This window comes from Solanum lycopersicum, chromosome 1 (assembly GCF_036512215.1).
Source record: "Solanum lycopersicum chromosome 1, SLM_r2.1".
Lineage (NCBI taxonomy): Eukaryota > Viridiplantae > Streptophyta > Magnoliopsida > Solanales > Solanaceae > Solanum > Solanum lycopersicum.
The window spans coordinates 43,285,039-43,357,127 of NC_090800.1; the positions used below are offsets into that span (position 1 = coordinate 43,285,039).

The 72,089-nt window shown below is 34.5% G+C and overlaps 1 protein-coding gene, 1 long non-coding RNA gene and 1 pseudogene across 6 annotated transcripts; 2 read left to right on the forward strand and 1 right to left on the reverse strand.

Moving 5' to 3' along the window:
* Window positions 1–18,053: 18,053 nt before the first annotated feature.
* Window positions 18,054–29,905, forward strand: LOC101262450 (uncharacterized). The gene is made up of 20 exons (XM_004228915.5): window positions 18,054–19,513; window positions 20,253–20,456; window positions 21,235–21,339; window positions 21,435–21,500; window positions 21,586–21,750; window positions 21,965–22,039; window positions 22,117–22,271; window positions 23,852–23,987; window positions 24,073–24,142; window positions 24,247–24,374; window positions 24,488–24,544; window positions 26,026–26,211; window positions 26,333–26,425; window positions 26,519–26,604; window positions 26,687–26,753; window positions 26,843–26,909; window positions 27,025–27,161; window positions 28,046–28,137; window positions 28,939–29,005; window positions 29,316–29,905. Exons 1-20 carry the CDS (start codon window positions 18,299–18,301, stop codon window positions 29,478–29,480), a joined length of 3,336 nt encoding a protein of 1,111 aa, XP_004228963.1. The 5' UTR covers window positions 18,054–18,298; the 3' UTR covers window positions 29,481–29,905.
* Window positions 29,906–32,452: 2,547 nt separating this feature from the next.
* LOC104646497 (uncharacterized) lies at window positions 32,453–36,489 on the forward strand. 4 transcript variants are annotated; one of them, XR_011220972.1, is made up of 8 exons: window positions 32,453–32,591; window positions 32,759–32,845; window positions 32,925–33,042; window positions 33,147–33,217; window positions 33,778–34,315; window positions 35,223–35,306; window positions 35,399–35,509; window positions 35,858–36,489. It is a non-coding gene; the product is annotated as an uncharacterized lncRNA (long non-coding RNA). The 4 variants fall into 4 exon arrangements; XR_740607.4 differs by having other exon boundaries at window positions 34,260–34,315; XR_011220974.1 differs by having other exon boundaries at window positions 34,260–34,315; window positions 35,402–35,509.
* Window positions 36,490–55,868: 19,379 nt separating this feature from the next.
* Window positions 55,869–60,835, reverse strand: LOC101262747 (uncharacterized; annotated as a pseudogene). The gene is made up of 8 exons (XR_011220975.1): window positions 60,695–60,835; window positions 58,176–58,318; window positions 57,821–57,997; window positions 57,144–57,232; window positions 56,981–57,045; window positions 56,542–56,645; window positions 56,228–56,305; window positions 55,869–56,142 (listed from the first exon to the last, which is right to left on the reverse strand). The product of XR_011220975.1 is annotated as an uncharacterized protein (transcript).
* Window positions 60,836–72,089: the final 11,254 nt, after the last annotated feature.

Here is a 72,089-nt window from a genome sequence, read left to right on the forward strand (position 1 = left end):
AAAGGCTATCAAAGGACCTACTTAAGTAAATCAAGAAGATAACGTCCATAGTGACCTCTTCAACATTACCTAGTACTTAAGACTACCTAAGGCTTAGATCATGTCCACAAAATCAACCTAATTTTCTAACTAGAGTCATCCTCAATACTTCCAAAGATAAGACATGAAGCGATCATCCCTCAGGCCCTCTTCACACTTTAGCTAAGAAATCCTTAAGTAACTTTAGATTGGGTACTTATTTATTTACCTACTCATTAACATAAGTCATTATTTCATTAAGACTCATACATCACATATAGGACATTCAAATAATAGTCTTAGACAAGACCTAGGAACTCCACATAACACCTTCAAAGTCTATTGTGCAATGTCTAGATAGCGTCCCATACCACCACCTAAACTCCATAAACTTCTCTAATGAGGTTGTTCTACTTGCCAATGGTAGAAGTTGGACACATCCCGTGTAGGCACATGGTTAAGGAATATGAAGGGCATACTTTGTAATCTAGTCTCATACTTAACTAGAACTACTTTCCCTTACCATACTCACTCGGTGCTAGCCTTAGTTCTCATAGATCAATTCTCATTAAGGTTCATATAAATGGGTCCCATATCTAGTTCATGACCCAATCACATTCAACCAACCAAAGAAAGGTCCACTAGGGCATCTGTCACTATAGCAACAAGAAGCTCATTGCGACTTTCCTAAGGTATAATATGATGGCGTTCCATCCAATCAACCTTAAGTCCATCACTCATTACATTAAGGATGCCATTACGGCTAACTACTTCACGATTTATAACCTTCCCACTTGGTTCAAGGTTGTACATAAATGACCTTCGTATCATAATGCAAGGTCTCACCTATATTCATTTATTCAAGACTAAGACCCTTTAGAATCCTAGGTTAAGAAATCATATATTCACATAAGCATCAAGTAAGGGACCCAAGTCTACCTAAACAAGACACAACATACTTCCATTTAATACAAATCGGTTATCTTCATTTAGACTCTTAGAAATGACCCTTAACCTTATTTAGTCATCCTATTCATTACCTTAACATTATCAACCTAACCATTTTATACTCATCTAGCCAATTTAGGATCAACCATGTATCAACTCTAAGACTACACACCTAATACATAGCCATAACATAACATTATTAAATAAATAGTATCAATAGTCTAACACATACTTTCACATATAGGTAAATATGATCACACATCATAAAATCAACTACACAAATATCCATATAAGTTCAAGTAGTGCTGACAAAGACATGATCATCAATATTCTAGAAAGTAGCTCCGACAAGGCCACATTAATTCACATAGCACCACCACCAAAGGTGGACCAAACCAATCATAACATAATTGAAGTATAAATAACATCAAAATAAATAAAATGGGGAAGAATACATTCATCCCCTCATCCACGCTTCAATTCAATGCCAAATCAACCAATTCAACATCACAAGGCCCTTACCCATGAGCATGAACAATAATTCAAAACAATAACCATAAAACTCAATGAATCTACATCAATTTAATCTATATTTAACAATATAAGATCAATTATAATCAATTGAATACAATTCTTATATCATTAGAAAGCCCATACGAAACTATATAACAATTCAACAATATTAGCTTAATATCAAGTAACCCAATAAGTAGTCAAAACTAGGGTTCATAAATTTACATGGGTTCATAGTTAATTTATGTTAAAATCATCTAATAAAGTATCAATTATATCATTATTCAATGTCTAGAAATCGTTTATGCAAGAACCCATGGTAGAAACACGAAATTAGACGATTTAACTTTAGAAAACATCTTCAGAGTTGGGCTCCTTGATGAAACAAGTTTCAAGGATCAAAATCCATACCTCAAGGAATATAATTCTTAAATTTGATGAATAATTTCCACTCAAAACGCCACACCAAGTTGTTTTCTTTAATTTGGACTTCAATGGAGTCTTTGGAATTTTTTAAAGGGATTTGGGGTTTTCAATTTGGAAGAATGAAGTCTTTAAGGTTTTAACTACTTATATAGTTAATTAAAATACCCAATCAAATCTTAAAAAAACTCCAATGAATTAATTTAGAAGTGGGATGAATTTACATTTTCACCCCTAACTTCGCAAGAACACCTGCACGCAGACAACTTCCCTCGTTGACTTGCCCTCGATGGGGCGTCGTCCCCATGATGGGTCATCACTGGCCACCGTCGGTGGTTACAGTAGCTTGAAAAAACTCCTTTCCCTCCCGTGTTTAAGTACCCATCAACAACATTCTTTGATGGGGCGTCAATAGGCCAACGAGCCGTCGACTGCTCCGTCGTTTGGGGTCTGTTTGGGACTGACATGCCAACAGTTTTGGGTCCTTCCTCAAGGACCCTTAGATGGTCCTTGGGGATAATTTTCCCGGACGTTTCCAACCCAAATACGATCGTATATAATTTTAACACCTCTCCCCTGAATTTCATACAAAACAAACACATAAAACTCGATGAAACACGCCTAGACGTACAAGGTCAATTAAAGGCATATCTTTTCGAATGCCTTGGACGTTCTTGGTCGTTTGACCTTCAAAATTCACAAAACATTAAAAACTGACTATAAATTCTATATTAACTCAATTAAGAACCTTAAAACATCATGAAACACACATAAACACATAGAACCACATAAGAGACATTTAGGTGACTTAGTCGTCGAACGTCTTAGTCGTCCCTTGACGTTTGACTTCCAACACACCTAATACTTTAGATAATTCCTCTATACCATATTAGACACATTTAGGACTTTAGAAAATCAATGACAAAATTTTAGGATCTAGCTAACCTAAGTCATTTTCGAGGTCTTACAACTTACACCATTCTATTCCACATTGACGCTCAAATATACTATCTAGGCCCATATAAAGAAAAAAAATTAATTAGAACCTCATTTGGTTACATACAACCTCGATTACACCTCCTTATAGTCATGTTACTGTAATGACTTAGCTACACTTCACTACTATTACATTAAAGTTAAAATCCCATATTTGTACCACTCACCTTCATTTGTAACTAACCTCTTAGCTCCTTTCCTAAAATATGTCAATTCTACCAGATCATATCTCAAAACTAAAATCATCACCCTCATGTTTTCATTCTTTTTTACCACGACTCTCATCTCAAATTCAAGATTAATGTTTATTACTAATCCTGGATATCAACATGATTGCTCTCTTACTATACTAACTTACAACTACTAGATAAAAATTAAGAAACACACGCCTACTAAAACCTCATGAAAATTAGTCAATATTTACCTCTTAGACTTCATACTTACAATTTACCGCCACACTTCCCTTCATAGTTTATGTTTTTTTACCCATTCGCTATATCATTGCCTAATTAGTGCTATAACCCTCTAATATTATGGGTTCTCCCTTAAGAATCATAAGCCTCGCTTAGATCTATCATCTTATGAATTCTCTATTCTTTCATTCAACAACTATACTTCACCTTCACTAACACAATGTTTAATTGAAATAAACTTTCGGTTAAAGTATATTCTAACTCATCCATATTAGTAACTCTACTCTACCTTTTGTCATGAAATCTACAGAAACTCATCACTTCTTAGTCTACCTATAAGGTAAAACTCCTCATTAATAATTTACTGGTGTATGACTACAACAACATAATTTATCTCATCAAGATATTTCTTTCTTAGATTACTATACCTCAGCATATATTGTTCTAAATAGTGTCACCTTTACTGCTACTACTTATAACATTTTAAGTCATAAAATATCTTTAAGTCAAAACACTACCCATGGTCTAAAACATACTTCCTCATAAGGGTCTCAACTGAAACGAGGTTTAGGAAAAAGAGTGTAAGAATACATCTCGCTTTTAGCTCAAACACGCAATGAATATAAATTAAAAGTGCATTATTTCGAATCTCCACACTTAATCTCACTCACAGGATTCTGTCAAGCCTCTCTTAGGTCTCTTGACTTTTTTTCTAAGAGTAACTCATCCATAAGTATCTAGGATTTACTTTTAAACTACCCTGAGTATGAGGGGTAGTCGAACAGATAAGAGGAGCGCACGAGTTAGAGTAAGTTCTTATGACACAGCTCAGCTATGATTTAGAGTAAGAAATAAAGGAAACTTTCTTATGTCTATACTCCCTCGTTTAATCAAGTGGAGCTCTCACAACCATAAACAAGATCCTATTGACACGGCTTCATAGAAACCTTAGGACATTTGAACCATGTTCTCTAATATCAAGTTTGTCATAACCTGGGCCTACACCTTGGACGTGTCCGACACTCAAGAACCATTGATGGTCCTGTAATGCCCCGAAAACTAGTAAGTTGAGCTAGAGAGTTCTAGAGATTTTTGTCATAGTTTTGTAGTGTGGTTTGAGGGTTAAAACTCATAGAAATTATTCTCGTACTTAGTGATACGCTCAAACTTACTTCTCAAATAAGAAGTAAAGCGGTAGTGTCAAGAAAATAACCCAACTAATGAGGTTGAAATCGTTCCCACGAGGAAAATAGTTTAGACTTAACGTCAATCTATTATTACTATCATTCAGTCAATTACTTCCTTGGAAAGCAAATATGATAAAAGGGGGGGGGGGTTAATATTTCTAAATAAATGAAATAATTAGCAAAATTAAAGGAGACAACTAACAAATTCGTATGTTGGAGTTTAATCAATTAATCAAAGTAACTAGGGTTTACGTGTTCCCCACATGTTCATAACTTGATAATTCTAACTATAACAATTCTTTCCTAGTATCTTGCATGCAAAGTGATAAGTTATGTATTTCTAAATCCTTGGTCCTGCATCTAGAAAATTTCACTCCGCACCTTGGTCCGGCTACGTGTGTTGCTATACTAACCCTTATCTTTACCTCATATTAAGCATCTTATTCGATATTTGACAAAGTTATTACCTCGTACCAATCAATACTAGCCTATTAGATAGTATACACTAAATCTATGTTGATAATTCTTTTCCTATTATCTACCTCCTTGGTCCGGCAAGTAGCATTAAGGCAAGTTCTAACGTTGGCCATCCGTTAAAAAGACTTCTAAGCGAAAGAATTATCAATACATGCAAGACACTATTCTAGAATTGTTATTTTAGTTAGGTTTTACCTCATTATTTGCCTATGGTTCCCACAACCCTTGGTATGGAATTTAGTTACCCATAGTCATAATCACAATATTCAAATATATGGTATAAGAATTCATGTACTTACTTTAATGAGAAAGAGTAAAATCCGAAAGTTCGCTTGATTAATCAACGAAAATCACCAACAATCAATTACAAGAATCTCAAAATAGTAAAGAATCTCAGAAAAGGTCTAAAAATAATAATCAAGAGTCTAACAATATTCAAGGGTCTAACAATGATCAAGAGTCTAACCTCAAAAACGAGGTTTTTCGAACTATTTATAAAAAATAAAAACCTAATTACATAAGGACTCTATTTGCTGGAAATCTGTCAAAACGCGGCTAGATCGACGGACATCACGATGGATCATCGTGGTCACGACGAACCGTCATGGACTCCGTCGTCCCATACTTGATGCAATTTCTTCTACTGCTCTCTTCATAACCCTCGACGGCAGGTATGACGGATCTTCACAGGCACAACGGTTCGTCGAGGGTCTCCGTTCCAAAACACTTGAACTCTTGGAATATGGGTACTGGGAATACTTCTCTGATCTTCATGACGAACCTGCAGGACGGACCGTCACGGATACGACGGTCCGTCACGCTTTACGTAACCACACACTTGGTCAAACTTCCCCATCTTCCTTCAGCAGTTGCACTACGCTGCCACCTACGGACCATCACGAGCATGACGGACCGTCACAAGCTCCGTAGGTGGTCTCTTCTGCATTTCTTTGCTCAAAAACCTCCGCATTCATCTTTGGACAGATTTCCTGCAAATAAGGAGAAACTTATATAAAAATTAGCATAAAAAGTCTTTTGGTCACACTAAACTTAAGGGAAAAGTATTAATAATACCATGCAACCACGGTATATCAACACCCTCAACTTAAATTCGTTGTTTGTCCTCAAGCGACGCACTATGACTCAATACAAAATCTTTATACAATAGTATCCATGTTTTATCATTTGAAATCATTTGGCTATCAATCTCAATTAATCTCATCATATTTATGCATACTATCACTATTAGGCTTGAATTATGGGGAATCAGGCTATGACACAGACTCACCATGCACTAACACCTATCCTCTTCAATTTCTCACTGAGGTGCTAATATTTCCGGTACTGCAACTAGTGTCCTCACTTAAAAACAAAATCCTCATTTTTCACACAATGATTTCAGTTTGAGTATAAGGATTACTTTTCAATACTCACTCTCAAAACGAATTCACACTTCTTCATACCTATTGCCATAATCTTGCCCTTATTTTCACTGCTTTAAGTTCGCTATACAACCCTTAGGATCACGATAGGACTTTCTTAGCTTGTAACATAGGCTCAGGGTCAGGTAGGGTATATTTAGGTATACTTTAGTGACTTTTTGACCTCCTTGACATATTGGCTAAACATACCATTTTCTCTCATTTTATTTTGCCCAGTTTCCGATATTCTTTCACCTTGCTATTTTCCCTTTTTTCTTCATTTGTGTAAGTGACTCTCTTCTTTTATTGCTTGTATTTCTTGTAAATTTTTTTTACTTTTATTTCAACTAATTGTTGAGTCACTTTACTTTTGTTCTTTCTCTCTCTCTTTGTTCTTTCAACTCCACTTTCTAGAGCATTCCTCATAATAGCCACCAAAGCCATGAGTCAAATTACACAATACCCAAAGTTGGGTTAGGTCCATAAAAAGGTTGTTTACTGCATTAGACACCCTTAACTTATGCTTTTGGCATAAGCTGAGGTGCACATGTCCAAGGAGGGAGCAGGGCCAACACATTATTTCCAGAAAAGATCAGTTGGGGTGAAAAAGAAATGTCTAATTTAAGCTCAAATCATTTGGTTCAAAGAAGGATAAATTTCATTTGGTTTTCTTTTATTTAGGCTAAAAATGGGCTATATTGAATAACCAGGCAAGTTCTAGCTCAGTACAAATAGTGAACTATTCAAATCTTCCTCACACTCACTTGACATCTCATCACTCTACCAGATTATCAGACACCTAGTTGAATTTTAGACTTAGGGTCATGTAGTGGTGTACCTCTATGTCATGCTTAGAGTCACACATTTATCAATTACTATGCCTAGTCATGCATCATTTTCCATTTTTATCAGGATATCATTTTAGCCATCATGCTCATGAATTAAACTATGTACACAAGATATAGACATGCCGGTTCAACAGAAAAAGTAATCAGTCTCTTGAGGAAAAAGAACACAGGCAAGAAAACCCAAAAGAGGATAGTGAATTGGGATACTTAGACTCCACCCTATCACTCACTTTCCATTAACCCCACCCCCAACAAAAAGACATGAAATTGTCCCCAATGCATAAAAAAATTGAAATACTAGAGTGGTAGGTGAAGCAAACCTGGGGAGTAAAGCGCCGACGATCAGCAAGCTGATGGGTCCGGTTCCCCGGAACCCATTACCTCTGTAATCTTAACACCCTCAGTGATGTCCTCAGCATCAACAACACTATCAGCAGTGCCTCCTGCTATCTCAATAGTTCTGGATAGGGGCGAGGGACCCACCTTCACGTGCCTGCTTGTGCAATCTCACTAAAATCTTAATATCTCTCAATTATGAAGTCATATGGACAAATGGTTTAGTGTTTTGGAAAGTAGATTCATAGATGTTCGATTCCATATATAAAGGTCCTTGTAAAGATTTATATATTGGGAGAAAAGCTCCGAGATATTTAAGCCAAATTTCATAAGGTTATCAAAGAAACTTACTCTAACCTTTGTCAATTTTATTTCCCAACTTGCTTAACTTCAAAACTTAACTTACGATTATTGGGAGACAACATCACCATATAAAACATCCTTATTATCATATAAAAAAACTCTTTATCTTATTCTCAAAGGTACCGGTTAACTTAAACGTTCCGAACGACAAGGCGTTAGAATAGACATTCTTTAACTCAACTTGTTTAACGACATCCTTGACCCATAACGTTAGTCTAATTCTTTCATTTTTATCACCCATTTGCCAAATAATTCTCATTACGTGATACACCAAGTTGTATAAATCTTATACACTCATGCAATACTATGCCTATTATGTGAAAGAACCACGGGGTCTCACATTAGCCTTCATACGACACTCCCAAACCTTCACAAGACCTAAGGATATCTACTAGTTCAATTTCACTAGGTCGGGAAACACTATTTTAAATATTATTCCTTAGATGAGGCTCTGGCCTAAGTCATTGGATTTTCGAGGTATAACACTTTTCTCTTTTTTGAGAAATGCAAAAGAAAATCTTTTCGTAATTTATCTTTTCCCGTGTTTTTTTTTATGTAAAAATCTAAGATTTTTTTTTCATTTCATTGATCACCATAGATTTGGTTTATATGCAAAAACCTTCCAAATATACATTTTTAGTAGCATATGAAATAATTTATATAGTCAAATAAAATTATGATATCTATCCTAGACGGATCCAACTCTTATGTCGAATCTAGTTAAATCAAATGCAAATTATTCAAACAAGTGGAATCTACTAGGGATAAAGAAAAAAATTGATGGAGAAAGGTATCTAGACTAGATGTAAAACAAACGCATTATTCGAGTTGAAGAGTAGCAACTGACAACATACCGGCAGCAGCGCTTTCCGACTTTGTGCATGGGTTCTCCTCATCCTAAATATGTGTGACTAAAAATTCTTCACCATGGACCGAAGATCCACTGATTGTCTTGATAAAAGTGGCGTGCGCAATCACAATTCATATGGTGGTATTATTGGAGAATCAGAGAGGTGCGAGAGTGAAGACAATTATATGTAGTTCAAAAAAATCAACGTAGTTAATAAGTAGATAATTAGTACATTAAACCAACAAATACAATATCCAAAATCTATATAGATATATAAACACAAGTCATCGATAAGTCAATATTAAAAGCTCGAATTCTAGATATCCCCAATAGAGTCGTCAACCGTCACACCCCTTTTTCCAAAAAAATTAGATTTAGATCTGAAGAAAAAGAGTTTTTTACAATTAAGTGACATTTCAAAAAGAGATTATTTTTATTATTGAGAGTCGCCACTTGAAATTGAGTTTTGGTGTTCCAAGTCACCTTATTTAAATCCCTAATCAAAAGGAAATTTGACTCTTTATGTTGTTTGGTCTGCGAAACAAAGATCGGGTAAGGAATTCTATTAACCGATCGGAAGGTATTAGACACCCTCGAATCTCGTGGTTCTAACACGATCGTTTTATTGACTTTGACTTAATTTTGAATATATTATGTTTATGACCTTGCAAAAATGGTTATTTTCATCTTATTTTCGTGTTTGGAAAATTTTAGGATTTTTTTTACTTAGATTTAAAATAGGAGATAAGATTTTATGGAATTTATGATTTGTTTTAGGGATAATGCCCGAGTACCCCCTCAACCTATGCCCGAAATCTCAAAGACACACTTATACTATACTAAGGTCCTATTACCTCCCTGAACTTATTTTATTAATAATTTTTTACCCCTTTTTAGCTTACGTGGCACTATCTTGTGGGCCCAACGATGGTTGACTTTTTTTTTCGAACTACTGCCACGTAGGCTAAAAAGGGGTAGAAAATTACATATAAAATAAGTTCAGGGGGTAATAGGACCTTAGTGTAGTATAAGTGTGTCTCTGGAATTTTGGGCATAGGTTGAGGGGGTACTTGGGTATTTTCCCTTTGTTTTAGAAAGAAGTTTCTATTTTTTCCCTTTTTTCATGCTACACCTTTTTTAATTATTTTTATATTTTACTTTTTAATTTTGTTTCTACATCCCTTCTTACTTTTGTTTTAAAAAACTTTGTTACGTTTTTTCTTTTCACCTTTTATTTTTTAATTTTTTTTATACGTTTTGCTCCTATTTTTCTTTTTGTTTTTTTTACTTATACTTTTCTTCCTGCTTCTTTTGTTTATTTCTTTTTTTTCTGCTTTAATCTTTTTTTTTACGTTATTAACATGAAAAGAAAAACCTACTAACTAAAATTAACATCTTTATATAAAGAATCTTTGTCACTAATTGTTCTCATCGTTTCAATTTTTATTAAGCTCTAACTACACATATCATCATTAAAAAACATATGAAAATAAGAATAGACTTGGACAATAGTGATATGCGAAATAAACTATAGGTTGTTTAAACATAAAATAAACTAGGTTTTGTTATACAATTTCGCACTAAATCTAATGGTATAAAAAATACATAAAGTTGATACGAATGATTCAATATACATCAATGAATATAAATGGTTTAAACACATATAATATCCAACAATTTAAATAAATTGCATCAATGCTTGTATAATCATGACATTAAACTATATAAAAAGTATTAAGTGTTACCTTTTGTGAAAATAAATTCACAAAGAAAAGACAACAATAGGAACCACGAACTCAAAACCACAATAGTAAATCTCGAATGTATTTGGTGTTGTCGATTTTTGTTTTCCTCTTGGTGTATATTTGATGGTATATAAGTGTGCATATTGTAGTATTTTGTTTTTGTTTTTTGTTGTATTGATTTTTTCTTCTTATTCTTCTTTTTTTTGGTTGGCATGTGTTTCAATATATAGGGTGTGTGGTACGTATTTGGGGTAGTACATGTGTATGGGTGTAGTGGGGGCATGAAGAAACCTTTCACATTCTTTCATCATCATTCATCAGTGTGAATTGAGAATAAACCTTCAATCACAACACAATTACATTCTAAACATGATCATAATACTTCCATTGAATTCACATTCATATACTTCTCATCATAATCATACATGAGTCTTTCATACTTTGTCTTTCAAGGCCATGGATGACACATCACCAACACACCCTAGAATACTACAATTAGGCATGAATAGTAACATAATTCAATAACTAGATCGATATAAGCTTTATCAATTTAACATACTTCATGATCAATCTATTCCAAATCACATACATTCAATTTTGAAATTTGGGGGAAAACATGGGTCCATGGGGAAATCCTTCACAATTCACCACAATTCATCATTAAATCAACACTTCTTTCATAATTTACTACATTAAGACCCTAAAAGTTGTTTTGAAATAACTTTTGATAGGGCTCCTTGAATGAAACTTAATCAACGATGAAGACTACCATACCTCTAAGGGAAGAACTCCGCGAAAATGGGTTGAAAAGGTGATATCTTGAGCTTGAAAGCTTGAATCTTTCATATCCAATGAAGGTTTTTAAAAAAAGAATATTTGGAGAGGTAGTTTCTAATTTTTGAGTGTTTGATACTAATGAATTGAAAAGAGTGTTTTAATATCTTTAAAGCCCTTAAAATACTTTAAATAAACACTAATAATCGTCCCCCAACTTGACTAAACTTAAATTGAATTTACCATTTCACCCCCACCTTGGTTATGCCCTTGACAGCATCACAGGTGCAAACCACAAACTGTGGGTAGATCCATGGGTCGTCCTGACTTCTTGTGGTTTGGTTCACTTTCATACGTCAATTAGTCACTTACCTCTTCAACTTTTACAGGGCCTCCAGTTGATGTAGAGGTCCAAACGACAGACAATAGCGGGATCGCCAAACATTTTCGCGATTCGCCAACTGGATCTTCAGCTCTCCAACCTAAACTTTTAACACTTTCCTCAATTTAACCTACACAATCAACTCGTTGTTATTTTAACATAACAAATAAAAGCAATGAAACCTTGGATTGCCTCCCAAGAAGTGTCTTCTTTAACATCGTGGCATGACGTAAGTCCTTACTCCCTCTCCATTATTAGGGTTAACGTTAATATCACCAAGTAACCCCAATTGTTCATCTGGGTGAAGATGAGGTACTACATGACTTGTGAGTGTTCAGATCAGTTCGATAAATCTAGAGCGAGTGTCAATCATCTGATTTAATACTACAATAGTCTCCTTCATTTATTCCAGCACTTTGTCTTGTTCGGAGATCTTTTGGAGAATGATTTGTAGTGTATCTTTGACACGACTATTCTCACTGTCTCTAGACTTCCTCTGCTCATGAGGGGGTATGTACCTCCCTTTCCTATTGCACTGGACTTCTAACTCTGAAACTTTGGTGCCAACTCGTCCAATTGAGTTGCCATGCTAGTGTAGTTATCATGAAATCCTTCTCGACTTCTTGGTTTGTCTCAGCTAGTTTGCCATCATTTCTATTGGCCATGCTCAAAGTGTCTACTTACAATAGCAACACAAAGAAAAATGAAACTAAAAGTAAAGTAAGTATCACTATGACTAATAAGAACAAAATTTCTACTTAACTAAAAATTCTTGAGTAACACCACTCCCCGGCAGCGATGCCAATTTGATTAGCATAATGTCATCAAAGACACTTCATCCAATACTAACCGTCAATGATATGTAATCAGTATATATAACCCTACCAAGGGTTGGGATCATTCACACGGGAGTAGTTTTCAAGAATAATTCAGCCAATTCCAAATTAGCCCATGCTAGTCATAGCTAAAAGAAATTATCGATTAAAAACATGACAAATCAAAGGGGGTGACACAAGTTTCAATTAACAATAGGGGGTTTGTGCAGTCAAATTAACAACTAAAAAAAGCACAAACTAGAGAGACTAAAGGGAATCAAAATTTTTGGGATGTGATCGAAATATGATATAAAAGACATTGTAGGGTAAAAGCTATTGATAGTACATCGCCGAATATTTGTAACTAGGCTACTTTAGTGGGGTGAATTCTCTCTCTTAAGAAACTTACCCCGAATCAACTCCATTTCTCTCGAACACCAAGTTATAGTACTTAAGCACAACCTTCGCCTTAGCCCAATCTCTCTAGAGATGAAAGTGTGGGAGAGGAACTAGTATGCACTTTCTCGAGTTGAACCCATGATGACCCAATAACCACCGACTATCAATTTAGTAGTCTTAGTTTTAAAACCACTTTCGAGAAGCAAGCCAAAAACACTAAGATGAAATCGTATTTGCAACTATAATCTCATTAAGTCCAAACACAACTACTAAATGAAATCAAATTTAGACAACGAATATACTAACAATAAGCAACACTCAACAATAGATTTAACCCATATTGACAAAATCACACCCCAAGAATTGAGGTTTTAGGTACGCATAGTAAAGAGATATAAATCAATAGCAAAATAGGTTATCATCGAATGGGTACGATAAATAAAGTCCTTATACGCAATTAAGATGAAGATCCTTCAAGATCCACTTCGAATTTCTTCAAGTTAGGAACCTTCAAATCTACAAGGTTCAAGAACAATGTTTCCCAAAAAGCTCTCAAAATTCAAAATAGAAGCTAAGTTTGAAAACACACTGTTTAAAGCTAAAAATTCAATACTAAGCTAGAAAATATTAATGAGTATTTTAGTTTTCAAAAAGTTGTGTTGTGAAGGACCACTCAGCGCACTAAGTCGGGATCGCCGATCAACTCAGTAATCCACTCTTTCGTATGTTCATTGTCGTCTTGTCGTAACCGTCAGCATCTTCACATTCTGTAACTTTGAGTGATATAGTACTACTTCCCGAACCTGTTCGCCGACTCACCAATTGCTTCTTCTCACCGCCGACTAGATCTTTTCCTTCAGGGCTCAGCACACTAGAACATTAGGTGAGTTAAGGACATTCAATAGCTCGCGTAATGGTTTAGCCGATCCTCAGGTCATCTTTTCTTCATTCTTCTGACTGACTTGTTCCTTTTTGCTCTATAGTGTCCATGTTTTGTGTCTAAGTTCAAAATACACAAAACTCAAGATTTTAATCATTTTTTGAGACATAATATGCATTTGAGGACACTAATTCTATTAAAATCAAGCCTTAAATGAGTCCAAATTGTGGACTTATCAGAATACAAATACAATTTTTATCCTCAAAACTACCTTACCATAAAGAATCATCTCCTAATTGGCATCACCTTGTATCACCTTTTCTCAAATCTTAAGCAAATTTACATTATCAAATCATTGAGCTGATATATGCTTCAATATCTACGACTTCACTTCTATGTAAGCCAACACCTTACCAAGTTTTAAAATATCAAGTCTCATAAAGTAATTGGATAAGGTCGGGACATCCATATTCAAAAGACGCTCTCTCACCAGTAAAAAACCTAGACTATCCATACCTATCATATTTCGACTTAAGACATCTGTACCACTTATTGCCCCAATGTTAAAGGATAGTCACCCATATTTCTTGATCAACTCTAACCATCTCAGTTGTCTCAAATTGAGATTTCTATAGTTCAATATATATTGGAGACAACGATGATTCTTGTACACCTCATAATGCACACCATAAAAGTAATGCCTTAAAATTTTTAGTGCAAACACTATTGTCAAGTTTAATTCATGAGTAGTACATATATTTCTTCTCATGAACCTTCACAACCTTGAACATAAAATATCACATTGTCTTTCTACATCAATACATAACCAATCTGAGAAGTATCACAATATACACTAAAACCATTTCCCTCCACGAATAGAGTCAAAATTAATGTAGTAGCCAATAAACTTTTAAGCTTTTCAAAACTCATATTATACTCATCAAACCATTGAAAATCACATTCTTTTGGATCAACCTAGTCAATGTGGATACAATATATGAAAACTCTTTCACAAATTGTCAATAAAAATCTACAATACCTAAGAAACTTTGAATCTCGAGAATGGGAACAAGTTTTTCTCAATTACAAACTGCCTCGATCTCTTAAGAGTCCACCATAATACCTTTTTGAACGTTACATGGTCCCAATATGCCACTAAACTAATTAAACTCACACTTGAAAAAGTTACATAAAGCTTAACCTTCTTTATATTCTAAAGAAAAATCCTCAAATGATGCTTCTGATCCTCTCTACTACGAAAGTTTACTAATATGTCATTGATAAAAAAAAAATAACAACAAAGAAATCCAAGTATGATAGAAAAAAAAAACCTGATAAGGATCTACTTGATAATAAATCTCTTACTCAACAAATCTTGTTATTGTTCTTTGAATTCCAAAGTAGCATCCCAATAAGATTGATAGAAATAGTGTCTAACTCTAAGCCAATACTATATTTGATGTCACGGTCAGGTAAAACACTTTTAAAAACTCTTTTACAACTCATTCTAAAGGAGAATTATTGTGCTAGTATTACAAACATAAGTCCAATAGGTGATGCATCACATTTTTTTTAGTAGTTGAGACTTCACATTGAAAATATCCATCTTAGATAAGTATTAAGAATTTTTAGCCACTTCATTTAGGATACTTGACAAAACTGGGGTTATCCCCTTGACCTAATAGTTTGAAATGTATGATATGGAGAAATCCAATTCAAATTCAAAAGAACTGAGTATGTCCACGTATCATATTCTACCAAGTTAATAACATAAAATTGATGTAATCGATCTACCTCTAAGAACCATCTACAGGTGTAGAAATACGTACAAACATATAAGAAGAGTCACAAAGCATATTCAAATCCAAAATAAGGTACTTACTTACGTAAAATGAAGTGGATCCACACCCGAAATAAAATTCTAGCCAATCGAGAACATATCGAATGATACTATGAACAACTTTGGTTACCCAGTAAAATTAGTTATTTACTATTGTAATATTTCAATCACCACTTTATTGGCGTACGATATGTATAACGATTCATAACTTCTACGTATACGTCTCTATAAATGTTTTCATGCAACTTCTATCCCTTCTTACATCAGTTAACTAAAGAATACTTTTCCCTCTTTCTTTCAATTAATATTACTGATCCTCAATTCAATATTTGAAAGGCTCCTTACAATGTGAAGTTGTCACTATTTATCATTAACTGTTCATTGAAATGTCTTTGCTAGGACATTCAATTTAGACTCTTATGAACTCTTGATGTATAAGACTTAATCTACCTTGTGACTTCTATCTAGTAAACATCAATGTGGCCATAGTAGCTGCCATCCAACTTGAATTATTCAAATTATCTTCAGTATACCTCCACTCCAAATAAATAAAAGGGAATTCGTCATATAAACCTTATAACAAGTCTTACCCTCTCAAACGTCATTAGAAGTGATCATATTTGTTCTGTCTTTGTCCTAACTCAACTTTTCCTCATAGTTTTACCGTAATCACGACCTCTTGTTTGATCAATTGATCTTCATAATATTATACACTTCTTTTTAAGATATCAACGTTATACCATTTTATTACTGAATTATTCATTTAAAGTTGTCAACATAATTCACTTTAACACCCCAACTAGGTTTGTACCTATTGAATACCTTGACTCTTCTGAATTTGAACCATTTAGACATTTTGTGCACACGTGGCACAAGAAGTGTAACCTACACCTTTTTAGGCGCGTGAATCATTTAATCATTGTCTTTTTAGTTTTTTTTTTTTGCTTCTCATAGTAATTGTTTAAAAAAAAGAACAGACTTTCTTTCTTCTTTCTCTTTCAAATTTGGAGACCTGCTGCTACCAATTATTCATAACAATAAGATCTACCATCTTACATTTTTTTAATAGATTTACTTCTTCTGAACTTATGCTTAAATTTAATAAGGAATGTAGTCATTTGCCCTCATTTCCTTTGTTAGAATTAATGAGGATCATAATCTAAGTTTTTTTGCCGAAAAAAACGGAGATCACCTTTCTTTATTTTTGCTAGAAAATATGGAGGCCACACACACAACCTCCGGTTCACACCCCTTCTTTCTTCATTATGAAACAAGAATAGAAAGTAAATTTTAAATCAAAATAAAAAGACAATGAACAAATTCTTTTTTATAAGAAAAAATATACTATCTACTTTGAAATAGGAACGAAAAAGAAAACATAAAGAGAAATAAAGAGAAAAAAGAAGAAGATAAATTCATACTTAGTATATGTCAAAATCTTCATTCAGAAAATAACAATAATGGACAAGAGGTGATTCAGAGAAGAAAAGAAAAAGTTTGAGGTCTAATTAACAATGGTGAACAGTAGTGGATTTTAGTGAGAGAAAGCAAGGAAATGTTTGAGGTGGTGTGGGTGCAGGTGGATGTGAGGGTGGTAACATGAATATATATTTTTCTTAAGTTGAATTTTTTTTCTCTTTTTATTTAGATTCTTTTATTTTCAAAATTAATTTATACAATTATTTTAAATTTAAATGTCACATGTCTTCATTTGATTTGCTATTTTGTCATATCAGTTTTATGTGTATTACACGCACTTCCTCTTTTAATAGGTACTTAGGTTTTAAGGTTTGAGTGTCTAATAGGAAAATGGACATGTTAAGGTGTGTAAGTGAATTTTGCGGACAACTTTAAGGAGCCGCAGATGACTGAAGAAAAAAAAAACTCAACTAATCCATGTTTTATTTTGGTAATAGTAGAAAAAAAGTCACACCTAGGCAAAATCAAACTTACACACATATATATAATCTCTTTTGATAATATATTTAAATTAGTTTATAATTTTCAATATTTAATAATATTATTTTAAATTTAGGTTTGTAAATATTTTTTTTGTATTCATATTGAAAGTTATAGTTACATTGTTATAAATTTCAGATTGAAAATAAACAATTTACTTTGTAAATATTTTATTTGTATTCAGTTTAATTATGACCTTTAAACTTATGTAGCATATTGAATGTTAATATTCCAATAAAAGTATTTTATATTGATATAAATTTTACTTTTTTTGAAGATTTTTATTCGATTATTGTTTTTAAAGTTGTAGTCCATCTTATAGATAAGTCATTTTAATAATCATGTAATTTTTATGTTTAATGAAAATAAAACCAACCCATATATGTATATTCTTAGTTGGAGGGTAGGGTATAGGAGATTAGAAAAAATATATTTATGTAATAATACCTTTATATTTTCTTTTCTTAATCTAATGAATAAAAAATTTCAAAAAACCCAAAACCCTCCCAATTCCCACGTAAGGACTGCGGCAGTGTGTATTTCACGCCTCTATATATTGATAGCGATACACAAATTCCCTATGTAAGAGAAAACCCCAATTTCACAAAAACACAGCCACCTTCTCTGCTCTTCTCTCCTGTGCAGCCAGCCATCTTCTCTTCTCTACTCTACAGCCATATCCACACATCCGCCTCTCTTTACTTATTCGCCATGGCTGCCGAGCAAGCTCAACTGGCTGCTATCCTTGGACCCGATTCAGCACCATTCGAAACCCTAATTTCACATCTCATGTCTGCTTCCAACGAGCAACGATCTCAAGCCGAGTCAATCTTCAATCTCATCAAGCAAAACGATCCTAATTCACTCGCTCTCAAGCTTGCTAATCTTCTCTCCTCTTCACCTCACCACGAAGCCCGTGCCATGTCCACAATCCTTCTCAGAAAGTTGCTTACCAGAGATGACTCTTTCATCTGGCCTCGCCTCACCGAATCTACTCAGTCAGGTATCAAATCAGTCCTTCTCAGATGTATTCAACACGAAGAATCAAAATCCATCATCAAGAAGCTTTGCGACACTATTTCCGAACTTGCTTCTTCAATTCTCCCTGAAAACAATTGGCCTGAGTTGTTACCCTTTATGTTTCAGTGTGTTACTTCAGACGTACCTAAATTACAGGAATCTGCCTTCTTGATCTTTGCTTTATTAGCTCAATATGTTGGGGAGATGTTAGTTCCTTACATTAAGGACTTGCATACAGTGTTTATGCAGACATTGAATAACTCGCCTAATCCTGATGTCAGGATTGCGGGCTTAAGTGCTGTCATTAATTTTATTCAGTGTTTATCAAGCTCAAATGACAGGGATAGGTTTCAGGATCTATTGCCTGCAATGATGAAGACCTTGACTGAGGCTTTGAATAGTGGACAAGAGGCAACTGCACAAGAAGCTTTGGAGTTGTTGATTGAATTGGCGGGTACTGAGCCTAGATTTTTGAGGAGGCAGCTTGTTGATGTGGTGGGTGCAATGTTGCAAATAGCCGAGGCTGAGAGTTTAGAAGAGGGGACAAGACATTTGGCTATTGAATTTGTTATTACCTTGGCTGAGGCTAGGGAAAGGGCTCCTGGAATGATGAGGAAATTGCCACAGTTTATCAGTAGGCTGTTTGCTATTTTGATGAAAATGTTGCTGGATATCGATGATGAACCTGTCTGGCATAGTGCTGAAGTTGAGCATGAGGATGCGGGGGAAACAAGTAACTACAGTGTTGGTCAGGAATGTTTGGATCGTTTGTCCATTGCGTTGGGCGGCAGTACAATTGTTCCTGTTGCATCAGAGCAGTTGCCTCCTTACTTGGCTGCTCCAGAATGGCAAAAGCACCATGCTGCGCTCATTGCGCTTGCTCAGATTGCTGAAGGTTGCACAAAGGTATACTAATTAAATTTTCATTTTTTTCTTTGTACTCTCTCGATTCAATTCAAAGTTGTGTGAGAGTTCAGTTTGTTATGGAAAAATAGATTTTAAAATATAATTTAGCTGAATTCTGCAAATGGGCTGATGGGGTAGTAAATCTTCCCACCTTGGATTACAAATGATGTTTATTCTTTTGTGTTACATCTTATGGTGATAGAGGAAGAACATGCTAAATGGTAGTGTCAGTTAGATTTTGAATAGTACAGTTAATATATGTATTGCTGAAATTGTAAAAGCTGTATATAAATTAAATTGTGTCAAAAACATTTTGGGATGTTCTAAAATGGGCAAGATGTCACATAGATTAGGGTGGAGGGAGTATTTATTGGGAGTGAATTTTGATGATTCTAGACTTATCTATATTGAACGTTGTAGCAAAAATTTGGTGCTTATTGCTGATTCATTTATTACTTGTTTCTGTTATCACTGTTGACTCAACATCTCATTTATTATTTCTGTTCATTGACCATTTTGGTTATATTTTATGTGAATCAACTAGTTTAACTGGGTTATTGGACTAGTGTTGGCTTGTGAACTGCTCATTGTTGCCAATCAAGCAAGTATTTATTTATGAGTTGATGACTCTTAACTCAGCCATCTGTTCAATTAAGTCTTGTTTGTTTTGTCTTGTTTTGTTTTATTTGTTGATTTTAATCACGCTAGTTTTCTTCTTCTTTTTTTTTTGCTGTAAAAGGTAATGATTAAGAATTTGGAGCAAGTCGTGAACATGGTTTTGAGCTGTTTCCAAGATCCTCATCCTCGAGTGAGATGGGCAGCTATTAACGCAATTGGCCAGTTGTCTACTGACTTGGGGCCTGATTTGCAAGTACAATACCACAGCAGAGTATTGCCAGCTTTGGCAACAGCTATGGATGATTTTCAAAATCCACGAGTGCAGGTGTGCCATAGTGATTGATGAACCCATTACAGATTCTATATCTTTGTCAAATGCCCCTCCTGAACAGTGCTGTAAGGCGATGCTTAATGCAAGAGCAATAAGTGCATTAACTTTTTACATTAATGCTTTCATCCGTGTTGGATTATTTGTTGTTGATTGTTGCCATATAAAGAAAGAACAAAATGGGAGTAAATAAATCTAATAGATGACACCAATTAGTAGATAATGATATAGCTGTTTTTATTTGTTACAGTTGCACTCGGTCTTTTTTTTCCCCTCCCCCCCCTAAAAATATCTGGTTTGCCACTTTTATGCACTTGTACGGACAGAGTGATTCTTACAGACACTTCTAGTTTCTGGAGAACCCTTAGTATGCCTTAAAAGACAGGTTATTCAGTGATGAAATGAAACAGGTGTGAATGGAGCAGAGCAGGCACTTCGGTTGGACCCTACATTATTTGGATTGAGTTGCAACTGATTGTTTTCACCTGTGGAAAGAATGATAAAATTGCCTTGCTATTTTATATGGGACTATAGTTGTTCAAATCTTTGGTGAAACCAAATGTTTTTAGCACCTGATTAATCATAGGTGATGGTGAATTTTCTTAATTACAAAAGTTCTCTTCTGCTTCTACTTTTCTGGGTACTTGTCTACACTTAACAAGTTAACATATCATTATGCATTACTGTTGGTTTTGGTGCTTTTGCATGTGATTGCTTGGTTTTGTTGTCAATGCAGCTAATTATGGGTTTCCTTTTTCTGTTCCTTGATTCACAGGCACATGCTGCGTCAGCTGTCCTCAACTTCAGTGAGAACTGCACACCAGAAATTTTGACACCTTACTTGGATGGAATAGTTAGCAAACTACTTGTTCTTCTACAGGTAATCCACACAAGATTATATGGTGTCGTATCATTTACTACTGGGCAAATGACATTCATGCTTTCTTTTGCACTTTGCTATTGTCCGAAATGCAGAACGGAAAACAAATGGTGCAAGAAGGAGCATTAACTGCTTTGGCTTCAGTGGCTGATTCATCACAGGTATTAACATGTTACACTTTTTCTGCTTCCATTTATTTCATCTTCCATTTTTGGACTAGAATTGCTAATAAATTGCATTCAACAGGAGCACTTCCAGAAGTACTATGACGCTGTAATGCCATATTTGAAAACCATACTGGTAAATGCGAATGATAAATCTAATCGCATGCTTCGAGCCAAAGCCATGGAGTGCATAAGCTTGGTTGGGATGGCTGTTGGAAAAGATAAATTCAGAGATGATGCTAAGCAGGTCAGCATGACTATACAGTACCATGTTACGTAGTTTCAATGAATTAGATTTTTATTTACTTTTAATACCCATCAGTTCAATTTTTATGACATTGCTTTCATGTTTTTTTTTTTCATGAAGTAAAGTCTATTGATGTATGCCACAGCTAAAAGCTGAAATACAGTACACCAAGAAAGAGTTTCTGCTTACAGTTAAACCTTTATTGCTTTAACAGGTTATGGAAGTGCTTATGTCACTACAAGGATCGCAAATGGAGACAGATGACCCTACTACTAGTTATATGTTGCAGGTTTGGATGCATTTCTTGATTCCACAGACAGAATTTAGCTCAACGCTGTCATCACTATATTCTTGATATCATTGTAGGCATGGGCCAGGCTTTGCAAGTGCTTGGGACAGGATTTCCTGCCTTACATGAGTGTTGTCATGCCTCCTTTACTTCTGTCTGCTCAACTAAAGCCTGATGTGACCATATCATCCGCAGATTCAGACAATGAACTTGATGACTCAGATGATGACAGGTAAGATTTTCTCACTGAAGTTTGCCTTCTACCTTAATTATGAAGTTCCTTGCTGATTGAGTTCCTCTCAGCTGGTGTTATTTTGTCATTTTGAATTTTTATATTCTGGAGTTGGGTAAAAATTATGAAATTGGTGAAACATTTGGCACAACTTTCAAGAAGAGAAAAACCTACTATTGTTTTTCCATGCCAGTTGAATTTGGCTAAATATGTAGATAGCCCCTTAAACTTGCGTGGAATGTCATTTAGACACCTTAACTTAACCTCTCATACTGATAATGTGTCAATGGCCAATGAAATAAATAACATGTCATATTAAAGTACATGTCATCCCATAAAATTTCTCATTTGAAAAAAAATACATCTCCAGCCCCTCACCCCCATTCACTTCATCTTCTTCATCCTCAAATAGAACCCTTCCCTTAGTCATCTACCCTTCACAAATAGCAGCAACTTGGTATCACAAGTTATGGAACATTACCAACAGTACCATCAAGAAAAAATGCAAGGCAACAACTTCAGATCCATCACTAAGGTGCTCCTTTTTTCTGTCCGGCGTAGAAACTTAAAACAAACCAAGGAGCATTGCTCTAATCTAGATGATTAAGAAACATGGACGAATTGGATAAGTTGGACAAGGAGGAACTTAAATATGCAAAATGGTAAGCAAGAAAACGGAATAAAGTCTGCTGGGTCCAATCCCAGTTAATCCAAATCAAGGCAACTACTGCAGATGAGTTTCTTCTTAGTTCTCCACCATATTATACATATTTATTTAGTAAAATTTTTTTTTTTGGGGTGGCTGGTTTACATTATGCTCTTTCACAGTATTAATTACTTACCTGATAAGGACGAATTATCAGTAGTTGGAAAAAAAAGGAAGAGGCTAAAATCAGAAACATGCTGAAGGCTCCAGAAGACTCTGAGTTGAATACTGTAGTTGTTGGGACAAAAACATCAAATAATGGCAAGAGTGGGAGAATTAGGAATTTTTGATTTTCTTAAGAAGAGAATGAGAATTTTATTAGCTGAATAAGAGGTGTGAAGCTATGTATACACTCAAAACTGAGTATGATACACATGGTTTGCCTCTTCAGCATTTTGTATCCGAGGGATGCTTCTCTTAACTAAAGTTGTTCAACTGGTCGTGGCTGAAGATAAGGTGTCTAAATGATAATCATGCTAACTTTGAATGGCTATCTATGTATTTGGCCTAAATAGTTTGTATACATGTAGATCTTGTCCACATGGTCAGTCCCATGGTTAGTGTGGTATATGTTGTGTCCATTCACATTTGTTTGTGGAAAACAAAGGGCACATGCCAAACCGGCATGTGCTTGTGTTGCATTTTGGATCAAACCGTCAATGTTTCTTATACAGTTTAGATAAGAGGGTAACTACATTCTTACATTCAGAAGTTCTGACATGGAACAACTTAAACTGTATATTGTATATGTCTATGATCTATTCCTTTTTTGTTTTTGTTTTTATTGTATGAATTGTATGGGCTACATAGTTGTGGTTATTGGTTACTCTATTGGAGTTTCTGTCACATCTTATATAAGATTCATGTTTTGCAGCATGGAGACCATAACTCTTGGAGATAAAAGGATAGGCATCAAAACAAGCGTCTTAGAAGAGAAGGCTACCGCTTGTAATATGCTATGCTGCTATGCTGATGAACTCAAGGAAGGTTTCTATCCATGGATTGATCAGGTTTGGCATCTACAATCACTCACATATTCTTCAATACATGTTCAGTTAAATTGCATTTAACAAGGGATATTAATGCATTAAATAGGTTGCTCCTACATTAGTTCCACTTCTCAAATTCTATTTCCACGAAGAAGTCAGGAAAGCTGCCGTGTCTGGTGAGATTTCTTAGTTTTCTATACATTTCTTTGGGTTTCTTTAGTTCTTCAATTATTGATTTTTTTCAGGAGAAGACTGATTTTATTTCATATTGGCTTTATAGCAATGCCAGAGCTGTTACGTTCTGCTAAACTGGCTGTAGAGAAAGGGATTGCACAGGGCCGAAATGAGACCTATGTCAAGCAATTATCAGACTACATCATTCCAGCTCTGGTTGAAGCATTGCATAAGGTTGACCTCTCTAGTTATTTGTTGTCATGTTGTTCTTTTTTCTGTATAAAGTGATTATTGTACATGTGTTGGGATTGAAAGTTCCCTGACATTTTGGTTTCTATCTCGTGCAGGAGCCTGATACAGAGATCTGTGCAAGTATGTTGGATGCATTGAATGAGTGTGTTCAGGTTAGTTAATCTTGTAAGATTGTTGATTTCTTTTGATGCATTAACCGCTATAAGCTTGATTTATAGAACTATATTTTAAGTGATCAGTATGATGAAAAAGTCAGCCGCTGCAGCATTTGTTCATATTGTGGTGGTTATATGGCCATTTTTGCTTACTGTTTGTAGTCACTTAAAATCTTTCTGTTGGCTTGACTACATGACCTAATGGATAACGGCTCACATGGGAAATTAAATATTCATTTGTATGCAATAGTACTGCAACATGCATGATCAATTAACTTGTTAAAATATCTTTATGCATGGACTGGTGCACATTCTAATCTACAGAAGACCTTGATAGAGAACTTAGTGCAGGCAGCAAATGTGACTCACAGTTCTTTCAACTTGATTTTAGATTAATGGAAAAAATAGGCTTTATATCATAGAGCCTCTCTCTTCCGTCACCCCCAATGTTCGGTTTCCAAATGAAAAGCAAATGTAGACATCTCACTTGCCATTGAGGCTATGATGTTTGAATGTTTCATTAGGTTCCATTTATCAAATTATATTGTCACATTGGTTTAGTCAGAGCTAGAAGCGGAGTATTGAGGGTGCATGTTAGCTGGCCCTCGAGATCAACAAGAACAACTGCTACCAATGTTCAGGAAAGCGTGAAGCGGAAAAATAGGCTTTATATCATAGAGCCTCTCTCTTCAGTCACCCCCAATGTCCAGTTTCCAAATGAAAAGCAAATGTAGAAATCTCACTTGCCATTGAGGATATGATGTTTGAATGTTTCATTAGGTCCATTTATCAAATTATATAGTCACATTGGTTTAGTCAAAGCTAGAAGCGGAGTATTGAGGGTGCATGTTAGCTGGCCCTCGAGATCAACAAGAACAACTGCTACCAATGTTCAGGAAAGCGTGAAGCGGAAACAAGCGACAAGGCCCTGCTTCACGCTTTAAGCGATGAAGCGCTCACATACTCATACTAGTCTGTGAAGCGTAGAAGGCTCACATCGCTCTGCTTCATCGCACTTCCCTAAACAGACTGCTACTATGTCGTAGTGCCAATCAGAGTCCCGATCAAGATGTGATTGGCTATATGAATCCCCTCTTCTTCATTTAAGCTCATTTCATATCATTCTCATACTAAATAAGTGCAAAATGAGTTGGATATCATTATATAATGGTGGCCTGGCCATCACCATTAAAAAACTGCTAGAAACGGTTCTCTGTTGCTTAACAATTATTCGGAGAAGTAATAATGTGCTTGAAAAATTCATCAACTATTGAAGAGAAGTGGATTGCAGACTATCAAGGCATGAGAACTAGGAGACCCAGAGCATTAATTCTAGAAGTAATGACTAGAAACATGTGAAATGATTTTTAGAACTTGCATAAGGACTGAATGCATCTTGAAATATATGATTCTTTCAGTATTCCATGTGGGAAGATGTTTAATCTTTCTAAGAATCTAGCTCTGCTGTTTTTTTCCAGATCTCTGGACCACTCCTGGATGAAGGTCAGGTCCGAAGCATTGTGGATGAGATAAAACAGGTTATCACAGCCAGTTCAAGTAGAAAACGAGAACGTGCAGAGAGGGCAAAAGCTGAGGACTTCGATGCAGAGGAAAGTGAGTTGCTCAAGGAGGAAAATGAGCAAGAAGAAGAAGTTTTTGACCAAGTATGTTAAGCATAATATTAAGTTCATAGATGAGTTGAAGTGGTGTATCTTGATAAAAATCTCAAATGCTGGAATCTATTATATGTCTAACTTCTCGAATCTCACTGTTTCTTTTGACCAGGTTGGTGAAATATTGGGCACATTGATTAAGACTTTCAAGGCAGTTTTCTTGCCATTCTTTGATGAACTGTCATCTTATCTAATGCCTATGTGGGTAAGGATCACCTCATCTAATTTGATACAGCTGTCATCTTGTATGTTGTTTGCATTTCGTTGAATAACTCTTATTTTTCCCACATCCATCAAGGGCAAGGATAAAACAGCCGAAGAAAGGAGAATTGCAATTTGTATTTTTGATGACATTGCTGAGCAGTGCCGTGAAGCAGCTCTTAAGTAAGTCTATTTATTTGGCTTTATCTCAACCGAGCTGCCAGTATTCAATTATTAATTTGGCTGTTTTACCTGTGTAAAATAGGTATTATGACACATATCTTCCTTTCCTTTTGGAAGCATGCAATGACGAGAGCCCGGATGTCCGGCAGGTTTGTATATGTTCAATGGTTGTAGCATTTTCCAGACAAGTTGCACGTACTGTTAGATTTATCTGAAATCCGAATAATGGTTTGTTCAGGCTGCTGTTTATGGTCTTGGGGTATGTGCAGAATATGGGGGTTCTGTTATCAAACCTCTTGTTGGAGGTATAATATAGTTGACCATGGTGTTTAAGCTATTCCTTTCTCACTATTTAGTCAGATTTTCTATGGGGGTATTGTGTTCTTATTGCAATTTCATTTTATGACCCTAATTATTCAGAGGCTCTTTCAAGGCTGAACGTAGTTATAGGGCATCCCAATGCTCTTCAACCCGAGAATGTTATGGCATATGATAATGCTGTTTCAGCACTGGGGAAGATATGTCAGTTTCATCGCGACAGTATTGACTCAGCCCAGGTATATTCTTCCATACCGAGCTTCTTTCTTTTGAGATTTGATTGTATGTTCATAACTGTGTTGTCTTCGATGGAGAACTCAATTTTCAGTGCTTGCTTCAAATCATAGAGAGTGTGATAATTTCTTTTGTGATTTTCTCAAGTGCTTGTAACTCCTACCTTTATTTATCCTCATACAGAGATGGAGTTACTGTACTGAATAATAACTGTTGGGCGGCTGTAAAACATTTTCATTAGATACTCGTATTGTTTCGTTTTCTATTGGAGTTGTGAAAAAAATCTAGATCAATCATCAGTTTATATTTGAATCTCTTTGGTCTTTAGCTTCTGTACTTTCCTGAGTATTAAGTGCACTTGCTTTTTTTAAGTCTCTCCTAGATTGTACATGTGCTCGCATGTCAAAATTTATCTAACATATGTAGCTTTTGCACGTAGAGACTAGCTTTCTTCACCTCCATAACCAGAAAAGGTGTCGCAGCAAATATATCAGCAAAAATCTCCTAATTTTCCTTCCATCCCACTCTCTCCCCCCTGCAATCTATAACACTAAACCACTCCTCCTTTAGCTGAATTTTGATGTTTTAGCCACTTTTTGAGCTTCGAAATCACACTGCTTGCTGGCTTTATTGTTGCAAATCCCAACTATTCCTTCTCCATCTTCTTCTTTTCCTCGAACAAGGGAGACAAATCGAACCCCTCTGATAAATAAATGATATGATCAGCTTTTGAAGATATGATGTTTTTCACTTTTCCTACACAATCTTCATCTCCAACATGAGCAAATTCTTTGTCCTTAGTCCTCAAAGTCCTTTGCACAGACTTCATGAACCAATGAAGTACCTTGTTATAACTGTTCAAAGTTCTTATTTTTATGACTTTTGTCAGGTTGTTCCTGCTTGGTTGAATTGCCTGCCTATAAAAGGTGACCTGATAGAGGCCAAGGTTGTTCATGATCAACTCTGTTCAATGGTTGAAAGGTATTATATGAGTTCTCTCTTTATCCTTTGGCCTTTTCTCTTGCCTTGGAGACGGTGGAAAGATCTGGATAGAGATCAACCTCTTTTTCAAATTTTTATGAACAAGCCATGCATTTTGCAGCTATTGTTTTGGGTCTGTCAAACAGTATATTGGCCGACTTATTTACAGCAATTTTCTGTTATGACTTTTGGCTTATCTTTGTCATTTTAATGTGCTTGCAAGTTATAAGCACTTTTTGAATTTACCCAAACACTCCCAAAGTGCTTAGGATCTATTTGACTTGAAAGCACTTAAAAAAACCAATCCAAACGAGCACTTAGGCGGTTTATAGCAGTCTCAATGGAGCTATGTGAATTGTGATCATAAATCAGAAAACGGGCACTTAGGCGGTTTATAACAGTTTGGTTGATCATATCTGCGATCAAGTTTGATTATGCAATGACAACAACTGCACCTTAATCCCAAGCTAAGACCGATTCAGTTATGTGAATCATAAGCTATTTATTTCCAATATTTAGGAAGAGCCTGATGTACCTTCTAATAAAGTGAGAGTTTGTCATTAACCCAGTTTATGTAACAGTTGAATGTTTCTTTGATCTTACCTTCTAATAAAGTGTGATTTTTGTCACTTACCCAGTGTATGTAACAGTGGAATGTTTCTTTGATCTATGGGTGGTTGATCTGAGTCATGTTGACATGTTTTGACATTCACCAATCTGCATTAATTCAACTTGCTGACATATATGATGTTTTAATGTCTTATCTAGTTCTTACATATTACCGTATTTTCTTGCTTGCAGGTCAGATGTAGAACTTCTGGGTCCTAACAATCAGAACCTTCCAAAAATTGTATCAGTTTTTGCTGAGGTGAGTTATTAAATCTTGTGAGTTATTAAATCTTCTTGTATAGGTCAAGTATCTTTGGTAAATTAAGGTAGCTGTCTTATACTAGACTCCCCATGTCGAACCAGTGGTTGGATCGAAATTTCAAGTTGTGGTTCTTGCTCCTTGATCTCCTTATTTCGGGGCTCCAGTGAAATGCTTTTCTTATCTTTTTCTTTTTGGGGTTTTTTTCCCCCCTCAATTAACATGATTGTCCTTCTGGATTTCACTTGATCATATTTGATTTTCATGTAGCTGCTGCCATTGTGTAAATGTGTATATGCTTTTTGTGTAGGTTCTATGTACTGGTAAGGACCTTGCTACTGAACAAACAGCCAGTAGGATGATTAATCTGCTGAGGCAGCTTCAGCAAACATTACCACCAGCCACCCTGGCCTCAACATGGTCTTCCCTGCAGCCTCAGCAGCAGATAGCATTGCAATCCATTCTATCATCGTAGTGTTTTGGATCATGACAAAATCGAATGCAATGGAAGTTTGCTAGGCTGAAGCTTCTTGGGTTTCAACTATTTGATTATCAATTCTTTCTTGCAAACATTATTATTCATTTGGGCTTTTGAGGTCATGCATCAGCCTGTTGTTACTTTGGTCAAAAGAGTGTGAGCGAAGGCTTGGAAACCTTTTCCTCTTTTTGTAGAGTGTGTATATTAAAAGGGTTGCATTTTGAGTCCCCCTTCAGTAAGGATAGAATTGTTGGTGATCAGGTTTTTTTTTTTTTTTTGGCATCAAATGAGTTTTAAGCTCAAGGGTCGTCAGGGAGACACTCTTGTCACAGTTTTGGTCCAGTCATATTGGAGTTCTTTACATTGTGGGATGGTTCAAGGATTAAATTATAAATGGTGATTATTTGTTGCTTTGATTGTGATATTTTCTTGCCTTGGGTCTTGGAATTTTATTTGGGTATTAGCTGCTGAATTTGTACGTGAAATACCTCTGATTCTAAATTTGATTTTTGCTTTTGGAACAACCAGCTTAAGTAGTTCTGGTGATAGGGGTAAAAGGGGAACAAGTCCACCTTATATCTCTCGTAACTTGGTCATGGATTTCTTTTTAGTTACCCGACCGGAAGCTCAAATTTACTTGAAGCCTTACTATTTATTACCCCTTGCTCATTAATGTTGTTATAAGATGCAATTAAGAGGTTAATATTTGGAAATTATAAAGAATTTAGAAATAAATAATATGGTAGGAGAAATTATTGTTTTATAATAATAAAAAGAAAAAGGAAAAAGAGAATAGATTTCTTGATCTATGTATATATAATAATATAATGTGCATTCGTAATTTTTAATTATAATTTTTAGTTGTGCATCCAGGGCAATATGACACTATTACCTACATTCATATTTATTTTTGTTGTCTTGACCTTTTCTTTTCTTTATTTAATTATTGATTTTTATTTTTAATATCTCAAAATGATGGCTTAGGAGTTGAGGTTGAGAGCGAGGAATATATTGATGCTAAAACATCCGATACGGAAAGAAAGACGAATGAAAAATAGTGGCTCTTTAGTGAAATTGTTTGAAGATTTTTAACAAAAATAAATTCTGCAAGAAGAAAGGGTAAGACGTATATAGTTTGAGAGTAAAAATGAAAAATAGATGGGCAATAACTTTTGGGCTTTTAAAAATGAAAAATAGATGGGTAATTAAGAAATAATTTTAAGTTTTTTTAATATATCATATAATATAAATTTTTAAAAAAAAGATGTCAAAATTTTGAGAATAAAAAGGTAAATGACATTCTTAAACTAATCATTTTTATTACATATAATATGCATTTAGAAATATCTTTTTTAATATATTACTATATAAAAAAGGAAAATAACAGGCATCATACCGTCAAACAGTCTTGTGCTGCCTGCTTATTCCCCTTGGTTGCCTCATTTTCCTTTAGCTGTTATTTGTTCTTTCAATTGAAAAAACGTGGGATCCACTTACTTTAATTGTGGAACTTGCCTTTTAGGATTCTTCATAAGATGGGGCCCATTTCTGTGGAGCGGATTCTTCATAAGATGGGGCCCATTTCTGTGGGCTCCATTCATATTTCTTTATTCTTATTTACTTAATTTTAATTGGAAAAATAATGCTTTAAGTAAATTTATATTATTTAATTACTCATCATAATTATAGTTAGTTATAATTATCACTCGCGACTAACATTATTCATTAATTAAGTGGATTGACTTCGAGTTTATATAATTAACTATATTAGTATATGTATAATTCGCCTGAATATACAAATACAAATATATAAATATGCAATTATCTAACTGATATACATATACAATTCACCTCTATTCCACTCTTTTTCCTCTCTCCTCCCTCTTCCAATGTCGTTCGCCTCTCTCCTCCCTCTCCCAATCTCTCTTGTCATATTATACAAATGCATATATACAAAATACAATTATCTAAACGATATACATATACGGTTCATCTCACTCCCTCTCTTTTTCCTCTCTCGCTTGCCCTCTCTCCTCCCTCTCTCAATCTCTCTTGAGTCTCTCCTCTCTCTCCCAATCTCGCTTGCCATATGTATAATTTACAATTATCTTGCTGATATACATATACAATTCACCTCTCTCCCTCTCGTTACCTTCTCTCCCTCACCTCTCCTCTTTCTCCTAGTCTCTCTCGCATCTCCCCTCCCTATAACATGTAGCTACAAATTGTAATTATCAAACTATAGCTATTGAGAATAATTAAGCAATTTTGAGTGGCTATATATGAAAGTTTTTCATCTTAATTTTACATCTCTTTTAAATCAATATTTAAGACATATCTTCCATCATAATCTCCATATTAACTGATATATAGTCTTAAGTTTTGAAAAATAACCTAAGAAATAAGTAATTAATGTTGTAGATAAATGATGGGAAAAAACTTGTGCTTCTTCAAAATTAGTATTTATTTTTTGTCATTTAATAATTTGCACATTTATTATTTCATTTATTTATTTAAAAAATCAAGACAGGTTTATTATTTTCGTTCAATATTATTTTTATCTTTATATTACTGTGTAAAGTAATAGTAATAAAAATTAAAAATATAATTAATAATTTTAGATTAATAAAAATTTAAAATTAATAACATTTGTGAAATTTTTTTGATTAACTACAAAAGGATTTAAAAATAATTAGTGAACTAACTTAATAACTAATTATATTTAATATATATAAAAATATTATTAAAAATTATGATTAAAAAGACTACATAAATATTTAACTCATAATATTGAGCCCGTGCACGATACGAGCAACCCTTAACCCCTTTACTAGTATATATAAATATATATATATTTCCCCTTACTTAGAAGACACAGTTGAGAGGGACGAACACAGCAAAACAAATTTGTACCAAAAGCAAGTTTAATTGTACACCTTTATTTTCATAAAATGTATGTATTGTAATATTTTAACAAGTGTAACTTTCTTTCTCTGCATAATACATCTGTACTATATTTACCCATCTAAACCCTATTACTGAAGAAGAATCGACCATTTATTTCTCTCAAAGCCGGTGAAAGAGAATTAAAAATTTCTTCCTATTCAGGTTCAAATTTGTTCATACCTTTTGATATTTGTTTATTCTTCTCTTCTGAGGAAGAATCTTGATGTTTCAACTACTGTTAGCAAAACTAACATACCCAAATCTTCCAAAAACAACAAATTCACACACCCTTTATTGAAAGAAGTTTTTTTCTTGTGTTTGTTTGTCAGATTTGTTAATGCTTTTTTGGTCCAAACATATTTCAATCCAGATGAACACTGGCAAGCCCTTGAAGTTGCTCATCGAATCTCATTTGGGTTTGTGTTTTTTTCATGGTTCTTGGGTTTTTTTGTTAATTTTTTTATTACTAATTTGGGGTTTTCTTTTTGTCGGCAGATGTGGACATTTGACGTAGAAATGGGAAAAGGGAATAAGGAGTTATCTTCATCCAGTGATATTTGTTGGATTGTATAAAGTTCTTGCCCTTTTTCATCTTGACAAACCTTGTTTCATGGTAATGTTTGTTTGTTTTTTTGATTTTTTTCAGCTTTGTTTGGGTTGATTAATTTGAATTGAATGTGAAAAGATTGATACTTGATTGTGTATTTAATACATTAGGTAAGAATTGTATATCCTGGTTCCCTACCTAATGTATCAAATAATGGTAGAGAAGCAGCTTCAAAGGCAAGGTATGATTATACATTTAATGGCTTATGTGAGCAATTTTTTTTGACATGTTCGAAACTACCTTATTCTGCTTCTTTTTGTAATTTAATTCTGTCACTTTTCTTCTCAGATGAACTTTGTTTTAACAACATGAACACGATAATTATTTGTAGATGTCTACATCTTTATGAGTTTGACATTTGTTGAAGAACTTTTCTTTCAGATTATGAAATTTTAGTATATATTTTGACCTTATAGTCTAAACTGAAAAGACGCTGATATTTTATATTTAGGCGAAAACATTTTTATGTTTAAGCAAACTTGATTCAAATCCTTTTTAATCATCTAGTTTTTTCCATCTTAAATATTGTTCACCGTGAATAAAGTACTGACAATTGAATGCATTGATGAAGCACCGATATTTTTCTTAATTGTCTTCCACAATTTTTCTTGGATTCTTGTGAGTTCTAACAGATGTCTCTTAAAATACATTCATAATTTTGTTGTCAATATTATGCAGGTCTAGCTCTAAAATACTAAAAATTAGTAGTATTTTCTTATAAATATATGATACTTTTTGTAGATAAGTAATGGCTTGATGTGGTCACATGTTTGACGAATTTTCCCAATGAAGATATGACTTGTGTATTATGAAGAGAGATTAGTTACAAGAGTTGTTTATGTTGGTGGAATGAAGTTGAACGGTGGGCTTAGAGAATAGACATTTTCCACTAATATCTGTTTTTCATATGGTATTTTTCCTCAATAAAATGAGTAATTTTTATATGTTAAAGGTTTCTGCTTTGGAGTGATTTTATTTTCCTGTGATGTCACAACTTTAAGGTAATTATTAAGAAAGAATCTGAGTTGCCGAATTTTTTGATGCTGCCATGAAATAAGAAGTTATATGGTAATGCTAAAAATTCAGGGTAATCTTTCACTATTGATCTTTTTGTTGGTTGAAGTTGAACTACATTTTCGAAAAAATTTACCTACTAATATAGTTAGCTGAGGTGGTTTTCAAAAAAAATTATTTTAAATTACAAAGTCAGAAATAACAAACAGGTTGAATCAGGCGAAAATGTTGATTTCCAGGCTCTCCAATCTCCAAGTCCTCTAAGGTACCATTCCCATTTTCTTAAGAAGCTTTAAACTTTTTAGTTGTTTTCTTTTGACAACTGAATTTTTTCGCTATTCTGTGTTATTTATTGATAATGACCCTTGATGTTGGCGTTGATTTATTTTTTAGCAGTTCTTGGATAAGAGCTGAAACATTAATATTGAAAATTCTATTACTACATTGAGTTCTACAAGTCTGTCATATGATCTTATACTTTCTCAAAGTTTCTGCCTCATGTGTTCATATTAGTTAAGATGCAATTAATGATGTTAGAAATTTTTTTCATCTAATCAATAAAAAAACGAAAATAAGAAATCTAGCAAATAAGTAACAATGTTGATGCTAGAATTTTTTTTTTGAGAGATGAGAGTAATAAAATGTCCACTTAATGGAAGAATCCTATAAGACTAACACTTTTCTTTAATCTCGAGTTTGTTGCTCAAGAGTAGCTACTATTCAAGTTGCTTCTGATAACTCTAGATGAGTTCACAAAACAAAGAATTAATAATGACGATTTCAAGTACTAAATTAGATAGTTCAATTTGAAAATATTGTCTGAAATCCACAAAACAAATCCGCTATGAAATTCTTATCATTGAATACAATTTACAGATTGTCGTTTAATTCTTTTTCTCTCAATCTGTTTGAGGGATAAGGGGATGAAATACAGAGAACAACCCATATTGAAACAAAGTTTGTTGTTTTGCAGCTAATGTCTGTTGAGTTTCCGTGCTTGACGTTATTTCAATTTATTTTACTATTCATGAATATGAATAAGATAATTTTCTAGATTTATATTAGAAAGTATTCGACCTACTAATAATTATTTGTGTTCGACAAATGTTCGATAGAACTTTGAGTGCATCACTGATGAAAATAAGTAGAATGTTTATGGTACTTATATGTAGGTATCTGCTTATGGGAAGAGGAAAATCACGACTCACAAAAATGCAAGTGATATGATTAAGCTCAGTAGAATTGTTGTCGCAAAAGTAATACAATTTTTTTTGTATTTTAACTCGCTTTGTTGAACAAGACACAAGTACTACTTGATATTTTCTAATATACATATATCCCTTTTCAGCAGATAAGACATGCTCCATTTGCTACTTACCATAGACACAACTATGATCACCTCCGTTCATCATCTTTGTCATTTACCTAGAAGATTAGAAGCAACTTTCGAAATCTTCAGGTGTGATAATATTGCTCTTCTCTACTTTCAATTTCCATTTTTTTCCTGGAACTTTTCTCATATGCCTGCAAATATGCTATCTTGATCATATGTTTTGATTCTAAAAGAATTTTTCATTGCTTTATGATCTTCACATGGATATACCAGTGGTGATTGATAATTATGTATGAAAGAACTGAATAATATTATCTTCCTTCTTGGTTCTTCCTTTTTCTATATTTTTTGTTTGACTTTTTGAGTTGTGATATATCTTGGTTTCACGGTATAATTAATACTTTTTCCTTAAGTTTAGTGTGTCCGAAAGTCTTTTTGTGCTAGTTTTTATATGAGTTTCTCTTTGTTTTGTAGGAAATCTGTCCAAAGTTGAATGCATAGATTTTGAGTGAAGAAATGTAGAAGAGACCACCTACGGAGCTGATGACGGTCCGTCGTGCTTGTGACGGTTCGTAGGTGGCAGTGTAGAGAAGCTGCTGAAGGAAGATGGGGAAGTCTGACCAAGTGTGGGGTTACGTAGCTTGTGACGGTCCGTCGTGTCTATGACGGTCCGTCCTGCAGGTTCGTCATGAAGTTCAGAGAAGTGATCCCAGTACCCAGATTCCAAGAGTTGAAGTGTTTTGAAACGAAGACCCTCGACGGACCGTTGTGCCTATGACGGTCCGTCATACTTGCCGTCGAGGGGAATGAAGAGAGCAGCAGAAGAAATTGCTAAGTATGGGACGACGGAGTCCATGACGGTCCGTCGTGACCAGGACGGTCCGTCGCGAGGTCCGTCGACCCAGCCACGTTTTGACAGATTTCCAGTAATTAGAATCCTTGTTTAATTAGGTTTTTATTTTTTATAAATAGTTCGAAAAACCTCGTTTTGAGGTTAGATTCTGCTAGATTAGACATCATATTATTAGACTTTGTGTATTAGTGTTAGATTTTGAGATTCTTACAAGTGACTTTTGGTGATTAATCAAGCAAATTTTCGGACTTTATTCTTTCTCATTGAAGTAAGTACATGAATTCTTATTTAATATATTTGAATATTGTGTTTATGGCTATGAGTAACTAAAATCCATAACTAGGGTTGTGGGAACCATAGGCAAATAATGAGATAAACCCTAACTAAAAGAACAATTCTAGAATAGTGTCTTGCATGTATTAATAATTCTTTCAATTAGAAGTGTTTTTAACGGATGGCCAATGTTAGAACTCGCCTTAATGCTATTTGCCGGACCAAGGAGGTAGATAATAGGAAAAGAATTATTAACATAGATTTAGTGTATACTATCTAATAGGCTAGTATTAATTGGTACGAGGTAATAACTTAGTCAAATATCAAATACGATGCTTAATATGAGGTAAGGATAAGGGTTACGATAGCAACACATGTAGCCGGACCAAGGTGCGGAGTGAGATTTTCTAGATGCCGGACCAAGAATTTAGAAATACATAACTTATCACTTTGCATGCAAGATACTAGGAAAGAATTGTTATAGTTAGAGTTATCAAGTTATGAACCTGTGGGGAACACGTAAACCCTAGTTACTTTGATTAATTGATTAAAACCCAACCGTAAAAGCTGTTAAGTGTCTCTTTCAAGTTCGTTGTTTATTTTCACATATTTAGAGATAGAACCCCCCTTTTTATATTTTTACTTTCCAAGGAAGTTATTGACCAAAGGATAGTAATAATCGGTTGAGGTTAAGTCTAGACTATTTTCCTCGTGGGAACGATCTCAACCTCACTTGTTGGGTTATTTACTTGACACGACCGCTTTACTTCTCATTTGAGAAGTAAGTTTGAGCGTATCAAGTTGCTCCTCTCTTTTTGGTTCATATTATGCCACTTTGTATCTACAAACTATTTTCATCCATGTAATTGTTTAATTTATATTTTTTGTAAAGGAATTTATGGTCTTAATCCAATGTTGGCGGGGTGAAATGATTGATTGGAAATTCATCGAGGAGTTACTAAGCTTAGTTCTTGAAGATGCATGCGTTTCTCGACTTGTGCATGGTATAACCTTAAATTCTCACCTCCTGTATAATTATCTCATTTTTAAGCTTAAATTCTTCAGAGTGAACTTGCGTTTACTTATTAATGTACTCAATACGACTTCACACGTAAAGGGTATAAGCATGTGAAAATTCCTTTTTGACAATAGGCTCATCCCCCCCATCGATCTATAAATTTTCATATTCCGCAATTTTGGTTGTCAAAATTTTGTTTGTTGATATTTTATTGAAGTGTATTGTGTAGTTCATCTTATCTACTAAGTGATTATTAGAGAAAGAAAAACAAACATTATCTTCCTTAATTACTTTATTGTGTTAACAATTATGAATTACATTGCCCTTTTGCACCAAAGGATCACATTAATCATTAACTAGGGAATTGATTTCTTTATTTCCTACATCTAACTTATGTTTAAGTACAAAGTTGGGCAAAGTATAATATTAGTTTCTTTGTATCTTCATCTGATGTTGGTTGTTGTTCATAAGCTCTAGCATTTCTATAATGGATGCATTTGATCTGTCTGTGCTTTATTTTGTGGTTGGATCAGCTACGTAATGAATTGAACACATCCTTAAATTTTCAGTTCCCAAATTTTTAATTTCCGTTTCTCTTCTGGAAATCAATGTTTTGTCTCTAATGGTGGGACAATATATGCATTACAGCCATCCTCTTGAGTACAAATAATGCGAGTGGAATTAGTGTATTTCTTTTCAACTCATAAAAATTGTTCTTTGTGAAGTCATTTAATAAAGATAGCTTTGTTGAGTACAAATAAGATGAGAATGGTGAATGATTTGTAAAAATCAAATTTATGTATATAAAAAAAATCCAAGAAAGGATATTCGTTACCAATGTAGCGGGGAATCTAAATTATGGATATTTGATGTTTTTTCGTTACTGTTTTCTCTAAGCTAATTTTGCATTTTCTTCTTCATGGTTGCTATTCGACAATTATTTTTATCCGATCCTACAGTTGCGGGAGAGTTGATTCAGGTTCCTAACATGCTTTTTTCTACATCTCTTTTCTTTTAATATTAACAGAGCTACACATTATTCTCGCCAAGTTTATTTTTCCACAAGAAATAGAAACATTAAGTTTTTAGCACACAATTTTTATATGATACTTTTATTTTTCTGCTTATCGTGATTTGAAAATTTCCTTAGTCGGAGAAGGTTACTGATTTTTGTTTCAATATGAATAAGGATTGTAAACCAGTTCTCTTTGTTGAACTTTTTCCTAGGTGAGACAAATGCATTTTTTATTCTATAGCCATCTGCTCTAATTTTTGTAGCCTTCTTTATTTCAAGTTTCTTCAGTTGATTATCTTTCACTTTTTTACTAGCTTCTTGAAGGTATATCATAATAGCTTCTTACTATGTGGTTTGTGGAATAGCCAAGGTTGGTTATAGAATACCTAGCAGTGCTAGCAGTGCAGTGTAGCTCAACTTATTGAAATGATAAATCAAGATACATTTAAGGATACATATATTCGATGTCTCATAGTATTTTTGATAATGTACTTGTATTTTTACTTGTAGAAGATAACTATAGTATTAAGCACAATGATATACAGAACAAATATTTTCATATGTAACAATATATTCCTCGAGAAGTTGTATATTGTAACGACCTGTTTAGTCGTTTTGAGCAGCAAATTTTATTTCTGGAAAAACAGGCTGAGGCGACGGACCCCACAACGGACCGTCGCATGGTCTCGTTTCAAAACACTTAGAAAATCTGAAATTGGGTACTGAAAATCGACTCTCTGAACTTCGTGACGGAATGGCAGGACGGACCGTCACAGGCGTGACGGACCGTCATAGATTGTTTAGTGGAAATTGACTCTCTGAACTATGCGACGGACAGCAGGACGGACCGTCGCAGGCACGACGGCCCGTCACAGGTTGCGCAAATCCCAGGCAGAATCAGATTTCTGGTTAAGTTTTAAGGGACGTTTTTGACTATTCTTGCCTTAATTATAGATTTCGTGGGTTTATATTAATAACTCAAATTCTTGAGGGATAAAAGAGGTAACTTTGGGTTAATTAGTGGGGTATTATTGCCATCTTTTACAATTAATTATATGTTAATTAGGGTAAAAGAAAGAGGGTTTGAATAAGAAAATAGAAAGAACAAGAAGGGAGAGAGAGAAACGATCGAGAAGAAGAGGAAAATATCAAAGCTTGGGAAATTGCTTGTTGATTCCAATTCTTCGGTGGAGGTAGGTTATGATTTTCATGCTTTCATAGTAAACTCTTAATAGAGAATGATATGTATTGGTAGTATTGTAAACCCTACTATATGCTTAATTGTATGTTTGCATGAATATGATTATGTGATTGTGATAAGATAACATGATGAAAATATTGAATCCCAAATCTTGAAAAGAAACTTTAATATACATTATTAATGATGATGCCTTGGTATAGAAAAAGGCTTGATGAATTAAAGTAATGGGATTGATGATGCCTTGGAATAGAGAAGGCTTGATGATTTACAGAATGATATTAGTGGATCGGAGTGTCATGTTCCGACACATAGTATTAGTGGATCAGAGTGTCACGTTCCGACACATAGTATTAGTGGATCGGAGTGTCACGTACCGACACATGTAGGGGATTGGAGTGTCACGTTCCGACACATGTAGGGGATCGGAGTGTCACGTACCGACACATGTAGGGGATCGGAGTGTCACGTTCCGACACATAGAATTAGGGGATCGGAGTGTCACGTACCGACACATAGTAGTAGGGGATCGGAGTGTCACGTACCGACACAAGAGGAAGAAAGATAATGAATCTTGAAAGATGTTAATATACTCAATCTAATGAATATAATTCCCAAATGAGTATGGTATTGAGGCTTGAGCCCTCATGGATGAACTTGATGGTATTTATTGATGATTATAATACTTGTTGTTGCTACATGTTGAGTTTTATAGTTGATTTATGATATTGCTCGATATATACTGTTCGCTATTTTGAGTTGACCGATGATATCTATTCAGTACCCGTGGTTTGTACTGACCCCTACTTTTATGTTTTCTTTTTGTTATTTGTGGAGTGCAGCAAACGTGCTGTCATCTTCGACTCAACAGTAACTCAAGCTAGTCTTTGTCACACCGGATCTTCAGGGTGAGCTAACGCTTCTAGCTTGGAATGGATCTTCTTCTTCAAGTCTTGATGCCTTGAACTTCCGGCATGGACTAGCTTCTTATGTATTTTTTAGCTTCTTAGAAACTCTTAGAATTAGTAGTTTAAAGTAGATGTTCTTGTGATGATGACTTCCAGGTTTTGGGAATAATAGATGTTGAATATTGATAGTTATTGAATTGGTTTTTATTAATGAGTTAAGTCTTCCGCATTACTTTCTGTTGTTATTACATTGAAATGTTAAGGTTAGATTGGTTGGTTCGCTCACATAGGAGGGTAAGTGTGGGTGCCAGTCGCAACCCGGTTTGGGTCGTGACAAACTTGGTATCAGAGCATTAGGTTCGTTGGTCTCATCACACAAGAACAGGTCTAGTAGAGTCTTAAGGAACGGTAGGGGGACGCCTTTACTTTTCCTTGAGAGGCTATAAGACTTTAGGAAAACTTCATTCTTTCGTTCTTTCTTTCGTGCTACTACTTGAGTCCAATTGGTGTCTAGGCGATACGAATTGGTATCTGACCATCTTCACTCTCTTTCGCAGATGGTTAGAACTAGAGCAACGACTACGCCAACATCAACACCGGCCAGACAAGAAACCACTGAGCCAGCCACTGGGGCTGTGGCTCGAGGAAGAACAACGGCAAGGGGCCGTGGTAGAGGTCGTGGGAGGACGTCCTCTAGGGGAAGAGGACGAGCACCTAGCCCATCTGATACTAGGGCAGTGACTCCTCCACCGACTGAGGAGGTAATAAGAGAAGGGGAGGATGGGGAAAATGAACAAGTGCAAAATGAGGGATTGCCACCCCAACCTACCCCAGAGATGATCAATCAGGTTCTGGCTTATCTTAACGGGTTATCTGATCAGGGCCAGACACCCCCAGTGTTTTCTGCACCAGCACCTCAGGCTCCGGAGGTACAACATGCGGCTACTATGGCTCCCCGCATGGATGTTCCATTGGAAATAGGCACGTTTCCACGTCTGACTACTGGGCCTATAATGACAAATGATCAGCATGAACTTTTCAGTAAGTTCTTGAAATTGAAACCTCCAGTCTTCAAGGGTGCGGAATCTGAGGATGCTTACGATTTTCTGGTTGACTGTCACGAGCTACTACACAAAATGGGTATAGTAGAACGGTTTGGTGTGGAGTTTGTGACTTATCAGTTTCAAGGGAACGCCAAAATGTGGTGGCGGTCACATATCGAGTGTCAACCAATAGAGACACCACCTATGACTTGGGCCTCATTCTCTAGCTTGTTTATGGAGAAGTATATCCCCCGGACTTTGAGGGATAGGAAAAGGGATGAGTTCCTGAGCCTAGAGCAAGGTAGGATGTCGGTTAATGCTTATGAGGCTAAGTTCCGTGCACTGTCCAGATATGCCACTCAATTCTGTTTCAGTCCTCAAGAGCGGATTCGCCGGTTTGTGAAGGGGTTGAGGTCAGAATTGCGGATTTCGGCCTTACAGATAGCAGCAACGGCAAAATCCTTCCAAGAAGTGGTAGACTTTGTGATAGAAGTGGAAGGAGTGAAGCCAGACGACTTCACCCCAACATCGACATCAAAAAGGCTTCGAAAGGGAGGTGAGTTTAATGGTTCTTACACTAGAGGACAGGGTTCGGGAAGTTACTCAGTCCGACCAATTCAGTCTTCACTACAGACTGTGGTTGGGGGTCCACCTCCGACCGGTCAACACTTCTCCGAGGGGCCTAGGATTTACTCCAGAGAATGTTATAGATGTGGGGAGATTGGACATATTAGGAAAAATTGTCCCAGACAGAGTTATAGACCCCCAATGGCTAGAGGTAGAGGTGGTCATGGTAGAGGCCGTTATTCTGGAGGACGTGGTGGTCGAGGTAATGGTGGTCACCAAAATGGCCGAGGTAATGGGCAAACTGGAGCCAGTACATCACAACATGGTAAGGGCAACGAACAGATGAACGATAGGGCCCATTGTTACGCTTTCCCTGGGCGGTCTGAGGCGGAGGCATCTGATGCTGTCATCACAGGTAATCTTCTTGTTTGTGATTGCATGGCTTCTGTATTGTTTGATCCTGGATCCACATTTTCTTACGTATCTTCCTCATTTGCTAATGGTCTAAATTTACATTGTGAATTACTTGATATGCCTATTCGTGTTTCTACTCCGGTGGGTGAGTCTATGGTAGTTGAAAAGGTGTATAGGTCTTGTTTGGTGAACTTTGTGGGGAGCAACACCTATGTAGATTTGGTTATCTTGGAAATGGATGATTTTGATGTGATTCTGGGTATGACTTGGCTTTCTCCGCAATTTGCAATCTTGGATTGTAATGCTAAAACGGTGACGTTAGCCAAGCCTGGGACAGACCCGTTAGTGTGGGAGGGTGACTACACTTCCAATCTGGTACGTATCATCTCCTTTCTTTGTGCTAAGAAAATGGTTAGTAAAGGGTGCTTAGCTTTCTTGGCACATCTCAAGGATGACACTACCCAAGTACCTTTGATTGAGTCAGTTTCAGTAGTTCGTGAGTTTCTGGATGTGTTCCCTACAGATCTTCCTGGTATGCCACCAGATAGGGATATTGACTTCTGTATTGATCTCGAACCGGGCACACGCCCCATTTCTATACCCCCTTATAGAATGGCTCCCGCGGAGTTAAGAGAGTTAAAGGCACAACTTCAAGAGTTATTGAACAAAGGCTTTATTAGACCAAGTGCATCTCCTTGGGGTGCTCCGGTTTTGTTTGTAAAGAAGAAGGATGGGAGTTTTCGAATGTGTATAGACTACAGACAACTAAACAAGGTAACCATAAAGAACAAGTATCCTCTTCCCCGCATTGATGACTTGTTCGATCAGTTACAAGGTGCTTGTGTCTTCTCTAAGATTGACTTGAGATCCGGTTATCATCAATTGAAAATACGGGCAACGGATGTGCGAAAGACTGCTTTTCGAACGAGGTATGGGCATTACGAATTTGTAGTGATGTCCTTTGGTCTTACGAATGCCCCTGCTGCGTTCATGAGCTTGATAAACGGGATTTTTAAGCCATATTTGGACCTCTTCGTGATTGTATTTATCGATGACATATTGGTATACTCAAAGAGCAAGAAGGAACATGAAGAGCATTTAAGAATGATATTGGAAATGTTAAGGGAGAAAAAGCTTTATGCCAAGTTCTCTAAGTGTGAGTTTTGGCTAGATGCAGTGTCCTTCTTGGGGCACGTGGTTTCTAAGGATGGAGTGATGGTGGATCCTTCTAAGATTGAGACAGTGAAGAATTGGGTAAGACCTACTAATGTGTCAGAAATAAGGAGCTTTGTTGGATTAGCTAGCTACTACCGTCGATTTGTCAAGGGATTCTCTTCTATTTCTTCCCAACTGACGAACTTGACTAAGCAAAATGTTCCATTTGTATGGTCGGATGAGTGTGAGGAAAGCTTTCAGAAGCTCAAGACTTTGTTGACTACCGCACCTATCCTTACCTTGCCAGTAAAGGGTAAGAACTTCATTGTTTATTGTGATGCATCCTATTCTGGTTTGGGTGCAGTACTAATGCAAGAGAAGAGTGTGATTGCTTATGCTTCAAGGCAACTAAAGATGCACGAACGTAACTATCCGACCCACGATTTGGAATTGGCCGCGGTAGTGTTTGCATTAAAACAGTGGAGACACTATTTATATGGGGTTAAGTGTGAGATCTATACGGATCATCGTAGCCTTCAGTATGTCTTTACTCAGAAAGATTTGAACTTAAGACAGAGGAGATGGATGGAGTTACTAAAGGACTACGATATCACTATCTTGTATCATCCGGGGAAGGCGAATGTTGTAGCGGATGCTTTAAGTAGGAAGGCTGGAAGCATGGGAAGCCTAGCTCACTTGCAAGCTTCTAGACGCCCATTGGCTAGAGAGGTTCAAACTCTAGCTAATGACTTGATGAGATTAGAAGTAAATGAAAGGGGAGGATTGTTGGCTTCTGTGGAGGCAAGATCTTCCTTTCTTGACAAGATTAAGGGAAAACAGTTTGATGATGAGAAGCTAAGGCGAATCCAAGATAAAGTATTGCGAGGGGAGGCTAAGGAAGCACAAATCGATGAGGAAGGTGTTTTGAGAATCAAGGGAAGGGTATGTGTACCCTGAGTTGATGATTTGATTAACACTATTCTGACAGAGGCTCATAGTTCAAAGTATTCGATACATCCGGGTGCAACCAAGATGTACCGTGACCTAAAGCAACACTTTTGGTGGAGTAGAATGAAGCGTGACATTGTGGATTTTATTGCTAAATGTCCAAACTGTCAACAAGTAAAGTATGAACACCAAAGGCCCGGAGGAACACTTCAGAGAATGCCCATTCCGGAATGGAAGTGGGAAAGAATTGCAATGGATTTTGTGGTTGGTCTTCCGAAGACAATGGGTAAGTATGACTCCATTTGGGTGATTGTTGATAGGTTAACTAAATCTGCTCATTTTATTCCGGTTAAGGTGACTTACAATGCCGAGAAGTTAGCCAAGATCTATATCTCAGAAATCGTTCGATTACATGGGGTTCCACTATCCATCATATCAGATAGAGGTACGCAGTTTACTTCTAAGTTTTGGAAAACATTGCATGCGGAATTGGGTACTAGGTTGGACCTTAGTACTGCGTTCTATCCCCAGACCGATGGTCAGTCTGAGCGAACGATTCAAGTGTTGGAGGATATGCTTCGTGCATGTGTGATAGAGTTTGGTGGTCATTGGGATAGCTTCCTACCCTTAGCGGAGTTTTCATACAATAATAGCTATCACTCAAGCATTGATATGGCTCCATTTGAAGCATTGTATGGTAGGAGATGTAGGTCTCCCATTGGTTGGTTTGATGCATTTGAGGTTAGGCCTTGGGGTACTGACCTTTTGAGGGATTCGATAGAGAAAGTGAAGTCTATTCAAGAAAAGCTTCTAGCAGCGCAAAGTAGACAAAAAGAATATGCAGATCGAAAGGTTAGAGACTTAGAGTTCATGGAGGGTGAACAAGTCTTGTTGAAAGTTTCACCAATGAAAGGGGTGATGCGGTTTGGAAAAAAGGGGTAAACTAAGTCCAAGGTACATTGGACCATTTGAAGTACTTAAGCGAGTAGGAGAGGTGGCTTATGAGTTAGCCTTGCCTCCAGGGCTGTCCGGAGTACATCCGGTATTCCATGTGTCGATGTTGAAAAGATACCATGGGGATGGAAACTACATTATCCGTTGGGATTCAGTTTTGCTTGATGAGAACTTGTCTTATGAGGAGGAGCCTGTCGCTATCTTAGATAGAGAAGTTCGCAAGTTGAGGTCAAGAGAGATTGCATCCATCAAGGTGCAATGGAAGAATCGACCCATTGAAGAAGCCACTTGGGAGAAGGAGGCGGATATGCGAGAAAAATACCCAAATCTGTTTACAGATTCAGGTACTCCTTTTCGCCCTTGTTTTCCTTCTTGTGATCGTTCGGGGACGAACGATGGGTAAATTGGTATCTATTGTAACGACCTGTTTAGTCGTTTTGAGCAGCAGATTTTATTTCTGGAAAAACAGGCTGAGGCGACGGACCCCACGACGGACCGTCGCATGGTCTCGTTTCAAAACACTTAGAAAATCTGAAATTGGGTACTGAAAATCGACTCTCTGAACTTCGTGACGGAATGGCAGGACGGACCGTCACAGGCGTGACGGACCGTCATAGATTGTTTAGTGGAAATTGACTCTCTGAACTATGCGACGGACAGCAGGACGGACCATCGCAGGCACGACGGCCCGTCACAGGTTGCGCAAATCCCAGGCAGAATCGGATTTCTGGTTAAGTTTTAAGGGACGTTTTTGACTATTCTTGCCTTAATTATAGATTTCGTGGGTTTATATTAATAACTCAAATTATTGAGGGATAAAAGAGGTAACTTTGGGTTAATTAGTGGGGTATTATTGCCATCTTTTACAATTAATTATATGTTAATTAGGGTAAAAGAAAGAGGGTTTGAATAAGAAAATAGAAAGAACAAGAAGGGAGAGAGAGAAACGATCGAGAAGAAGAGGAAAATATCAAAGCTTGGGAAATTGCTTGTTGATTCCAATTCTTCGGTGGAGGTAGGTTATGATTTTCATGCTTTCATAGTAAACTCTTAATAGAGAATGATATGTATTGGTAGTATTGTAAACCCTACTATATGCTTAATTGTATGTTTGCATGAATATGATTATGTGATTGTGATAAGATAACATGATGAAAATATTGAATCCCAAATCTTGAAAAGAAACTTTAATATACATTATTAATGATGATGCCTTGGTATAGAAGAAGGCTTGATGAATTAAAGTAATGGGATTGATGATGCCTTGGAATAGAGAAGGCTTGATGATTTAAAGAATGATATTAGTGGATCGGAGTGTCACGTTCCGACACATAGTATTAGTGGATCGGAGTGTCACGTTCCGACACATAGTATTAGTGGATCGGAGTGTCACGTACCGACACATGTAGGGGATCGGAGTGTCACGTTCCGATACATGTAGGGGATCGGAGTGTCACGTACCGACACATGTAGGGGATCGGAGTGTCACGTTCCGACACATAGAATTAGGGGATCGGAGTGTCACGTACCGACACATAGTAGTAGGGGATCGGAGTGTCACGTACCGACACAAAAGAAAGACAGATAATGAATCTTGAAAGATGTTAATATACTCAATCTAATGAATATAATTCCCAAATGAGTATGGTATTGAGGCTTGAGCCCTCATGGATGAACTTGATGGTATTTATTGACGATTATAATACTTGTTGTTGCTACATGTTGAGTTTTATAGTTGATTTATGATATTGCTCGATATATACTGTTCGCTATTTTGAGTTGACCGATGATATCTATTCAGTACCCGTGGTTTGTACTGACCCCTACTTTTATGTTTTCTTTTTGTTATTTGTGGAGTGCAGCAAACGTGCTGTCATCTTCGACTCAACAGTAACTCAAGCCAGTCTTCGTCACACCGGATCTTCAGGGTGAGCTAACGCTTCTAGCTTGGACTGGATCTTCTTCTTCAAGTCTTGATGCCTTGAACTTCCGGCATGGACTAGCTTCTTATGTATTTTTTAGCTTCTTAGAAACTCTTAGAATTAGTAGTTTAAAGTAGATGTTCTTGTGATGATGACTTTCAGGCTTTGGGAATAATAGATGTTGAATATTGATAGTTATTGAATTGGTTTTTATTAATGAGTTAAGTCTTCCGCATTACTTTCTGTTGTTATTACATTGAAATGTTAAGGTTAGATTGGTTGGTTCGCTCACATAGGAGGGTAAGTGTGGGTGCCAGTCGCAACCCGGTTTTGGTCGTGACATATATATTTGAAATTAGAATGCTTTAACTGTTTGAGTATCAGCTTTCATTTGCAAGGAGTATTACTTTGGTTATAACAAGCTGTTTTAAGTTTGGATAACATACACCCAATTGATGATAACTCTTTTGTTGCTCGTGCTCTTGCCCTTGCTCATACCATGTAAGTAGCGACAACATTGATAGAAATTTGTTATTTAGTGTAATTTCTAATAGTTAATCGAAAAGCCATGCTCCAATATTATTTGCAGTTTTATTTCACAAATTTGATAGTGTTGGGCTCGTGCTAGCACATGCCGTCACATCTCTAGTATATATGTGTGTGTGTGTGTGTGTGTGTGAGAGAGAGAGAGAGAGAGAGAGAGAGCTGAAAAGTTAAGTAATTGAATGTGAAGATTTTTTTAGAAATCAAAATAAACTAAATAACTAAATGAAAGAAGATAATGGTAAAAAAAAGGAAGGAGAAAAAATAAAAAGTCATACAAAGATGTCACATTATTGAGCGAACTCCACCTTATACCTTTTCCTTCATTTGTTTCAATTCTTAACAAATCATATTATTAAATAATGAGATTCCAAAATAATATCTAAATGTATATTATATATAATAAATAAGATACATTATATTGGATTTATAAAAATAAGTAAATGATGCAAAATACAACAGATAATATAAATAGTAAATAATACAATTTGATAGTCTAAATACAAAATACAACATGTCATAAAGTTATTTTTTCATTACTTTAATCTTTAACAATTTCATCAACATTTCAAATATTGACATTTGAAAATAACACTACTTCATTGGGAACTTCTTCCAGATTCAATTAAATACTTTTTAACGATTTATCCTAATATAGACAATTCAAAAATGACAGTTCTTCAACTGACAATTCTTCCAAGTTCATATCCAATATACAAAATACTTAGACAAAGGTTGAAAATCTTTGAATGATTTCTTAGAAAAATAGAAGAATTTGATTTTCTTTTTAAAAAATATAAAATTTAAGTTACTTGAAGATACAAAATAATGAAAGAAATGTTTGAGAGAGAGAAAGAGAAAGGATAGAATTTGGGTAAAAAATTTAGAGAGTGAAATGTGGTAATGGAGTCTCTTTATTTTTTTTCTTTCACCCTTAAAAGAGTAAAAAAGTCTGTCCATTTGGAGAAATAAAAGGAAGATAAATGAATTATATTAGGATACACTTTATTTGTTAAAATATTGATATTTTGATATTTTAAATAATTATTTTATAGTGTAGATGTTTTTAAAAATTATGTTATAGTTAACTAATATTTTCTTTATTTATTCCATTCATTCTTATTCATTTACTATATTTTATTAATTCAAACCGACTTCTTTTCACCGTAGTTAATTCTTAATTTTTTTTAACTTTCACTTTCACTAATTATTAATCTTTTGTTATGAGTGCCGTGTGTTTATTCTTTATCAATTAATGAATACTGAATTATGAAAATCACATGTATATTATTAAAAATATATTTAAATTGTAGTTTTTTTTTTAAATATAAATTTTAAAAACTGTGAATATTATTAATGAAGTTTTTTTTCCAGTTTATAATATTATTCTTTTGAATATTTTCAAATTATTCTCCTAATATATATATATATATATATATATATATATATATATATATATATATATATATATAAAGAGAATCCTGAGCCCGTCAATGTGGCACCACCACAAACCAAGATTTTCTTTTATTTTATTTATTTCCAAAATTAGTCTTCCTTCATGAATACATATTATTGTCTTTAATTCTATATATATATATATATATATATAAAGAGAATCCTGAGCCCGTCAACGTGGAACCACCACAAACCAAGATTTACTTTTATTTTATTTATTTCCAAAATTAGTCTTCCTTCATGAATACATATTATTGTCTTTAATTCGACTTATTTATATATGTCTTCTGATTAATTGAAAGTTCATCTTGCTTGGGCACACAAAAATTTGTGTCATAATTATTTCACCTCTTGCAACATAGAAATTTGTGATGAAAATATCAAATCAGGTAATATTACTTTCTTTTTAATTATAAGTTTTTGGAGCATCATGAAATTGTATATTCTTGGTTGTGTAGATTTTTGTTAGGAATCAATTTACATAATTTATATAATGTTTTATTTTATTAAATTCACAAATGATAGAAGTGAAAATTTTGAATTAGGCAAAATGTTCACAGTGACAACTATAATAATTTTTATTTATATATATCGATTAGATATTTGACTAATTATTATTTTTATCACTAATAATAACTATTTTTTGGTAGGTGTACACCAAATATTTGACAATGATCCACAAGCTATCATAAGAAAGTTATGTGTTGATCGAATTTATGTATAACTTTTATAAAATACAGTTCACATTCGATAACAACTTCGTGACATGTATGTGATTCTAATAAGGTGGAGCCTATAATTTCTTAGAAATAAGGCATAAAATTCCGAACATGAAATATTATGAACCAATAAACGACACTTGAATTATGTGTTGTGAAAACACTAAAAAACCTTTTTGTCAAGTTGAATACATGATATATTAAAAAGATACATTATTAAAATTGTTCGGATATTACTTTTGAAATTCATTTGATAGCAATATTTCAGATGTACCTTTCGCTGATAATAATCTTGATTGAATAAGCTCCCATTCATTGGTTTGAGCTTGTATACTTTCTCTTCAATTACTATTCAAGTTATCACACAATGATCATCTACTAGTCATCTTAAGGCAAACATAGATTGATCAAATTTCTATCTAACTTTTGCAGAACACCACTCTCATTCGACAACAACTTCATAATGCGTATGCAAATATGAAAAGGTAGACACAACAGTTTCTTAAAAAGAAGATGAATTACTTAAGACAAGAATCAAATTATGAGTTATGACATATTAAACAAAAGAAACTTTTATTAAATTGAATACTTGATATATAATAGGAATTGCATAATTGATGTTATTGGTTTGAGCTTGTATATTTCTCTTCAATTTTTGTGCAACTTATCACTGGTGGCAGAGCCAAAATTTTCAATAAGGGGGTTCAAAATTCATACAAATAGACACACGAAGTAGTCTAAGGGGGTTTAGAATCTACTGTATATACATAAAATATTATTTTTAACCATGTATAAATAGTAAAAATTTTCGTCGAAGGGGGTTCAGATGAATCTTTGTACCAAGATGGCTCCGCCCCAGCTTAACACACACTAATTATAACATTTTCAAAGTTCGTGGAATAATTAAGCATGAGATATGAGGGCAACATTCATGTTCATACATACATTGTATGGAGTTATTATAACGATATATATATATATATATATATATATATATATATATATATATATATATATATATATATATATATTAACATAATTTGTCACACTAACATCATCTGGTCAAAATGATGTATACTTCGTAGCTGAACATTAATTAGGTATCGAACATCTATTGCAATGCTTCTTTTGATGAAGTAATAGATTTTACAGAAAGAACAGAAATTAGACTATTGAACATCTATTGTAGTTTTTAGTTTTTTACACAACTATTTATTGGGTTGCAGCTTCCTGGTGCCATAGAAATAGGGGTGTAAACATGATCTTTTAGTACAAAACTTATATGAGCATATGTTTGTCAGTTTGTGCTTGACACACTTGGTGTGTTGACGGGACAAAGAAATGCTTTGAAGTGGCTGAGAGTTAGCAAGCAACCTTGGTCTCTTGGCAAGAGGTTCGTTGTCCCCCTCCTTACTGGTCCGGCCGCAGTACAACACCTGAACTCGAAGCTACGATCATATCCGATTAAATCTGTGGTCCTGTCCGACCCATTAGAAGATAGGAGATCTTTGGTGTATTAGGTGATCTTGAAGAAGAAAGCCTGGAGATTTAAAACTTTAAGATTAAATTGTGAAATATTTAGATTATGTGTTGTTGGATTTTATTGGCAAAGTCTTAATGAGATTAATTATCAAATTTGAGGATGTTTGATGAAGAATTAGGGTGCTTTTATCTAAGATTTCAGCTTCAACTTTGAAACTGAAAAATTAAGTGTATTATCTTTTGCTATTGTATAGGCAAAACCAAGAATATCTTCTTCATGCTGTTCTTTATTTTGGTCAAAGCGTCAAAGCTAAACAATGAATCGAATACTCTAAAGCTAGGTATTGCTTTGTTCTTCATTGAAAAAATTAAGAAGGGACAATCTTTTAATTTTCAAAACATTATAAGTGAAACAAAAGGACTATATTTTCTTACTAAGTTTCAGATTATATTTTGCTTCCAAATGCTAACTCTTTTAGTTTCTCCAATTATTGCTTTTAAAAGTTAACCACCATATTTGCAATAAATGTTACTGTTAACAATTTATCATTCGATGTTGTTAAAAATGAAATTTATACACCGATAATAACAAAGAGAACCGAGGATCAGAAAACTTGAACATGCCACTGTAGAGAAGCCTCCTACTATTAATTACATGGATAAGATAGTTAAGAGAGATATATGAGGTTGAAAATACACCATATATAAATATAGTTCTCTTTTAGCTATCATGACGCTTTGATCAACATACGCCATAGATTAACCCTTTTGTATCATTATTAAAGTGTGATTCATGTAGTTGCTTTTTTCTCATTGATCAGGCTGAATTTATTGGATTGGAGTTGCATATTATAGACCTAGACCTGTATTAGAGTTTATGACCCTCAACTTTTCCAAGGTAAGAGTCAACCATAAAAAAGAACCCAAGCTCTTTTTTTTAGTTCCACTTTTACTTTTACTTTCTCAAATTCTCTATCTTAGCTTTTCTCATATGTCGAAATGATTATTGCTATGATTCTCAAATTATACTTATAACATTAACAATGTATAGAGATCAATTTTATATGATTTTAGTTCCTCTTGAAGAACCTTTTTCATAAGTTGTCTATTTCTGTAATTATCAGAATTAGGTCTATATTTTAACGCCCAGTAAGCTCTATTCTCCATATATAGCTTAACAGGGGTGAACATTCCGTCGAGAGTTATTGCAGATAAAAAGAACTGAGCATATCAGTCGAGATCATGAAATTTGTCCAGAACTAAGTAATTTTCGAGGGCGACCATCTTCAATTATTAATGTAGTAAGTTCGTTTGGTTGTAACTATAATGTATAATAATCTCCAAGAGCATCATCATCAAGTTTTCACAAAATGTGATAATGTTTTAGCTAATTTTGTGTTTTTCCTTACTTTTTAATAATTCAAGCATGTTCATTCTTCTTGGATAACGACGGACACTCACTTATTATAAGATATTTAATTTTAAGAGCTTAAACTAAAATTTTATCTAATCATTGATAATAATGATTGTCACTGTTCATCTCACTGCTTATATAACATCATCTAATAATTGAAGAAAAAGTTATAATAGGGAAGGGACTAGGACCAAGTGACTACAGGGATATGAGATTGTATTAGAATATAGATCTTGAACTCTTTTTCATCTTCATTCTCTTTTTTAAGTTAGAACACGATCTCCCTCTCATTTCTTATGAATGACTTTTATTCTCTGTCATAGTATGAATTAATACTTTCATATCGAGTGAGTAAGGCCCGATCGAGCTTATGTGCTCAGTTACTCGAGATTCTAGATTATTCCATTTTCATCTTCATTTGCTATGTGAAAATTTTATGAAAGAAGTTGACAAAATGAGGAATAGAAGCCATAATTTGGAAACATCATCAATGTCTTTTACTTATTACTTTGGACTCCATATGAAATGTCGTACCACCTGTTAAAATAGGATATTCTCATGATCTAAATGAAGACTCAAAGAGTTGTTACATTTTTGGTGTATTATGTCTATTATAACAACACTTGCAGACTAGCAGGCATCGATTCCTTATTACATTTTTGTATCATCTAGAAGTGTTGCTCAATCTCAAGCTCCTCAATTTATTTGTTGAGTATGAAATAGATGTTGCTCTTTGTTTTTGGGGCAAGCCTGGCGAACCCCATCCAAAACAAGGTACTCTTGGCAACAACATTTTCTGATAGAGCATTTCATTCGTCAATATTACAATAAGGTTCAAATCCCTCTCTTTTCTTTGATGACTTGATTTTCCTTTTCAAATTTTAAAATTCTTTGTTCTCATTCTTTGCTAAATGTGTGAAATAGATCGAATCCTTATGCCAACCTATGCCTTCAGTCCCTCATCTCCTACAATACATCCAAGAATAAGAGCAAGGCAACTACAAGCTATTGATACACAGCAGAATTGAGGACAATGTATGCTCATTTTCAGCCAAAAGCATTCTAAAGTTGTCAAGGATCATTTTCCTTTGTTGCTTCTACTATTCAAACAATAGAAATGTTATTTCTTCTTTTTATTTGATTGTAATTGTTCACTCTAAATGAACAGATTGAATTAAGCTCCTCAAAGTGAAACATTTTTTTAATGAAGATCATCCATCTTTGAAGACCTTTCTGTTCTCTTTATATAAAAGCTTATTGTAGGTTCTCAATTTTGTTGGTCTACGATTTAGAAGAAAAATTGTTTGAACTTTTAACCTCGAACATTCTTTGTCATTATCTTGAACTTAATTCTGATTTGTTGAAAATCTTAAGTCAAGTATAATATTTAGACAAAGATAATGAAAAAAGAACGAAGTTTTGCCTGGTTGATATATTACTTTCGTGCCTACGTGTATATTGCGATTATTATTGTGAAAAATTCTGCCTAAATATGCACGAGTTCCACTATGGCAGTCACACAAAAAAGGCGTGTGTGTATGTAGATGAAGTTGATCGAAATAGGATGATTTACCAGAGATAACGACATATAGTTGACACAGTTCAACTCAGAATATCTGTTCCTGGTGGTGTTCCTTTTTTTTTTTTGGATATGTAATATGTTTAAATAAAGGTGTTTTTGATGCAAAATTTAAGCACATGTTCAACATACATTTGCATCAAAATAGTAATAAATGTAAATCACTGCATGTACTACGATTTCATTTTCTAAAATTAAATTACTTTTTTTAAAAAAAAATTAAAATCGCTGTCTAGGAAGCGATTTACTTAAATTATTTTTTAGAAAATCCATTTTTTATTTTTTAAATATTTTTTTTAAAAAATGGAAATCGTTGCCTAGGTAGCGATTTTTAATTATTTTTTTAGGCAGCGATTTTCTAATTTTTTTTTTTAAAAAATAACTTGAAAAATCGCTGGCTAGGTAGCGATTTGATTTTTTTTAAAAAAAAAATCACTTTTTGCAAAATTAGCAACAATGTTGCTTTTTTCTGGTGGAGTAAATCGCTCCTATTCCAGCGATTTTGTCGTTTTGGTTAATATAAAATTTTATATACCGTTTTGGATATATGCAATATCTATATTACTCGGGAAGGCATTCTCCCGTGTAAATTAAGTACTTAAGCGACTAACTTTTGCATTAAAGTTTTAACAACTTCACCCCTTTTTACATCAAATGACTGCAAAGCAAACATTACTTTAAAATATTAAATATTGGGCCCGTGTTTGGCACGGGCCATACCCTTCTAGTATATATATATATATATATATATATATAGGTATAGAAGGAGAAATACATTTTTCAAAAAAAAAGTAGAAGAAATCCTCCCAAACACACCCTAAAAGAACAACCAGTATCCATCTAATTTACCAAGCTCTTAGAGCTCCTCAAAGTCTATGCATTTGTAAGTAGCTTGGTGTATCCAATTTTATATATGGCACCAACTTCAGAGGAAGATTTGGGAACTAATGATATGAAAAAGTTAAGGAGTCATCAAGTTCACCATGAACAAGGAGTCAGATAGTATAGCACTCAAAAAAAGTGAATAAATGCAACCACACAATTATTTATTACAGACATACAAATTTCTGGTTCTCTATCTCATAAGTTGTGTTTTTACAACATTCAATGCCAATAACTACAATTGTATAAGATCGTAGCTGACAGATAAAGTACGTACACACATACATAGTCTCACACAGATACATTATCATAGGACAAAACCATCTTGAGGACATAGATAGGATCACCGACTTTGATGGTCTTTCTCTTCTCTTGTGCAACAGAATCCTCCCATACTAACATCTGACCAAAGTAAATCTGCATCCAATGAAAAAATAAGCAGATAACTGAATATGTTATCATGCCAAGTGAATGATGAGTATACAAGAAATTATTTGCTTACTCGTCCCTGCGGTTTCTTATTTGTTTTTAGGACTTTATCTGAACCTGCTTCTGCAGTTTCTTGATTAATTGTTGGTACCTGAAAGCCACATCTAACAAGTTAACAAAGAAGATGAGTGTTTATTGTATATCTTTCGAAAAATGTGTCAACATATTTTTCATATTCGCGTGCAACAACATCAACATACCCAATGTAATCCCACAAGTGGGGTTCTGGGGTTTCTTATTTACACATATACTTAATATAATTATCAACAATTAAAAATCCCCTAGATAATGGTTATAATCGAGATTTAGAGAAAAGATAACTTTTACCTTGCAGCGATAGCATAATTCTGTGCTATGGAATGTATTTTCACCTATTTTGACATCCTTCCATAAATCTTTCACAAAATGGACCGGATATGTCAATGAGGATACTGCATGCATGTTTCCAACAGTTGAAAGTTATATTGATGCAAGAACAGAACAAATATTATTTATGTTAACAACCAAGAAAACAATAATGATCAATTATTGGAATTTCAGACACAGGTTCAATTCAAAGATTCATATAATCAGAGCAGTATTTCGCCCAAAGAAGCCAACATCATCATCTTAACAAGTACACCACGTAGAGGGGTCATGTTGAAGTGATTATTAAGTTCTTGAACGCAGCTAACGTCAACTCTAAGGAAGTTCCTTTGGTATATATAATCACTATATATAGATTCAAATTCTTCCAATAAAGGATTGAATAAGAAATAGATGATACTTTGGTCTGAAGCGGTTAATTGACACAGGCTCCTTGAGTTGCTCGTTTAATACATCCAGTGATTTCTGCCAAGAAGAAGGAAACAAACTTTAGATTATTATTTTTTAGAAAAAATGAGAGATAAAATTTCATCTTTAGAAAGAAATGATAATGTAATGCTAACCTGGGATATAAGGAGGAAGGGATACGCATCATTAAATTTTATTTTGTACCCAGAAGCATAATTAGGGTCGGTAGGTCTAGACTGTGATGCTGCATGAGCAAAACAAATTAGTCAAATGACTACGGCTGAGCACATCCCTTAATTAAAAGTTCCGTCTCTGGTGGTCGTAAATATGCTATGAGATTTTAGAGCCTACAAAGCATGACATTAAGAATAAATTGGGTAGTTTAAAGTTATACTATTTTTAAGTATAGAAAGTGTCATTCTTTTGTGGACAGAGTAACAAGAATAGAGTGGCACATGAATAAGATGTGATTAGACTACGGAGTCGATGACAGTAGAGTCATCTAGAGGTCATTAGTATTTCTTAGATAGTTATATTTCTAGGCTAAATACAGGCTTCCCAAGACATCAAACTATTTAGTGACCGTTAAGCCTCTAGTTGCAGTGCCACAAGCATCTGGAAAGTGAAAATACACAGATAGAGATAATACAACTCATTTAAAGTGCCAAAAGAAGAGGGTTAAAAATTGTTCAGCCGCACACTCCAAGCCCTTATATGTCTGGGTTGAAGGTTCTAATGCCAAGCAATTCTAAAGGTTAAATGCAATATAATAACTATACAAATTATCAGATGATTTTGGTGGGTTACAAAGGGGACATAGGAGCTAGTATACCTTCATTGAAACGTACGAGATGACTAGGTTTCCCTAGATATTTGGAGAACCAGTCTGATGCTTCATCTCCTTCATCAAAAGCAGAGCCAGACCATTCCCACACGGAGACACCGTTTGCTACTTCGGATGGTTCAGCCAGTGGGACTTTACGCACATCCATTCCAGGAGCTCTTATCACTATCAGAAAAGGTGAAGTCGATACTAGTGAGATCATTTCTTTTATGATCATGATTGCCTTATTTTGGAGTTTACGTAATGCCTCAGAATATATGTTATTTCCTTTTTTCTTTTCAGATAAGTATCAAGAAATGCAAAGTAATAGAAAAAAAGGTTCATAAAACATATTCTCACTAACCTAAAAATGAGCTTGGAATGGTTCCCAGCCCTCAGATAATGCCTCATTTGGCAGTTCAACCTCAACCAGAGCAGGCTCTACTCTGTGAGTACATGCTCTACCTATGGAGTTCACAACGATCCACGACCGATCCCATCAAAATCCTGAGAAAAAACAAAGCGTAAGAGTTGATTATTGAGTTCAAGAAATCAATATGAAGCATTTGTGTACTATTTATTTGAAGCATTGAGTTTATAATATCTCACTGAGATGTTCATTTTGTGCAAAATTTGTTATAATACAGACATGCTACCAACCATACCAAGTAACTCAAATACATAGCAGTCTAAACCTTGATATGCTTAAATAGCAAATGAAGATTTACATAAAATTGAGGAATCCTCAGATAGAGACCTCCAAGTGGTTCACACTCGCTTCTTTTGATCAAATGTTTACGATTTCCCCTTACTTCTCAAATTATTTGTCAATGGGGTTGACTTCTGTAATGACCCTCCAGGTCATTCCCAATTATTTCCTTCTTTTCATCGTTTAAAGCCTTCTTATAGCTACCTCAATGTCATAAATAACTTGCTGGGACTGACAGTTCGGTCACCTAATCGTTCTTTTGTGCAAGTTCCCGTATTTTGAAGCATTTGAAACCTGAACAGTTGCCTTCGGTCAAAAGTTCAGGAAGGCAACTGCAGGATGCAATTAAGATAGTTCTGTTAGCCTCATAATGTCGAGCTTGGTCTAGAAGGACCTTCGGTGTGGATCTTGAGGCTTACAAGCTCATCCCAACCCCCCTTTGTTGAATTTGAAATTTGGTGTGGGGCCCACTTTTCACTGGGACAACCTTAGTTGGAAGTTTCGACATCTCCCTTGAGTTCGGAATGTTGAATTTGGTGGGATAGCATATCTCGTTTGTGAGCACAGGGTTCTGACCGAATCTTGATCACCCCATCAAGGATTTTTCAAGTTGGGGAAAACTAACTAGTTGATGTGCATCACCTAGTGCAACCACTTTTCCTCTTCGCATTCGCGAGCTTCATGCCTCATTCGTGGTGACTATCGGTTCTAGTCTCCGTGTTCGCGGAGGCCTGGGTGTCTGGCCATCACGTTCGTGGGCCTTATGCTGCATTTGCGATGGACTAAATATGTGAACCCACCTTTTATCAAATTATTAAGTGTAAGCCAGGCTTCATGTACCACAATCCACCCTAAACATGCAAGTGTAGAAAAGTAATCATTTGCCATTGTCAATCCTTGCCGTTGCATATGGAAAGTTTGTTGCAACTTAGCGTTTTGGCCTAACCTGACATAACTGTATAGGAACATCTGATATTCTTTGATCTCTAAAGGAATCAGCCACTTCATTTAAGCACAAAACTTGATGAATCCTTTTGTATTCACCCAATTATGACACTCCCATAATTATCAATTGCCTAGCTTAACCTATTATACCTTGAGCAAGTCAAAAGGGTTATACTAATTCGGGATGATTCTGACTGAAAAAGAGAAATTTAAAGTTAAATAATAGTAAGCTATATTGCTTCTTCTTCTTTTTTCCTTTTTTTGGGTTGCTCAAACTCTTCAATAATATCAATGGATGTATGTGCATGTTGAATACTCCAAAAGTTGCATATTTTTGAAGGATCCAACATGACAACAACAAACATTTTTAGAGAGTCTAATCAACATAGACAGTAAGTCATCTTTGCCAGGGGTTTAAGTATTGGATTGAGTGTTAATGCTCTCAAAAATCATCCTATCACAAAATATATTATAGTCAAAGGTAAAATAAGAGGGCTAATTACAACACAAAGCTGTCAATTGCTTAGGAATCAGCATTCAAATTTAGTTAACCAAGTAGATAGAAAAGCAGATAACTCTTCTACTCCCTCTGTCCATATTAAATGGTGCTTTTAGATTTGGCCAACACCTTAAGAAAGGTAAAGTAACAAGTGCTTTTACTAATTTACCCTTAAATAGTACTATCTTCATTCCCTTTTATTTTTTTTAATTTTATGTTGCATTTTTCGAAAGTCAATTTAATTAATTTCTAATTTTAAATTAGATTACATTACTCCAACAATTTAAATAAAAAATTTAGATATTTAGAAACTATAAGAACAATACTATATATTACAAATTCTTGCATATATATAAAAAATACAATATAAAATATTAATCAAATTTCTTATAATTTGATTCTATAAAAAGAAATCATGACAATTCAAAATGATGAGAGCAAATAGTATAATATAGTTGTTTAATCATGTAAAACCCACTTATCTAAACAAGGTAAATTGTTAACAAAGACAATTAATACTTTGTTGATCACTTTTTTGGACTAATATAAAAAAGGTAAAAACACCCCAGGAAGGAGTAATAATTCCGCAGCATCTTAAGACCTTTACAACTTCATCTAATTCAGTGTGTGTTGCAAAAGATCTAAGATTCAAAATGGGGTTTTTTCATCAAGGTAAAGCTTTGATTGATGTAACACATGAAAATTGTATGGAAATTGAAATAATTGATACCAGTAGAAGTAAGGCTGCTTCAGGAACTGAAATACCACGGCATGATTTGAGTGGATATATGGTAATTGATACTACTTGTGCTGCTTCTTTACTATGTGCCATCACAACAAATTAAGAGAAGACTTCACAAATGAAAAGCTTCATCACCATCTTATCTCTATCACCATTTTTATCTCCAATGTGATTTTATTTGGACATTAGCCAAAAACACTAGGAAAATTAAGGGAAAGCTGTCAAATAAGTCTCGTTTTTGTTGTTGGTGACTGATTGATCTAGAGATGGTCAAATTCTCTTTAAAATGTAATTAACTAATTAAGGGATCAAATTAATATTTTTAAAATTTTCTAATCTTTTATGAAATACAAAAAAATACATTTTTATAATTCAAACCAAATCATTTAAAAGAAAAAAATCTTTTCATCTTCATTTCTCTCTTCTCTCGCTTCTTTTCTTTCTCCCTTGGGGTATTGTTCATCTTCTTCCTTAGAAATTCGGAAATCCGTCGTTACTCTTCCTCTCTTGTCCTCCATTACTCTCTCATCTTTCTAAACTGTAATCGTGTTCAACTAGAAATGAGTAAGTTATTTTTTTGAAATACTTTACAATTTTCGATTTTTTTTCTTGGATTAATGAACAATAAAATATTTTGTAGGTGTAAAAAATGAATAATCGACTTAATGGTGTGTATTATTTATCATTTTTGAAAGAAAATCAGTCAACTCACAAATTCTTATTTTAAGGAAACATATTTGTATCTGTAATGTCATCATTCAGTGAAAGTCATTTTTTGTTGTTGCCGTTGTTCTTTTTTTGGCCATTTAGTTGATATGATTTTAGAAATATAGTGTTGTTCAGGCGTCCAAAATATATTTAGCGTATGTTGCCACATTTTAGTGATATGTTGGTCATCTGTTTCCACATAAGAATCAAATGTTGCAATAATCTGTACAGATGTGTCAACATATGATGCATCTGTTGCTACATAAGATGTATATGTTGCGCAACAACAGGTACATATGTGGCAACATAATGTTAATTTATCGCAACAGACTATCCATCGGTTGCAACATACTGCTATTGTTATTTTATAATGAATTGTAAAATCTCAATATTTTTTTATTTACCTTGTAAATGAAATGATACAAGAAACTTCATCCATGACAACAACTCAATCTTCTAACATGAAATGCTCTTTTTGTCTATGCGAAGAATGTGAGCAGCAACATGATCATTTTATTAGTCGTGTTAAAAAACTCACTAATATTTATAAGGAAATTCTCATAATATTGATGTGCAAAGATCCAAGAAGACTTCACCGCCTTTGAAATGTAGGAGGTCGAAAAAATATGTTTCTCAAACACTTTCTATGATTATTGAGAAGAAAGAAAAGGAGAAGAAGGCAAAGGAGGAGAAGAAGAAGAAGGAAAAGGATAAGAATTCAAAGGAGGAGAAGGAGAAGAAGACAAAGGAGGAGAAGGAGAGGGAGAAGAAGGCAAATGAAGAGAAGGAGAAGGAGAAGAAGGCAAAACAGGAGAAGGAGAAGGAGAAGGAGAAGAAGAAGAAGGCAAATGAAGAGAAGTAGAAGGAGAAGAAGGCAAAACAGGAGAAGGAGAAGGAGAAGAAGAAGAAGGCAAATGAAGAGAAGGAGAAGAAGGCAAAATAGGAGAAGGAGAAGGAGAAGCATAAGAAGGCAAAGGAGATGGATAAGTACAAGGAGAAGAAGAAGGAGAAGGAGAAGGTGAAGCAGAAAGAAAAAGCGAAAGCAAAAAAGAAAGGGAAGAGAGTCGAAGTTGTCAGTTGTGATGTGAAGTGACAATATCCATTTGAAGGTTTTAACATTGATGGCGAGGGTCCAACTGAACTAATGTCATTCTTCTCGTAATGGATAAACGAGGGTCTTTACAAGCATCATGCAAAAAAAAGTAAGTAAAGTAAGGCCATTCAACTATTATTAGAATTTATTATTGTTGTCCAATAAATAATGATTTATAATGATTAAACAATTGCATAGGAAACAAGGAGGATCACTACTTAGGCAATTGCTCAAAACTTGAAATTGACCAACTTGATTTAGTAGTTGCATTTCTAATGAATAAGGACTGGTTCTATGTAATGTCTCAACCCAATAGATGCTGGAATGATGAGGTAAATCCATCTCCACTTTTATATGTATTGTTTAGTACATGAATGTATACAATTAAATTGATACACTTGTTTCATCTATGTTTGCAGTATGTGGATGTCAGATTTTACTATTTGCGTAAGAAGGCGAAGCAGCAGATTCATTGTAAATATCAATATACTACCACTAGTTGTTTTATCAAAACATACATTGACAATTCTAGTGAATATGAGGATAAAATTATTGACATAATGAAAGGGTATGCTATACCTTCTGGAGTACCTTGGCACTTGACAGATGATGTTTATGTCCCTAAAATAGTAATGCAGAATTCCATTGTATCTTGATAGTCGTTGCATTGAAGGAACGGTGCATAAAAGTGTATGATTCGATGTCCTCAAATAGGTCTAATAGAAAACTATCCTCCGAGATTCAAAAGATGGCTACAATATTGCAAAAGTACCTTGAGTTGAGTGGATTTTTTGAGCAAAATGAGCAAACCAACTGGCCAGTTCTTAAATGTTACCAAGGAAAGAACAAATCTCACCTATTCAAAGTCAGTCATGTTACTGATATTGCCCAACAAGAAAGCAGTAGTCTGGAAGTATCACAATATTATTTTATCTTACGATTATCAAAATGTGATGTTATTATATTTTCTAATTGATGATTTACCATGCAGAGATTGTGGAATTTTTGTTGCTGCATACACTGAGTATTTAAGTGATGGATTACAAGTACCATCATGTGGAATAAGTGTTGACACCCTTCGCTTGAGATATGTTTCACTCCTATGGAATTATGGGATTGTAAAGGCTCAAAATGGTTATATTAGAGACAATGAAGACCCAGAGATGTGTAGAACTAAAAAAAAAGCTAAGATCGATGAAAATATTGTGTTTACAACCATTGATTAGATATGTGGTTATTTATTAAAATGTTTTTTATGATTATTTCAATTTTGTTTAAACAAATATCAATTATGATGGAAATGATCAAAATTATATGTGGCAACAGAGTGAATCATCTATACCAACATATAGTATATGCGTCGCAACATATGTAATTTCTGTAGGAATAAACACGATAAAATTATATGTGGCAATAGATCGTATATATATAGCAACATATATTATATATATGACAACATATGTCACAATTTGAATTGTCCTAAATAAAAAAAACTAAACGACTTTAATTTTCATTTTCCTCTCCCCTCTCTCCTCCTCTCTCCTCTCTTATATAAATGTGTTGTTTTGAACTCCAAGATTTATTTATTTAAACTAATAAATAATTTCAGTTTTCTTTTCTCCCTTTCCAAGTACAGTACACTTCTCCTTCTCTTCTCTTCTTCTCTTCCTTCTTTGACAGATCATCTTCTACAACAAAGGCGGTGTTGTGTTGTCCTTATAATTTCTACTTTATCATTGGCATATATCTTATCAAGTAATATTTAATTAGGGTTTGAAATTCATTTTCTTGATTATCTCCTTATTTCCCTGTTTTGACTTTTGGTTTTAGCTCATTTTGGGGCTTTCAAATATTTTAGTTTTGTGGTTGCAGATACAAATATAATGGCTCCTGTGAAAACAAAACTTGATATTGATACATCTGACCAAACAAAGATCCAGAAGAAGGCTAGGTCTAAAATTGCTAGGAAGAGGAATGAAAATACTACACATTTAGAAAATCTTGCAACTAAAGCAGTTTGTTCTTCTCAAGCAGAAGTAGAATTTTGTCAAAAGAAATATGAACAAAGACAAGTAGTGGAGGAAGAAGATGGAAAACAAGAAGAAGTTGAGGAACAAGGGAAAATAAATAGAGTTCAGAAAGAAGAAGGGAAAAATACAGAAGTAGTAGTTGTGGCACAACAAGAAACAATAAATGAAGTTCATGAAGAAGAATAAGAAGTTCATGAATATTTCATTGCTAGTGGTGATGATGTGATTAAAATTATCAACGCAGGCACTTTCCCTGTGCATATGCAACTGATGCTAATGGTGACAACATTATTAGGTCAAACATGGGAAGACCTTTCGCCAAATTCAGGGATATCCTCAAGAGAAATCAATTGGAAGATTTGTTTTCAAAAATAGCTGTTTTGGTCATTTTCTTGAATTTTACCTATTGATCCACTTCCACGTTTTCAAATGACCATCGTGTATGAACATCTGAAAATAAGGTTCATTTTTGAAAATCCAATAAGAAGAATGAGATTCTAATTAATTATTGTGACATGACAGTTTTCTTTGACCTAAGAGAGCCATAGTTACAGGGCTATAATGTCATTCTCTTGTTGTGCCCATTCTTGAATACATTGTTAAAACAGAACCACGAAGAAAGAAAGTAGTTAAAGAAGTAAAAGAAGCAGGACAACAGTCACTGCTAACTGAGGAGCAGGACTTGATGTCCCTTGTTGACAAAAGATTTAAAAATTCTGACTTATTAAGTTTGTTGGAACGGGAAGTTACACCAAGGAAGCACAAGGAGTCATTATGCTTACTTTGGTTTACACATAATATACTTTTGCCGAAGGATCCGGGCAACAACATACTTTTAAACTATGTCAATTTCTGTCAGGATATTGAAGCTTTCAAGAACTACCCGTGGGATCATGAGAGCTTTCATCTAACTATCGACTATATGTTGAGGCCTTTAGGAGAAAAGACCAGTAACTTGTTTGAACTTCCATGGGCTTTCATGGTAAAGCTGAATGTTTTTTAATCTTCTTATATTATATTAAGTAATAATTCAACAATTGATTATTGATAGATTTTCATTTTTTACAGGCCTGGGCATTTGAAGCCATTCCTTATTTGACCCATCAAGTAATTGCATAAAAAGAGAGATCATCCCCAAGGATGATGATATGGTTGATGATAAGAACAAAAACTACCAAAAAAGGGCATATTCCAGATCTTTTTAACCCTTCTTTTGATGCAGTAAGTTATTATAAGTATATTACATGCATATGTTGCTATATTTGTGTCACACGTTGCGATAGATGATTCATCTATTGCTACATGTGATACAAATGTTGATATAGACGAATCATGTGTTGCGACATGTGCCACAAATGTTACAACAGATGAATTGTCTGTTACGACATGTGCCACCAATGTTGCTACAAATGAGTCATGTGTTGCGACATGTGCCACAAATATTGCTATAGATGAATCTCTATAGAAATATATGTCACATGTCGCAACACATGACTCGTCTGTAGCAACATTTGTGTCACATGTTGCTACAGACGAGTCATGTGTTGCAACATGTGACACATGTTGCTACAAATGATTCATCTGTAGCAACATTTGTGACATATGTTGCAACAGAAAATTCATCTGTAGCAACAGATAATTCTTACTGATGACTCATTTTTACAATTTTAGGTTGTCCATCCATGGATTACCCCAACAGAAGAGGAATTGCAATTGCCATATCTAATAACTCTAGGGTTGGTTGAAACCCTTTTTGATCCTGTTGTGGATAGATTTAAAATGGTGTTGGGTAGAGTAGCAACCATCAAAAGAGAGATAGAGTTCCTAATGAAGTCATTAATGAATTACTCTTTTTTGATGGTATTGCTGTTGATGATGGTGTTGGTGTTGGTGTTGATGATGGTGATGGTGTTAGTGTAGGACGATACGAAGGGGCTACCTTTTGTAGACGATGTTGTGGCTTTCTCTGTGAAAAGTGTAAGAAACATGATGAAGATTCTATCATGTATCTACAAAAATTGAGTGAAGTTGTCAATGAATTAAAAACAAGAGGGGTGTGAAGGGCATTGTATCAAAAAATGTGCGGCATGCATATACTCCAAAGGCCAAGCGGAGAAAAGAATCATTTGACAAGGCAATGCAAATTTGAAGAGGAAGATGTTTGGAGAAATTCTAAGGGCTGTAATGGAGGAAGTGGTGAAGGAGTATAAAAAGTTGAATATTTATAGGCATCCCTCTGTAGATGAAAAAGAAGCAGCAATTAAAGTGACCAGTGCAAAGGATATTCAAATGGAATACGACATACTTGTTTTTACCGATCAACATTTCTGGAACATGACAAACCTAACAGTTTGGTGAGAAGATTGGGTAATCCTACTTTTTATATTATTAACTATTTCTTATGTCTTTTCAGTAACTACTATTCAAACTATTTAATATTATTTTTTATTTCAGTATATTGACGAAATCCTTAACCTCATGCATCAGAGGCATTAGAAATACCAGGACTACTATGATCCAAGAGATAGAATCCTGGATCTTAACTTTTATATGAACTTCCTACATAGATATAATCAAATGAGTGATGAGGAAAGAATGTCAGGTGGTAAAAGCATGAGTCAGTTACTAGATGACTTTTTATAAGATGATGATATTATTGACTATGCCAGGGGTATTAAGCCAACTCCTGGAGGCATGAATTAAATTAATGCAAAAAGGATTTTGACAGTCATGAACACGTCGAGTAACTATTTCATGACTCTCGAGATTCTCTTGCACAATGAATTGATCAATGTTTATGACTGCACCTGATGGTTACAAAATATGATAAATTTTTCACACTCATACAACCTGTCTTCGAGTTGCTGCCTAAATTTCTGAAACAGAGTGGAATAATGAATCATTTGTCAGGGAAGTTGCTACTCAACCATGGTAATTTAATGGTCGAATAGAACCTATGATACAAAATGCAAGTGGATTGGCGCGCGGGTCATATTCCATTGCACTCATTGAGCATTTGGTTAGTTGGACAGAATTGCATCCACCTAGTTCACTGTTATGTGACAATCTAATTGAACGAATGCAATATATTTGGGCTTATGAGATAATATGTCAGAGCTTAAAGCCTTGACATTATGCTCGTAATTAAAGACAATGTTTAATTTATCAATTATATTGTTTTATTTTATCCTAAAGACAATATAATTAAAGACAATATTTATTTTATCAATTTGTCCGCCACAACATTTGGCATATGTCGCTACAGATGATTCGCATGTAGCAACATTTGTTACATATGTTGCTATATGTAGCAACATTTGAGCCATATGTTGCTAGAGATGATTATATGTTGCAACATTTGAGTCATATGTTGCTACAGTTGATGCATATATCACAACATTCTTCCGTCACAACATGTGACATATGTTGCTACATATGATTATCTGTAGCAACATTTGAGTCATATGTTGCTATATGTGATTATATGTAGCAACATTTGAGTCATATGTTGCTACAGATGATTATATGTAGCAACATTTGAGTCATATATTTCTACAGATGATTTTATGTAGCAACATCGAGTCAGATGTTGCTACATATGATTACATGTAACAACATTTGAGTCATATGCTTCTACATATAATTTTATGTAGCAACATTTGAGTCATATGTTGCTACAACTGATTATATGTAGCAACATTTGAGTCATACGTTTCTACAGAAGATTTTATGTAGCAACATTTGAGTCATATGTTGCTATAGCTGAAGTGTATATCACAACATTTGTCTGTCACAACATGTGGCATATGTTGCTATAGATGATTATCTGTAGCAACATTTGAGTCATATGTTGCTATAGGTGATTATATGTAGCAACATTTGAGTCATATGTTTCTACAAATAATTTTATGTAGCAACATTTGAGTCAGATGTTGCTACAGATGATTATATGTAGCAACATTTGAGTCATATGTTTCTACAAATGATTTTATGTAGCAACATTTGATTCATATGTTGCTATAGCTAATTATTTGTAGCAACATTTGAGTCATATATTTCTACAAATGATTTTATGTAGCAACATTTGAGTCATATGTTGCTACAACTGATGCGTATATCACAATATTCGTCCATCACGACATGTGGCATATGTTGCTACAGATGATTATCTATAGCAATATTTGAGTCATATGTTGCTATAGGTGATTATATATAGTAATTTGAGCCATATGTTGCTACAAATGATTATATTTAGCAACATTTGAGTCATATGTTTCTAGATATGATTTTATGTAGAAACATTTGAGTCAGATGTTTCTATAGATGGTTATACGTAGCAACATTTGAAACATATGTTTCTACAAATGATTTTATGTAGCAACATTTAAGTCATATGTTGCTACAATTGATTATATGTAGCAAAATTTGAGTCAAATGTTTCTACAGATGATTTTATATGTCAACATTTGAGTCATATATTGCTACAGCTGATGCGTATATCTCAACGTTTGTCAGTCACGACATGTAGCATATGTTACTACAGATGATTCGCTTGTAGAAACATTTGTTGCATATGTTGCCACTGATGATTATATGTATCAACATGTGAATCATATGTTGCTATGAATGATTATATGTAGCAATATTTGAGTCATATGTTGCTACAGCAGAAGCTTATATCGCAACATTCGTCCGTCACGACTACATAATAATTTGTTGTTTGATCAGGAGTGCAAAACTACGTCTATTTAATTTCACAACTATGATAATTGTATTGGTTGTACCCAACTACATAATAATTTTGTATCCTCTACAAACTTCTTCTTGGTAATGCTTAAAAATACAAGAAAAAAAATAAAGAACACCAACATTAGCTTCCAGATGCTACAACATTTGGTCTTTTTTTCTCCTTCATCCCCCATTCGGTACTTCTTTTGATATGACATTCATCAACAGTGTCCAACTCCTTAATTTTGTTTGCCAACCAAAGAATAACGAACTTGGATCGTATATCAACATCTTCACGATCCCTCAATTTAAAGAAGTTGCATGAATTCTCCTAAAATACCACAAAGAAATAAATTTTAATTAAAAAATAAAGAAATCTGAAATCTCCAAATATTTTATAAATAAACATACGTACATGATATCGTGGACAAGACCAAAATTTACGACCTGTATTGTCTTTTCACCATGAAGTTTGCATTGAAAATAGATCTTCATGTTTGCAATACATTTTAACAACCAACATATTATCATTTTCATCATCACAAATTCGACTTAGTATAACATTTGACATCATATACCATGGTAGTACTGAAATTTGGTTTAACCAAAGGCAAATCAAATATAGAACAGTGTGACTGAAAGAAAATAAAATAAGATCATCACATTTTATCGGAAGCGACAGGTCCTATAGGAGATAGGACATCCCAAGAGAGAGACAGAGAGAAAGAGAGAGAGAGAGAGAGAGTGAAAAAGGCGCCGAAATTGAAGCGACAAAGATGAAAATTTGAAAACCTTTTTCTTGAAATGAAAATGAAAACTTATTCTAGAATGGATTGGGCCTATTTTACTTTTTGTTAAATAGAATGAGCTTTGCCTATCATTGCGCCACTTTTAAAATAGAGTCATTTGTTATAATTATATGTTGCAACAATTTCGTTATATGTTGCGAATTTAACAACATAAAAATTGCATATGTTGCTATAGGTGAAAAATTAAGGAGACACTAATAGACGATTCGATCGATTTAGGAAAGGAAAAATGAAAATTTGAACCAAATTTTAGTGATTTAGAACAGAAATAATCAATAATAATAAGATATAATATTTGGAACAACAATTTAGAAGGGTGTTATATAACTATCATATGGATTTACCAGGACAATGTATGATGAACTAGTGAGATGATTGTCTTTATAAATATAATTTCTATAATCCAATGGAGAGTGTTGTTAATGATCATAATTTGTTACTTAGACATGTTGTAAGACTATATATTGGTGAAACATATCGAATTATGTGACAATTTAATTGAATTAAGCCCCCAAAGAGTCATTTGTTATAATAATATGTTGCAAAAATTTTGTTATATGTTGCAAATTTAACAACAGAAACTGCATATGTTGCTACAAATGAAAAATCAAGGAGACACTAATAGACGATTCGATCGATTTAGGAAAGGAAAAATGGAAATTTGAACCAAATTTTAGTGATTTAGAACATAAATAATCAATAATAATAAGGTATAACATTTGGAACAACAATTTAGAAGGGTTTTATATAACTATCATATGGATTTACTAGGACAATGTATGATGAACTAGTGAGATGATTGTCTTTATAAATATAATTGCTATAATCCAATGAAGAGTGTTGTGAATGACTATAATTTGTTACTTAGACATGTTGTAGGACTTTATATTGGTGTTACATATCGAATTAAGTGACAATTTAATTGAATTAATCCCCAAAAAAGTCATTTGTTACAATTATATGTTGCAACAGTTTCGTTATATGTTGCGAATTTAACAACAGAAACTGCATATGTTGCTACAGATGAAAAATCAAGGAGACACAATAGACAATTCGATCAATTTAGGAAAGGAAAAAATGGAAATTTAAACCATAATTTAGTGATTTAGAACATAAATAATCAATAATAATAAGGTATAAGAATGGAGAGTGTTGTGTACGACCATAATTTGTTATATCATAATTCAAAAATAAGTAGAAAACAAGTGAAGGCAATATTTTCACCATATGTAATATAATATGTTGCCACATATATAATTTCAAAATAAATACAAAAAATAATAAAATCGACATTGTCTTCAATACAAAATAAATTAAATTATTCTCACACAATAGTATGCGGAAGAAATTTAACTAGAGTATCTAGTTCTGAATCACAATTACACAATTCGCAACGAATATCGTCTTCATCTTCACTTCCTCTGGGCCAACCAATCCTTGCGGGCATTTTGTTGGGGTTGATGCACAGTGCAACAAATGGGTCTTACACCCAAAATATTAGGTTCTTGCACACATTCAATTTAAAATGCACCGCAAATGGTGTCGACATCTTCTCACTATTACTGGCATATTTTTTTTAATGTTGGCAATGTACATCAAGACTTCTATTATGGAAATACCGCCTTCAAAGATTGAAATTACGGCAAACACATACTCTGCACCACAGTGGCCACCTTTTGCTGCTTTTAACCATTGTCAGTGCAGTTGGATCATTACGATTGAAAAAATCAAACTATAAAAGAAACAACATATTAAGATTACAAAATAAATTGATGCAAGGTGAAAAAGATCTAAAAATAGTAAAATTATCACGCCTTTTTTGTATAAGGCTTTTAAGTTCTCCGATGCTATGCAAATATTCATGAAAGAACACGACGTCCATGTAGGTTCAATGGGAAAGCTGACCAATGTAACCTTCTGATATACAGAACGTTCATTACCAACTTCATCGAGGAACCTACAACATAATTTAGCACTAACTAAATTATCTAGAGAGTAGGAAACAACCTTTTCAA

Bases quoted from the DNA above. Each gene is read 5' to 3' on its own strand.
- LOC101262450 (XM_004228915.5), top strand. From the start codon at position 18,299: ATGGCTGCCGAGCAAGCTCAACTGGCTGCTATCCTTGGACCCGATTCA. The intron at 26,212-26,332 runs GTATGTTAAGCA...TCTTTTGACCAG, and splicing joins AAGAAGAAGTTTTTGACCAA to GTTGGTGAAATATTGGGCAC. The intron at 26,754-26,842 runs GTTTGTATATGT...TGGTTTGTTCAG, and splicing joins AGAGCCCGGATGTCCGGCAG to GCTGCTGTTTATGGTCTTGG.